Here is a 72,089-nt window from a genome sequence, read left to right on the forward strand (position 1 = left end):
CCCAGCCTTCCAGGTGCTGGGATTACAAGTACGAGCCACCACACTCAGCTGTCAAAACATTTGACATAACATGGGAGTTGTGTCTTCCATGCCTGAAGTTAGAGACTTGCCTATGTGAGGACTTCTTTTGTGGTTTATAGTATATTTCCAAGTTAAGGTGCGGTCAGACTTACTCTGAAGGAAGAATCAGGTAAAGCAGGATTGTACTGAGCCTTAGTCAAATTCCTTTTCCCCTCCTGGAGATCCAGTTGCACATGCACCATACTCCCTTAATCATGCCTCAGAGTCTTAGTGTCTCACTACTTTTCCCAACTCTGTCTCCAGTAGTAGATGTATCCTACCTCCAGTTTGCTAAACACTGTCACATTTTCCAAGAGATTTTCTAATTATATATCAAATTCCATGTATAAAAAATGTCTGTCTTTCCTGAGGAGTGAATTTCCTAGCTGTGAACTCTGCAAGACAGTACTACTGCTTATAAGAAGTTCCTGGGATGAGCATATCGTTCAGTGTATTGAGCTTACATAGATGGCTTGAGGCTCTAGGTTCAATTCCTGGGACTCTCAAAACAAAAACAAACAAATCAAATATCCTGCTTTGGTTTTTCCCTTTTTAACCTCACTCCTCTCTTTTTATCACCTCACACAACTTCATGTAGCAAGATCATTTACTTCCTTTGTTTGTTTTTGTTTTTGTTTGGGGGAGTTGGGTTTTTCGTTGTTTGAGACATGGTTTCTGTGTGTAGCCTTGGCTTTCCTAGACTCACTCTGTACACCAGGTTGGCCTTGAACTCACAGAGCTCCTCCTGCCTTTGCCTCCCTGAGTGTTGGAATTACAGATGTACACCAATGCCCCCGACTTTACTGCCAAATTTTTATTCCTTACCCCTATACTGGGAACTGAACCCAAGGACTTGTGCTTTTCTGTGCTTGGTAGGTTATATCAGAAGTGTCTGTCTGTCTGTCTGTCTCTTTATTATACTTTTTGTTTTGAGTAAAAATACCAATGATGTCAAAAGCTTTGACTTGGTGAAATGGTAAGTGCCTGGTTCAGTGAGAGGCCTCGTTTCAAAAAGTAAGGCGGAGGACAGTAGAGGAAGATCTCCAACAATGACACACAGAGTGAAGAACACAGAGAGAGATGTTATTTTTCCTTAGGCTTCTTTGTTGTGCTCAGGACTGGAGAATTTTATTTAATATTAATGTGCAATTAGAGATAAATTCCATAGCTCCAGGTTTTATTGTATAAAGTAACATTTGTACAGAAAACTGAGTTAATAATAATTTATCTGGTAGACATTAAAGATACAAAGCTCATCATTTAAGCTAGTTTGTCTGTCTGGCTAGCAAGTCCCTGGGCTCTACCTGTCTATGGACCCCAAGTGCTAACATTGCAAATCCTCACTGCCATGATTGGCTTTTATTGCAGCCTCTGGGGTTCTGGAATCAGATCTTCATACTTGTGTATCAATCAGTTTACCCACTGAACTATCTTTTCAGTCCCTACAGCAAAATTAATACCAGTCTGGTGGTGGTTTGAAAGAGAATCTCACCATGGACTCACATGTTTGAACACTTGGTACCCAGTTGGTGGAACTGTTTGGGGAGGATTAGGAGGTGCAGTTTTGCTGGGAGGTGGTGGCACACACCTGTAAGCCCAGCACTCAGGGTGGCACAGATAGGTGGATCTCTGTGAGCTCAAGGCAGGTGTGGTCTACAAAGTGAATCCAGAACAGCCAGGGCTATACATCGAAACCCTGTCTTTAAAACAAAACAAAACAAAACAAACAACCAAACAAAAAAAAGAGGTGCAGCTTTGTTGAAGGCAGTGTGTTACTAGAGAACAGTTTTGAGGTTTCAAGACTGAAGCCACCTCCAGTATGTCTCTTTCATTCTGCTTTGTGGTTGTTTCTCAAGATGTGAGCTCTCAGCTCTGATCCAGTGCCACGCTTGCCTGCCTGCTGCCATGCCCTGACAGGATGCTCATGGACTCTAACCCTCTGAAACCACCAGCCCCAAATTAAAAGTTTCTTTTTGAAGTTGCTGTGGTCATGGTGCTTTATCACAACAAAAAGAAATAACTAAGACAACTACCTATGCACCACTTCACTGATCATATACCATATGGCTACCTGTACTTTGCACAACAAACGAGTAAAATATAGTTCTGAACCAATTATTTCTTCTTTTTGTGGCTGGGGGATATTACCCACTGAGAGTGCATAATTCAAGAGATCGACTTTCTGTACTACCTAAGTTTTGTGTTGTTTTTTTTTTTTTTTTTTTTTTTTTTTTCAGAAAAAAACTAGGTATTTTTAAAAAGTCCGCTTTTATTTGCTTGACAACCATTTCCATCTTCAGTGTGCAGGAGGTGAAGGTCAAGCAAAGGTGACAAAGTCAGCTGAGAAAATGAAAAGGCAATAGTCATAACAAATCTGGAGGCCTGGGTGGAGGGATGCTCAGCTTCTTCAATGGAGTGGCTAAGAGATAAGGTGAAATGTCATGTTCCACACCAATTGGTGGCTATAGTGGGGTCCATGAAGATCCCTCAGAGGAGAATGTTCAGATACGTGTTAACCTGAGGGTGGGGTGAATGCAGTCCTTCAGTTCGGCCCATGCACTCCCTCTCCTCTACTAGGCTGAGGTGGGATCTTTAGAAAACAGGGATATGGAATACGCTCATAAGACTTTGATATATAAAAGCAAGGAGATTCTATCAGATGTCATTTTGTCCAACACCCCCTCCCTTTGCCCTCAGGTACATCCACCCTGCTCACCCAAATCCATTGATCAAAGGGTTGTTGATGGGTCTTCTGAAGAGGCTGGGTTCTACAGCAGTGGAAGCTGGTGATGGTCCTAAATTCTCTGCTTCCATTTTCTCCTTTGTCACATCAGTGTTGAGGACAAACCCGCTGCTTAGTTGAAAACTTTGAAAGGTGTCCGGCTCTTCTTCATTTATAGACATGTTGTCTTGGTGGGGAGACGCTGTAAGGAGAAATGCAAATGGGGGAGGGGTAGATAAGCATGGCAGAGCCCTCAGATGAGTAAGGGCACTCACCTTTGCAGCTGTAGTGTCCCTAATACTTGTGGACATAAGCCTGGGCAGAACTAGCTTAAAATCTCTTAGTTCTCACCTGGATCCCTGATTGCTGTAAAGATCTAAGTCACTAATACAAATGACTAAGTGAATTCTTTTCCCTTTTCTAATCCTTGGCAACATGTAACTGTCAAAAACAAAAGGAAACAAAACCCTACAGATTAACTCTCCTAAGGGAACAAGGGCAGTTAAGCCTCCCACAGCATCTCTTGTCCATTCGGACTACTCAAGCAATTAGCATCCTTTATGACTCCAGACAGACTTTGGGGCAGCAGAGTCTAGGAACAGCCTCTCCATGGCCCCTTTCCCCTGTGTTCTTCATGCTGCTGTGCTAAAGGTCATTTATCTGCCCCCATGCTGACTATGGCATTCAAGAAAGAGTCTAGAGGAGTCAGTTATATAAGAATACTTTACTTTCTGCCCTATGTTTCCGTTTTCCCAGGCCTGGTCTGTCATCCTTCATGCTTGAAATCAGCAAGCGTGCTTAATGGTATGTATGTTTCTTATAACAGCAGACAAACTACAGCTCTGTAATTAAAAAACACAACTAAAGTCCAAAAATAAAAAAAAGAGCAAAATGCTAAGTGTTTATGGCTTTGATAAATCGCTTTCCTGACTGAACCAAATGTGCACATAAATCATTGTTTTTAACTATTTTTATGATAACCTGATATGAATATGTACAGTGTATTAAATTTGGCTGTTAGCCCAAGTCCTCAGCTGATTTACAGATGTAACATACAGAAGCTTATTTTCTTAAAACAAATATCTCAGAATACATCCAAATCAGTGTTTTCATTTTAGATAGTATTGATGCTATACTCATTTCAACAGTTTTAAGTGTACAGATTTAAGTGTACTGCTTCTGCAGCTCGCAACACTTACTTTCTCATTTAGAATTTTTAGCACCACTTAATGAGTCCTACTCAGTGCTAAAATCTTTTTATTTTTATTTTTATTTTTTATATCTATTACAGTTTAATAACTTTGTATCCCAGCTGTAGCCCGCTCCCTCATTCCCTCCCAACCCCACCCTCTCTCCCTCATCCCCTTTCATGCCCCTCTCCAAGTCCACTGATAGGGGAGGTCCTCCTTCCCCTTCCATTTGACCCTAGTCTATCAGGTCACATCTGGACTTGCTGCACTGTCTTCTTCTGTGACCTGGTAAGGCTGCTCACCCATCAGGGGGAGGTGATCAAAGAGTCAGCCACTGAGTTCGTGTCAGAGAAAAAAAAGATCATCCTGCGTGAGGTCATCCAGAAGCAGAAAGACACACATGGATATACTCACTTATAAGTGGATATTAGACATATAGGATAAACATACTAAAATCTGTACACTTAAAGAAGCTAAGCAAGGAGGACCACCCAGGATAAGACAATTAATCCTCATGCACAAAGGAAAATGGGATGGACATCAGAAGATGGAGAAAACGGGACAGGATAGGAGCCTACCACAGAGGGCCTCTGAAAGGCTCTACCCAGCAGGGTATCAAAGCAGATGCTGAGACTCATAGCCAAACTTTGGGCAGAGTGCAGGGGATCTTATGAAAGAAGGGGGAGACAGAAAGACCTGGAGGGGACAGGAGCTTGGTGCTAAAATCTTAACTTCATGCTAATAATATTGGGATGTTTGGTTTGGTTTATCAGTATTGGCTTTTTGAGACAAGCTCTCACACTGTAGCCTAAGTTTGACTGGAGCACAGGCTGGCCATGAACTTGTAGCAGTCCTCCTACCTTAGACTTTTGAGTGTTTAGCAGCATGAACAGCCATGACCAGATTCGATTTTCTGTTTAAGTGTGTGGATAGGGAGGGAGCGCTAGGGATTGAACCTACAGCAGGATGGTAGGGAAATGCTGCTCTGCTGAGCTATAACTATAGCATGTCAATAATATTGTAAAGCCACACATTTTAGAAAACAAAGACACAACTGGCAGAAAAAAAGTAAATGAACCTAGTGAAATAGGATTTTAAAAAAATTAAAATGGTCATAATATTCGAATACTACTTTAGAGTTTACAAAATGTTTTCACTTGTATCAATTGGTTCAGTCTTCATCCTTGTTCAGCTAATCAGTGGTGAGCTTAAACTAATGGAATGGTCTTGAGATAGTTTGTGAAAAGTTATGACATGTAAGATCTTAATCACTTATTTTTCATTCATTCTGGGAATAGAAGAAGAAAAACTTGATTATGTTACGCAGAATTAAATTATCTGAAAACCAGACATGAGGATGATTTGGAGTCTCCATTCCTGATGCAAGACAGGTTAATAATAGCTACCATTTATTGGGCACTTAGGTGCCTGGTACTATCCTAATCACTTTAAATATGTGATCACATTTAAAGCTTACAATAATTCTGTGAGGTGGGCACCATCCCAATGCCCATATTTCAAAGGAGGAAGCCAAAGCCCAGAGAGGTTATTCAAATTCCAACAACTTCTGAAATACCTCGCTCAGGATGACCTTTTCTAGTTCCCACCATTTGCCTGAATATTTCATGATTTCCTTGTTTTTTTATTGCTGAGTAGTATTCCGTTGTGAAAATGTACCACAATTTCTGTACCCATTCCTCAGTTGAGGGGCATCTGGGCTGTTTCCAGCTCCTGGCTATTACAAGTAAAGCTGCTACAAACATGGTTGAGCAACAACTAAGTGGCAAGGACAAGATTCTTCTGCCTTTCTGGTAAGGTAAAAACATAGATGAAGCACCTCTGAGTTTTTGTTTGAGCACTATTTCTATTAATATATAGATTTTATCTATTCTATAAAAATATATTCTATTTCTATAACACAATACATATTTATTAAATTGGTATATGAATACATGCAAACTTAAATAATTCGTACTTCATGATTGTCTCATAAAATATATACATTGCATACCATTTTAAGTTCATATAGATTCCAAAAGATTATATATAAGTTTTATATAATTTAGTAACAGTAAAAATCCAGTTTACCACCCATAATCTAAAAGGCATTGCTAAAATTCCCTGGGTATTTGGAAAGTTTGTAAAAAAAAAAAATTGTTCTTAAAGCTGAGTAATGAGAGAGTGCATGAAAGGACCAGTGCTTAAAGGCAGAAGAGAGGGTCAAGATAAAACCGCCTAACAAAAAACTATGGCATACATGCATGAATAAAAGCTCTGACCTCCATTTTAATTTTCTTGTAGTGTATTAATACTCTTGGAGGTAATATGTTTTAATGACTGCATTTTGAACAAATAGACGAAGTTTCATATACCCAAGCATTTCAGATAGTTTTTAAAAATCTAAATGCAATAACAATAAGAAATAAGCATAATGTAATGCCAAGGAAGCAGAATCAGGGACCATGTTTTTTATAAAAAGGGTGGCACACATTGCTTCTGGTGTCCTACCAGAATTGATGTTAAGACCCTACTGATGAAAACAGCACACCCCTTGCTCACAGTACATGGACAAATCAAGCTGGTCCTGACTGGAAACTTCCTTCCTGCTAGGTAGGTTTCACAGTACTGGAAAGTGCTCTATAGCCTGCTATGGAGAAAATGTCTTGAGCACTGTTAAATAGCTGTTGAGATATGACCATGGGTCTAATAGTAGCATGAATGTTGTGGGCATAACCAACTACTTCCTAGTTGGATTTAAGGCCCATTCCACAAGAGGAAATGTACACCTATTGGTTACAATTCTGACCAAAACCTATGGCTGTGGAGCTCATAGACTGTAGGGTAAACTTACTATATTTTATGAAATGAGTACAGTATCAAACTAACCTCTAAATACATATCTTAGTACGTGATTACTGCAGCTCTCCTTTCTCCTTAGAGAATCTTCCTTGTACAGTGAACAGTGATTAAAGAAGAGACTTGCCACTGGTCAAAATGCTGAGATTTAAGTCATAAATGGGACATCTATATCCCACCCTTCAACCCAAGTCTCAGAGACCATTGTGAAAGAGGTGTGGGGAAGGTTGTGAGAGCCAGAGACTAGGCAGGGCTTGAGTGAAAGTTTTTCTGGGACATGTCAGGATTGATGCACTTATGAACTCACAGTAGCTGTGGTTGCCTACGTAAGATCCAGCCAGACAACATTCCAGCATGGAGGAGGGAGGGGCTCACAACCCTCTATCCTTAACTGAAAAGCTAGTGACAGTTGATGGCTAGCAACTGAGGGAGAGTCCATTTTCTTTTCTTTTTTTTTTCCGAAATTGTATTTTTTTATTATTAATTACTTAAATACAAAGTTAATCAATTAATTTAATTAATTAAATACAAAGTTTATTCACTTTGTATCCCCCCATAAGTTCCTCCCTCCTCCCCTCCCAGTCCCGCCCTCCCTCCCCCTTCTTAGCGCATTCCCCTCCCAAGTCCACTGATAGGGGAGGTCCCCCTCTCCTTCCTTCTGATCTTAGTCTATCAGATCTCATCAGGAGTGGCTGCATTGTCATCTTCTGTGGCCTAGTAAGGTTGCTCTCCCCTCAGGCTAGGCTCACAACCATAAATATAAGAGTCCATTTTCTTTAGCAGTGTGATCCCTGGTAGATTGACCATACTTCAGTGATTGGCCCCACACCCATATGAATAGAGGCAGTACAAACTGGACTCGATGAGTTATAAAGAATAAGAAGCTGTAAAGTTGGAAGGGGTTGAAGGGATGTGGCAGACCTGGGAAGAGTTAGGGGGAGGACTAGGGTATGAGTATAATCAAAATACATTGTATGTATGTATGAAATTCTCAAACAATTAAAAATCATACTTAAAAATAGAAAAATAAAAGGGGCGGCACAGAAATATGAAATGACTAACCGTATGATTAGTAATTCTATTACTCAGAGGGAGGAATTCTCTTTCACAAGAGAAGATTTACATGTCAGAAACTGAAACCTTGTAAAGGCATACACAGGTCTCAGTACACCCACAGGGGCAAATATCCAAAGTACCAAGTACTATAAAGCCAGAGGAACTCTGTGCTTTACCAATGGCAAATATCACATTTAAAGAGAGTGTTCTTACTTCTTTTACCTCTACCTACTATTAGTATACTTACCGTCATTGTTTTCTCTTCCAAAACAAGCCATCATTCCTAGATCAATGGTATGCTTGGACCGTAAGCTTAAAACTTATCCTACCTTTTGCTTTGTCTGTCCCAGTCTGCTACTCATGTGCCAGTGGCCACTTCTGATAAAGGTGTCCTACAGGCGTGTCACAATCATCTCTTTATTTGGCGGGTAGTCACAACAACCTTAAAGTTACATTTCACCCTTTAGCTCCCAGAGCAAGTCAAAGAAAGGTTAAATCCCTATTCATAAACCACAAATAATACAGACCTCTTAAAAGATTCACGTGCAAGGCAACAAAAACTACCTGGACAACAATGATATGGCTAAAATTGGATGTCGTGCTTAAAAAAGTGTTAAAAAGTGTGTACTGCTCCAAGTTAGGTTCCCGACACTCACATTAGGCAGGTCACAACTATGTGTAACTCCAGACCCGAGGAAACCAATACCTCTAGCCTGCTCAAGCACATGAAAACACACACACGCACACAAATAGAATAAATCTCAAACATTATAAGCTATTGCCATTGCTCCTGGTACTGTCCAAAACTTGATGGTAAGATCCTATTGCTGAAAACACCACCTACTGGAATCACAGGACACGGGGAAATCAAGCTGGTACTGACGTCACCTTTAGTGGCTAGCTTTCATAGCCCTGGAAGGAACTATGCATATTGCAAGGGAGGAATGTAGTCATCATTCCTACCCAGACGGGAACCCTGTGAAATACAGTAATGATGGACCTATGCCCACTGATACAACAGAAACAAAAATGTTACAGGAGTAACTGTGGTGGTTTGAATGAGAATGGCCTCCACAGGTGCATATGTTGAATACTTGGTCTTCAGTTGGTGGAAGTGTTTGGGAAAGATTGCAAGCCATGGCCTTGCTGAAAGAGGTGTGTCACTGTAGGAAGGCTTTGAGGTTTCAAAAGAGTTGGATTGTCTTAGTTACTTCGCTACTGTTGGGACAAAACTCCATGATCAAGGCAACTATAATAACAGAAAGCATATAATTGGACTTACAGTTTCAGACAGTTAAGAGTCCATGACAGTTGAACAAAAACATGGGAACAGGAACAGCTGAGAGCTCATATGCTGATCTGCAAGGAGGAGACAAAGAGAACACTGGAAATGACTACAGTAGCTTGAAAACACAAAGTCATTCTCATCCAAATTACTGCGTTCCACTCATTCCTTCATAGGCTTACGGCCATAACTTTTCTTTCTCAAGGTTTCTCTGTGTAACATCCCTGGCTGTCTTGGACTCACTTGTAGACCAGGCTGGCCTTGAACTCACAGAGATGCACCTGCCTCTGCCTCTCCAAGTGCTTCACAAGGGTGCACCACCATATCTGGCTTACCTGGCTATAACTTAATGAAAAATGAATTTAGTCTAACTTCAAAAGTCCCAAGAGTCTTTCTGTCTCAGTACTGTTTAATAGTAGAAAGTTCAAGGTCTCTCTGACACTCAAGGCAATCTCTTAATTGTAACCCCTGTACAATAAAAAAAAAAAAAGCCAATTACATACTTTCAACATACAGTGGCACAGAATGTACATTACCATTCCCAAAACAAGGAATTGGGGGCATAGTGAGGAAATACTGAACCAAAGCAAGATTGAAGTCAGTAGTGCAAATTCTAAATCTTTAGAGGGCTCCACCCTTCTGGCTTTGCTAGTCAACAGGCTTTTCTTTCTTGGGCTGGTTCAGCTCCTTGTGTGGAGCTCTCCTTGACAGACATCCTATGGCTCTGGCATCTACAACATTTTGGGGTCTGCAACATAATTCCACGCTTCACTTTCAGAGCCTCATGCCTCCTTGCAAAGACTTACCTGTCCCATGCCTGGCCTCAAAAGTTCTCCTTAACCATGGAGGATCATTCCACAATCCCTTTATTCGTTCATCCTTCAGGACAATAACTCAGAACCACGTAACAACACTGCCAAGGTGAACCCTAAATCCTTGGAGCCATATTTGCAATAGCTTTGATTTGTTGTTGCTTTTTAGAAACCAAGTTTCTTAGGACTTTTCTTTTCATAAATTGCAGGATCGTCTGGGTGGGATCTTGCCCTGAGGTCACTTCTTAATTCATTCTAATACAGACTATGTGACAAGAGTCAGTATTGGGCTATCTATGAGTTTGTTCCACCATCATGGACTTTAACTCTTTGGAACTGTAATCACAATTAAACACATCTTTTTTTTTTTTATAAGTTGTCTAGGTCACAGTGTTTTTTCACAGCCATAGAAAACTAAGACAGAACTAACAACTTTCTGATTCTATTTAATGTCTGCTCCAAAAGACAAAATTCATGCCTGGCACCATTAACAGAATAACGTAGAGGCTATCTAGGTCATAGTAGGCCCTAGTGGAGAATCTACTGCTATTATTCTGCCAAGTGGGCATAGTATTAAACCAACATCTTAAAACTTTATACCCATAGAGATAAGTGCATCTCTGAACCCTCATCAGAGAAGATTTTCTGGCAGTAAATTATGGTGTCCAGAGACCCACAAGTGGACAATGTACTGGAAATTAGAAATTGCAGAATATTCAGCCCTAAATGAGACAGTTATATCACACTTCTGTCACTCAAAGCTCCAGGATCATTTCAGAAGAGGAAGAAAAAAATATTATGAGACAAAGCTGTGGATGACTATAGCAAAAATGTTTTCTGGATACAACATGGTAATTGCCCATGTAAACTGACATTGACAGTGACTTCATGAACAAGACTTCATGAACAAGATTAAGGCAGACAAAATCCTAGGGGGAAGAGGTCAGGAAGGTCCTCTCTTAACTGAGGCAATTGATGACTGTTGGCAGAATGAGAATCAGTTTTCTTCAGGGGTGTGGCTCCTGACAGATTAAGCGTGCATGTACAAAATCCTTAATTATTAATAAATAAAACCTAGAAATGGGTGGCTCAGTGGGTAAAGTCACTGCCTGATTTGACAACCTGAGTTCAATCCCTGGAACACACATGGTGAAAAGAGAGTGCCAAACCACACAAGTTGTTCTTTGACCTCCACATGTGCTCCGCATCATGTATATGAAAGACAACAACAACAACAAATAAAACTAAATAATTGTAAATCAAACAAACAAAACCCAAAAAATAGTAAACCTGGAAATGATGTCCAACATAGTACTCTTTTCCTCACACATACTTAAACTTTTCCAAAACTGTCAAGCTCTTAAAAGTTAGAGACTCAACTAAATTAAAACTATCCTTTGGATGCCATTTTAACAGTTGAAGAGTTAACTAAATTGTTTAACTTGTCACAGCTAGAGATAGTAAATGTGCACAGGAAAAGATGTCTTGGTAGGTACAGGGGAAAAACTATTTATATATTTAGCAAGAAGAATGGACATTGTTGAAATGTTGAGATAACAACAGAATAAATAGATACAGAATTTGTTTCATGTTCCATGATTGTAGTACCTGGCATCTTCTGCAATAGAATCTTATCATCAAGGTTCAGAGAGTAAAAAGGAGCATTGACAATACCATGTAATATTAGAGATTTTATTTATCTTTGTTTGTTTTATTTAAGAGAGTTTCAGATTTTTTTTTCTATATAACTCAATCAGACCTGAATTCACAATCTTCCTGCCTTGGCTTACACTGCAGAGGTCATGTTTTTAATGTAGCTGACAGATTAAAGGAAATGTTTAGGCGGGGGGGGGGAGGCTTTCTAAACTTTCACCAGTTCAGGGTTTTGAACAACCAATGAGTCATTTCTTTGGTTAAATAAACTCCACTAAATTTAATTTGCCTAATGTCTTTAAATTTTCAACAAGCTTGACTAAAGAATAAATGGTATTAAATAATTTTTAACAACAAAACAATAAAGAAACTATCCAAAAGTTCTTTGCAATTCTTCATCATAGGACCAACAAGATGGATCATGAGGGTAAGGGAGCTTGCTGTGAAGCCTGACAACTTGAGTTTAACCATGGGACCCACATAGTGAAAAGACTAGACTGACTTCCTCCAGTTGCTCCTTAGCTTCAAATGTGGGCCATAGCACCCATACACACAAAACAAACGAATACACACATAAAGTCTCATTTTATAATCAGAAAGCCTAAATGCTGAGGTGTAAAATGACAGTTGTGTGTAATAACTTTAATTTGGAACAACTGAATTGTGGACACAAGCAAATGATCTTTGCTAAATAGAAAAAAAAATTATTTTATTTGTGTGTGTGTGCCAAAATAGAACGTTGGACCCATTGGAGCTGAAGTTACTGGTGGTTGTGAGCCACCAGATGTGTGTAGTGGAAAATGAACCCTTGTTCTTTGCAAGAGCAGCAAATGTTCTTAACCACTGAGCAATTTCTTTAACCTCTATTTTTCTTAAAATAAAACTGTTATATACATTATATATGTATATGTATGTGCTCTATATATGTGCATATTATGTATATAGTAAAAGTATAGTATATATAATATCCTAATACTTAGTATATATTAGTAAATATAATACTGTTCTATATATGTATGTATGTATGGTATATGTGTTTGTGTGTGTGAGACTATGCCTCATGCCTGTGGATGTCCAGTGAGACCAAAGGAAGGTGTGGAGTGCTCTGGCGCTGGAGCTCCAGGAGGTTGTAAAGCTGCTTGATGTGGGTGCTGAGAACTCAACTCAGGAATTCTGAATGCTCCAAACCGTTCAGCCGTCTCTCTAGCCCCATTTTGCTATATTTTCAAACCAATTTCATAACTCGCATATTTCCCATACTTTGTAGAGTTGGATGATTGAAAGGATGTAATAGTATCTTGGAAGGGATATTCAGGAGGTAAAGATCAGATGATTGTTATTTTTGCAGTTGTTATAATGCTGCCCTACATGTAGCAAGTGCCATGTATAAGGTTATTTAAAACAATTTCAGCTCTCATATGCATCATACTATGGTTGTTAGAATCTCCATAAGCCTTGAGAAGAAACGGAATCTTTTATTTTTGTCTAGTGCAGCTAAAACAGATAATCTGTAAAGAAATCAGGCCTTGGGAGACAGAAAACCAACACAACTGAGGAATTTAATAAATGAGTAAGGGAGGCTGAAAAGATGGCTCAGAGTTTAAGGGTACTTGCTGCTTTTGCCGGGGACCCGATTTCCAATCCCAGCACCCACGCTGGACAGCTTAAAACCGGCTTCAACTGCAGCTCCAGGAGATCCAGCGACCTCTTTGACCTCCACACAGGTGAATGCACACATGCACATACCTACCCCATACACAAACGCACATAAAATTTTTTGTAAAGAAATACCTCAGGATCACAGAGGTAAGAAAAAAATTGGACTGATTCAATATGAAAATCCTTTTCACTTGAATAATAGCCCAAACTACTAAAAAGTGATGCTTCAGTCTCCAAACTATTGGCTCTTTTCGAAATAAAGCGCCAGGGTTCCTGGACCAATGCCACGCAGGAAGATTTTGGGCCCCCCTGGAAACGCCCCGCCCCTTTGAAGGCTGGTTTATGAGCGAAGCTCTTACGCATGTGCCGTGCCAGCAGGACCATTGGAGCAGCTGCCAGGCGCATGCGCAGCTCCCAATGGGCTACAAGATGCGGAAGAGCCGGACCCGTGGAGGCTCCCATTTATGAAGCGTGGGAGGCAAAAGAAGCAGCAGGTTATAGAATTCAGTTTGAGCTCCGTCGGGTTCCGCAGGTCATTAGAGCCAATAAGAGAAAGAAACAGCGCCGCAGTGGCGTAGAGGGCCAATCCCTTTTCCGAGTTCTGAAGGAGGGCGGGGACCAGGGAGCGAAAACCGCCATCCCTCCGCTGAGGGGCCCCAGGGGGTGGGGGGGTCCTGGAGCATGGCGGACCGGACCGAGACTCTGAGTATGTGGAGGTGGAACTGCCGAGGCCTCCTGGCCAGCTGTCAAGCCCTCATTGCCAGCGCTGCAAAGGCAGCCACAATAACTGTAGCTGAGCCGCGCTTGAGGTCCTAGGCGGGAAACAAATGACAGCATGAGTTCTGCGGCCGCCTAGTTTACTCCCTTTTCTACTGTGTCTTCCTCTTCCACATACTCCATTCTCCTCTTTTCCCGTCCCTGTGCTCCTCTTTCCGCTAACCTTGGTCTTCCTTTCCCACTTCGGTCCTCTTCCATTTATCCAATGCCCTGCATTTCCATCTATCCTTTATTAACCCCGGTGCCTCATTTTCCTTCTCCCGCCTTTGTCTTTCCTCCATCATCTTTTTCATCCTGTCACCCTCCCAACACTAACTCTGCATCCTCCTCCGTCCCCGACTCCCCCTCCCAACACACACACACACACACACACACACACACACACACACACACATCCTTCCTCTTCTGCATCCTCCTCTCCTACTTTTCTCCGCCCTCGCGCCCAAGCCTCCGCCCATTAGCCCCCGCCCCCAGCTGCCAGTCCTCAGCAGCTCAGTCCTGCAGTGAGTCCATAGCAAAGCACTCAGAGCTGAACACTGCTAACTGTGCGGTCTAGCAAGTCTCCGAATGGCTCAGGAGAAAATGGAGCTGGATTTTGAGGCTGACACATCTGATGGGGGCACCATGAGACGGTCCAACAGTGCTCCCCTGATCCATGTGCTCAGGTGAGCTTGATTGGGGAGGACGGAGTGTGGGGTTCAGGGGTTTGTCCCTGGGCAAGAAGTCTTCCTTCCCGAAAGTGCCAGTTCGAGTTCATCTGGACTCCAAACTGAGGGGTTGGGGTCTTATTTTCTTCACAGTGACTTGGTTCCCTAGATGGAGGGAAAGTTTGACCTCACATCATGTTGGGAAAGGGGCTCTTCCTCTACCTGGGGGCTGTGTTGTCCGGTTCTAAAAGAGAATATAGAAACCTTCTGGCTCTGCTGACAGGTTGCCTGCCCTGGCTAATTTCCATCAGGGCAAGTTAAGCTGAACCCCCTGATTTAGACTTGTAACTTGACACCTGTCTCTAAGAGCTGCTGTTTTTAAGCTGAGTTTAGGAACCCTGGCATTAACAGAGGTTTGCTTTAAGAAATCACAGTTTATCTAATAACTTGGGATTACATGGTGTGGTCATATCCTATTAAGTGATTTGGATTTGTTCAGTGTTTTCAGTTTTTAAAGCTGCAGTGAATAAAAAGAAAAAAAGGTGGTGTGTGGCTAGATCAGTAAAACACAGGTTTGAGAAAATAATGGGGAAAAATCACTCCTTTAAATTTTAGTGACAGGATGTTGTCTTTTTATGTGAACAAGACACCAAGGAGTTTAAAGTAAAAGCTTGTGATAGTGAAGGCTGATTGCACTCCTAATGAAACTATTGCATTTCACTTTTCTAAGTAGACAATTCATTTGAGGTAGATTTTGAGACTCCAGAGAAAGCATTAGTACAAAACAGAGGATGGGAGTAATATTAGCACCAAACATTTTTTCGAGCACAGTTGAAGGCTTGATAATGCTTTGCCACCGATTGAACTGATTATAAAATCTGTTTGTTTTTACAGAGGGGGCAAGTACTTTTTTTCTAGATTTAAATATAATTTTGAAAGTGAGGCAATGATGAAGTGACAGTCGTATTTCTGATGTGGCCCTTGGCATCACCAAGTAATATTTGGATATTTAAGAGGAAACTGTCTCTTTTTTTCTCATTGACACCCCACCTTCTCTCTTCTTGTCTTGTGAAAGTCTGGTAAGCAAGCAATTGTAAGGCCTTGGGCTGTCCCACTGACCTGTATTTAGACAATTAAAGGAAAAAAAACCCAACATGTTTGTGAACCACAATATAAGTAATTACTTGAAAGACAGCATGATTTGACAGAAAAGGAGAGAAGAGACCAAACCTGGTCTCAGTTGTCACCACCTAGCTGTGCTCACCAGTGAGTTATTTAACCTTTTCGTGTCTGTTTTCTCTTTTCAAAATGAGGATAGCTGCAATAGGTATTGTCACTGGTCTCTTAGAGTCCAGTTTTGAAAATCCTTGAATTCTTTCTTTTTCTTGGTTTTTCAGAGAGAGAGTTTTTTGTATAGCCTTGGCTATCTTGGACTGGAATTGTAGACCTGGCTGGCCTCAAACATACAGAAATCTGCCTACCTCTGCCTCCTGAGTGGGATTAAAGGAGTGTGCCACCAAGTCCAGCTTCCTTAAATTCTTATCATGGTCAGAACAGGCTGCTTGTCATTTTAAGGATAAGATGAATAAAGCACCTCTCTCTGGAGATTTAATATGCATTACTCTTTTCTATTTCCTTCTTTCTACTTTTGTTGTGATGCTGGGAAGCCTTTTTTTTTTTTTATAGAAGATGAGCTCAGCTGTTTGGTAGTGGTTGTCTGCATAGCATGTGGAAGGCCATGGCTTCATCAGCTGGAACATACAAACATATGTACCATATCGGTATGGTGGTGTAGCTCAGGGTACAGCTTTTGATGGGGATATACAAGGTTCTTGATTCTATCTCTAATCCTACAAACTATAATAAAAAAATATTGACTCAACTGTGGTAGTGTATGCTTGAGCCCAGGAGTTCAAAACCAGCCTGAACAACATAGCAAAATCATGTCTTTAAAAAGCAAGGAGCTGTCTCAAGAAGCGTGCCATCTTCCAGTTTCTTTGAGTTCAAAGTGGGAAATTATTGCATTACATTTGCAGAATGAGGAGAGGTTTGTGCTATGCCTTAATGGAGGCAAGGCTTTGGGGTAGGTATGGAAGGAAATGTATGCAATGTGGGGTCAAAGGGGAAACATGAAAAGAAAGAAAAAAAATGCAAACCTCTTCAGATATATCTATTCACTTGGACATGAAGAGACAGGAGAGTATTTCCCGTGTTGGTGAGACTTCAGTCTTAAGAACAGGCCTCCCCAATTCTTCTTGGGTGGTAGCACAGGCAGAGCAGTAACTGTCATGTTTCTCTGGGGTAAAGAGATGAGCTGCTTACATCTAATAGGAACTGGTTTAGGGTGCACTTCTGACCTGAAGCAGCTGGAATGAACCAGTCAGGAGCTCTGCCCAATACCTCTCAGAGCTGTCCCCCAACCACTGAGGAGATAAGTATCTAACAAAAGCAGAATCTGCTGAACACCAGCCTGGCCCTGCCAAGAGGACAGTAAGGACTTCCTTGTCAGTAGGAAATGAGGAGCCATTGAAGATTCCATTGTTAGCTACAAATTGGAGGGTGTTGAGTTCAGTTGAAAGATAGCTTCTTTTAGAAGATGCTAATCCTTTCTATTTTATTTAATTTTTTTTTTTTTTTTTTTTTTTTTTTTTTTTTTTTTTTTTTTTTTACTTTTCAGTGACCTTTCACAGGTTTTTGAGCCATATCCACTTAGAACTCGGAGGAACAGTACAACAATTATGAGCCATCATAGCTTGGTAAGTATCAAAGTAAGTGTTTGGAGTGATTTAGATTGGAGAAAATCCTTTCAAAGTTAGCTCTTTCTGGGAAATTATGTGCTGTGTACAATTGTTTTTTGAAATAGATTTTGTTTACCCATCTTGCTTACTAGTTTTGCCAGTGCCATTCAGCATTTAGGAGAGATGGGGGGTGGAGGGGCTTAAAATTGCTTTCATTGCTGTAGGACTGTATTTGTTTAAAAAAATTCATTGTTATTTATTTCTACTTGCGTCACAGTTGTGAGGTAAATCAGAAATAACCTCCAAATATAGCCGAGAACAGTGGTCTTTATTTCCCCTAGGATGTAAAAAAAAAATCAAATCGTAGCAGAGTGTTTACAACACTCATCTGTCAGATAATACTGGCTGTCTGAAATAAAGACCCCTGTAAAATATGTGTTTATATTCCCAGAAGAGTGGATGAGTGTGTATTTTTCTCTGTAGCCAGAGCTGTTGGGAATCACCAGATTAGATAGCTGCACTGGGGAAAATTATGAAGAGGTTTTTATATAGTAGCACTTCACATGCAGAGCTCACTCACCCGGCAGCTTTAGACATCTGAGATGTAAGCACACAGACCTCTAAATGGCTGAACTAGATTTCCATAGTCTGTGTGCAAAGGTTCATCCATTTATTTATAGGACAGCCTCTCTGACCTCTGAATCATCTAAATTTTATACACAATTATAATAAGCTTCCAACTCAGTGGGTGTGTTAGAGGCAGCAAATCAGAAGGGGTACGTTTGGGTTAAAGGTCTGCTAATACTTGCTAGCAAGAGAGGAGAGGGAGAGGCAGAAAAGTAGACAGGTTTTTTTTTTTTTTTTCCCTTCCCAATAAGTTTGTGGTTTGGCACAAAGGCTAAGAGCCTGTTGCTAGTCCTGAGAGTGTCACTAGTATAGAAGCATACGGTAATGTTCTTAAGGAACCCTGGTCATTAACCTTTTCTTAATTTCCACTAACATCCACACTTCGATGGTATTTTACATGTTACAAAGTACTTTCACTCATTTAGTTCATGTTGCAGTCTCCATGAAGCAGAAAAGAGACAAGGCAAAGGGTATTTTTTTTCCCCAATTAGAAGCAGCGGCAAGCGACTCAGATGACATAAGTGACTTGCTTAGGATCACAGAGTAGTAAGTGGCAGAGCTGGCACTAGAATAGAGATCTTTCAGTGCCATTCTTTTTGGTATTACCTGTCTGAGAAAGGGGATACTAGAGCACATTTTAGAAAGATTTCCATTGAACTGGCTAAAAATACTCAAAGAGGGATGTTAGCTATCTAGAGGTTTGATTCGCTTCACCTACTTCCCTGACGATACTTGAAAATACAACTACTTATTTTTGTTGGGTATATGAAAAATGTTCTTACGTGTTTTACAGCTGTGCTCCTGATAAGAGCAGCATAGCAAAGACAGGAAAAGCGAATTTGCCTCTCTACACTTCACTTAGCTCTTTTATAAGAGGTGAAGATTCTTATCCGCTCTGGTCTAGGCTCATCTGTCATTCCTTGCCATCCTTTGCTCTGGCTGCCTCATTTTCTAAAGGGCCATGGAAATTCCCTGATCCTTATGCTACCCATCAACCCCATCCTCCTCCTTTCTAGCTTTTTTCGCTTCATCGAAACCTACTTTAATCCTAATATCTCCTTTGTACACGTTCCCACACTGTCATGATATTAATGACACTCTCTACTAACATTACAGCATCCTGTGGAAATCTTAATGTGATCATCTGTGTCCCATAGTAACAAGCAAAGAGTAAAATATTGGCAGATGAAATGGAAAGGATGAGATGGTAAAAAGACAAGCAAAGTTAGGATGTCCGTAATTTGCCAACTGATTAGATATATGTGAATCATCTAAAATTTATACACAGTTATATTAAGCTTGCAACTCAGTGTTGTATTAGAGGCAGCAAATCAGGAGGGGTAGTTTTGGGTTAAAGGTCTGCTAATACTTGCTAGCAGTTGATTTGGAGGCCAATTTACATTCCTTCAAAATAATCATAGTCCTGTCACAAAGTGTAAGATATGATTCAAAACAATGGATTTTACAGGATTGTAACAGTCGTAATGTAAATAATTACTGTTTTCTCTAAGAAATACAAATGAATGTGTAATGATATAAAACCAAACAAAACAATTATTCTGCTTAAGCAGCCTTACACTATTCCAACTTTTTAAAATAACAATTCTGGAAGAAGGAGGACTCCAACTGACTGAAATTGAGTTTCATTATGACCAGGAGAGTGGTGTTCCCTTGAGTACATGGAGAGAAGTTAAAAAGATAGGTAGTTTGAAAGGGAAGATTAATTCTTTCCAGGGGCTAAGGCACCACTGATTCCATGTTGTTCTCAAAAGATACAGTCTAAATCTTTTGTTGTTGTTGTTTAGTCTCTGCCAGCTTCCTGTTTTACCACTGTTCACTTGCAGCCAAAGATACTTCTCTTTTCACTGGTAAAGAAGATACCTATTTATTAATTTTTAAAATTATTATTATTTATTTTTTGAGACAAGGTTTCTCTGAGTAGTCTTGGCTTTCCTGGACTCACTTTGTTTACCAGGCTGGCCTCAAAATCACAGTGATCCATCCACCTACCTCTGTCTCTCTGAATGCTGGAATTACAGGCATATACCACCTTGCCTAGTTAAATATTTTTAATGTGTGTTTGAGTATGCATGAATATATTTGCACCATGTGCATTCAGGAGCTCATGGGGCCCAGAAGACAATGTCAGATCCCCTGGAATTGGAGTTACAGGCAGTTGTGAGCTGCCATGTGGATTCTGGAAATTGAACCCAGGCTCTCTATAAGAGCAGTAGCTCTTCACTGCTGAGCCAGCTCTCCAGGCTTGACACCTGTCTTTTATGATACCACTTTTATTTTTCTCCTTAAAACGCCTTTGTCTTCTTCACATATGGCACTTCTCCCTGGTGATTAATCCATTTTTCTGATGCCCCTGTCACTTTGTGTAGCTATTGTCTCCTATCTTAAACTAGGAGTCTCAGTCAGTCTCTTCAACGTCTTCCTCTCTAAGTCTTTGGCTCCCACTTTCTTTTTACACACATTGTAAGGGACAATGACCCTTTTTCATGTAGGTCTGTTCTTCCTTTCCCTTCCCTGATCTTTTTCAAAGAATAATCTAGCCTCTAGCTCCTTTTCTCCTAATTTCTAGCTAGCTGGCAATCTTGCTGCTTCTACCACAACTCCATTAAAGGCTGTCCTTGAAAATGTCACTAATGCCCACTTAATTGTCAGTGTCAGGGGCCTCGTTTCTTATCCCACTTGAGCTCTTTGCTTTCCTTAACACTATTCGCCATCATCTCCGTAAAGCTCTGGGAAAATTCTTTTTTCAGCTGATAAATTATTCTTGTTTCTGGTTCTAGACATAGTTCTGTTCCTATCTCTTACTGTTTCTGAGCTACTTTGTAGCCTTGTCTAAGACTGAGAAATTGTATATTTTATCAATATTGCATTTAAATTTCTGACTGCCTCCTCACTTTGGCTTTGATAATTTCACTACCTTTTGGCATTCTTTAGTTTTTTAACTGACACACATATGTGTGCTTTCACACCTAGCCTGTCATCAGCCTGTTAGAGCAACCCTGACTTATTTCCTTACCTGGTAGTTTATAATTTTTCAATGAACTCATTAAAAATTCGGTAGTAAGCATGTATTGTTTCCAAAATGCAAAGAAAAGGACTTTGTAAAAGATTTTACTGAAAGGTGGTTAATGGGAGCATGTCTTTTAAGGTACAATCATGTCTTAGTGGATAATTTTACTTGAATTAGCTTTCGCCTAAAAAGCCCATTGTTATACAGCTCACTACATTATAATTGTTTTTTTCTAAGTGGTAATAGCATACGGCGTCTTAAGCAGAATAATTGTCCTGTTTGATTTTATACTCTAACAAGTTCATTTGTATTTCTTAGGAGAAAATAGTAATTATTTACATTACAACTGTAACAATCTTGTAAGATCCAGTGGTTTGAAATTATATCTTACATTCTGTGACAGGGTTGTGATTATTTTGAAGGAACATAATTTAGCCTCCAAATCATTTCAGTTTTGTGATGTTAAAAAAATGAGGACTTGAGACCATTGATAGAGTCCTTGCCAGGCATGTATGAAGCCTTAGGTTCATCCCCAGTACTCCATACATCAGATATTCGAAAGGTGGAGACCGGAGGATCAGAAATGCAAGGTCATCCTCAGCTAAACAACGTGCTCAAAGCCAGCCTGGGCTACATGAAATCATGTCTGAAAGAGAAGAAGAAAAATGAAGTAAGGGAAAGCAGCAATTCTCTTGAAGTTTAACCTTGTCTTTTTTCATTGATCCTAGGGCACTGTGTATGTGAGGCAAACACTCTCCCCCTAATGCTGATCTTCCTTTAACTATTATGGTTTGTGGTGATGGTATTAGAAATCAAACCTTAGAGATGATTAGAAATCAAACCTTAGAGATGGAAGCAAAATATCCTTGTTGCCATTTTAAAGTACTTCCGAGAACATTAATCATATACAAAATGTGGTGTTGGGTTTGTGGACCTATCTTTACTCATTAGTGCATCGGTAATAAAAATTGATCGCACTGGTGTCTTTCTTTCCCATTTCACATAGCTCCTTATTTCAGATTAGTGGGATAATGAATACTTCTAAGGCCCAGTCCTTTTCCCCTTAAGTTTGCACAGCTTTCCATTCATTTGGGAAAAGTGCTAAAGTCAGTGCTGGTCTAGCAGCAGATGGTGCCTCGAGGTTGGACACCTGGTGTGCTTTCTAAAGAAAATGCATGCATTGCCTCTAGTGTATTAATGTTTAGGGGGTTGCAGAGCTAAGTTTCTAAGAATATGAAGAATTCTGTAGGAAGAGGTTATACACTAACACTGACAGTGACTGATGCTTTGTGATGCATGAAATAGTAAATGTTTTCTTCCTAGTTGCTGCCACCTTCACCTAATCCTATTCCTAGTAGCAGAGCATGCCAAATGTAAAGGGTCATTTTGTCTTACTAGCCCAGGTCAGAAAGTTAAGACTAAAATCTTATATATTTATATAACTGGAGGGTGCATCTCCAGTTAGCTGGAAACATTGTACTTCTGAGTGTACTTTAAAATACTGGCATGGATGACAATCTGAGGATGAGAGTTCTGATCACCTGGGATTATTCCAGTTGGATTTGAAATAGATACATGGAGGAAAATTATGATTTAGCACCTATGCTTATCCTTATAGGAAGAAGGCCTGGATATGATGAACAGAGAAACTTCAAATGAAAGGTTAGTGGTTAGCAAGGGTGGGGCCTAGCCCCTCTTGTGCCTCGTTTGTAAGCCCTGGTGATTCTTTCTCTTTTCTTTAGGGAAGCACAAGCAGGGATGCAGATAAGCCAGTCATGGGATGAAAGCTTGAGCCTGGTAAAGTATTCCGATGTGGGCTTGTTCCGTAACTTTCCAGACATCTTTGTTTGGTTCAACTGACTTGGTTGATTCTTTCATAGACCAATATCCTTCTTGCTTCTAGACTGATTCTTAGATCTCTGCTCTATCAGCAAAACGTTTGAATGTATCCATATGTACTCTTCAGAGTGTGGGGATGTTATTGTAGTAGTGAATAAGAGCTGTGATATGCTGAGTGAGGGTAACATTTTATTTACAGAGTGACAGTGATTTTGACAAGCCAGAGAAATTGTATTCTCCAAAGAGAATTGACTTCACTCCAGTTTCTCCAGCGCCTTCCCCAACCAGAGGATTTGGAAAGGTAGGATGTCGACAAGATATTAACTGTCCTTTTTCTCAGCAAGCTGTTTATATAAACACAATCCAATTCACTTTCCAAGTCTCCAAAGACTTGAAGAAGCAATGAAAACCTATGATAGTAAATTGGGAAAATGTCATATGTATGAAGCACTTGCATAGCTATACTGTTGCTGTCATATTTCAAAAGAACCTTTTGAAAAACAATAGAACGAAAGAAAATCTTTGAAAAACTGGACTGCTGTAACTGTTTTAATAGTACATGTGCTTTCTCTAGCCATGCTTTTCGCCCTCCTTGCAAATGTTTGTGGGTAGCAGTGGTACACCATCAAGTCCTGTTTCGGATCCAAGACAATTTTCAAGGTAAGTGAATTTGAATGTTAAATGGGGAGACTGCAAAGATGATTCAGTGAGTAATACTACTTGCTCTGTAAGCATGAGGATCTGAAATTAGATCCCAGAGCCCACATGAAAAGCTCACTGTGGCTACTCGCCTCTATAGCCCCAGCACTTGGGGAGGTGGGTCTAGGAGGATAGCTCAGGCATACTAACTGCTTAGCCTAGCTGCAGATTTAATGAAAGACCTTATCTCACAAGAATAAGCTGGAGAGGGACAGACCATCCTTCTCCGGCCTGCAAGAGCTTTCCCATACAAGCACATGAACTTGCACATGCATTCATAACACACGCATGCACACCACACACACACACACACACACACAGAGCTAAATGTGGCTAGAGTATCACTCATTACTTTTTTCCTCAAATTAATTTTATTATGGAATTTTTCAGGCATACATCAAACTTGCTAGGACTTCATAATGAACAACCATATGCTTACCACTTATGTTGAGGCATTAACATTTTACAGAATTCTGTGTTTGAGACTTAATGCTGATTGATGGATTGATTGTGAAACTGAGGCTTGAACCAAGAGCCTTGTGAATCCTAGGCAAACACTCCACCACTAAGCTACATCCCCAGCACTTAAACACTTGCACACACTAACACTATGTTAAAGATAAAAGATTATAGATCAAAATGCAAATAACTTTAAAATAAGACTGTTTTCTTTGAGTAATTGTAGGTATTCTGTCTTATAGAATATTGTTAAATGGCTGGAAATGCTATGTTTTGTTTATATCACCATATGCTGATTCAAATCACCCTACAATACAAGTACTTTGTGTTTCTGTCTATATAACTATCCATGTTACTTACTTGGTGGGATGTAATGCTGTTTGTTAGTGTTTTTCATCTTGGAAGCACTTCATATCATCGTGTTTGTTTATTTGTCAAAGCAGGAGGAGTCAGAGTCCAGTCAAGTGCATTAGGCCCAGTGTTCTTGCTCCTCTTAAGAGAAAAGGTATGTAGCAACTCTGATTGACAGCATTGTGTTACCTACTCTAAACCAGCCACAACTATAGATTTTAGATGTTCTTATCACACACCATGAAAAAGGTTAAGTGGATGTAGTAATAGATGTGTTTGTATATATGCGAGATTATGACATTGTACACCTTACTAAGTATGTATACATTCATTTTACGTAATACTGGGGGAAAGGACTCATCACACTTCTGGTATTGAATTTAGCTCAGCTTGAATTAGAAGCTAGCGTTCTTGTCTAACGTAAATTCACAGAATCCTTTTTTTTTTTTCTAAAGAAATGTTTGATATTTTCAGCATGTTCTAATGGATTCTAAGTTACATACATTAACTATTTTATTTGTGTATATTTTTATAATTCATATATGAACCATATTGTACTCATATTATCAATATATTAAAATTAATTTCCATATTAGACATATAATATAGGATAATCATACTAAAATTTGTACACCTAAAGAAGCTAATCAAGAAGGAGAACCCTGGGTAAGATGTTCAATCCTCACTCAGAAAGGCAAATGGGATAGACATTGGAAGAGGGACAAAACAGGGAACAAGACAGGAGCCTACCCACAGAGGGCCTCTGAAAGACTGTACCCAGCAGATGCTGAGATTCATAGCCCAACTTTGGACAGAATGCAGGGAATCTTATGAAATTATGGGGAAATAGAAAGACCTGGACGGGACAGGAGCTCCACAAGGAGAGCAACAGAACCAAAAAAATCTGGGCACAGGGGTCTTTTCTGAGACTGATACTCCAACCAAGGACCATGCATTGTGATAACCTAGAACCACTGATGTAGCCCATGGCAGCTCAGTTTTCAAGTGGGTTCCTTAATAATGGGAACAGGGACAGTCTCTGACATAAACTCAGTGGCTGACTCTTTGATCACCTCCCCCTGAGGGAGAAGCGGCCTTAACAGGCCACAGAGGAAGACAATGCATCCAGTCCTGTTGAGACCTGATAGACTAGGATCAGAAGGGAGGGAGGAGGGAAGGGAGGGACATAGGAGGAGAAGAGGGAGGGAGGGCAGTATTGGGAGGGAACGAGGGATGGGCCTATAGCTGGGATGCAAAGTGAACAAATTGTAATAAATTAAAAAAAATTTAAAAACTAATTCCCCTCTTACAAAAAAGAGATGCACAACTTGACTTGTGTGCAGAAATCTATGCTGGTATAGAATACAGATCTGTAAAATGGAGTTTGCTCAGATGGCATTCACTTTCCCATCAGCAAATTATGCCTCAGCAAAGTAAAGTTGTCAAATGGTCAAGTCTGTAATGTTTTTGATGTGTGTTGGTGCTCTCTCAGTAGCTTATTTTGAAGCACAATGCACTAAGTTTTTTTTTTTTTTTCAGTCAGCAACAGTTTTAGATGTTTATGTAAGGCCCTTGATAGCATGTGTTTCTTTAAATATGGCCAAGATATTTGATACTGGGTTTAGTCATTATTACTGGCAATTTGACTGTATGATTAGAAGTGGCAGGTGCCATTTTATTTTGCTTTTTATTATTAGTGTTTTGTTTTGTTTTTGATACAGAGTCTTATGTCACACAGGCTGGCAAAAAACTCACTACCTAGTGAAGACTAGCCTTGAACTCTTGGTCATTTTGCTTCTACCACCCAAGTGTTGTGATTATAAGTATGTGCTATCACCTGCCTATAGTTTTTTTTTTTTCCTTTTTTTTTGATCAGCATCGAAAGTAATGTGTTTATGGCATTTTTACATGCTTAGTTTATGTTGATCCTCCTCTACTATCCTACCTCATCCCGTTCTTCTCCTTTTGCCCTCTCTCAATGCTTTTGTTATTTGTATTTTTTAACCTCCTTTTTCTCTCTACTTAAGACCTCTTTTTCCCTTCTTATACCTTTTCTAGTTTTATGTTCTATACTCACAACCATACTCACATCCACATAAATGCACATATATAAAAATTTAACCTGGGATCTATACACTTTATAGACCTACATAGTTACTTATACATATTTTTTAAAGATTTATTTTTATTTTGTGTGTATGAGTGTTTTGCCTGTATATAGGTGCCTCACATGCATACAGTGCCTGTGGAGAGCAGAAGAAATTGTGGGATCCCCTGGGACTGGGGTTTGAGTGGATGCCTGTGAGTCACATGGGGTGCTGAGAAACTGAACTGGGTCCTTTGCTAGTGCTGCAAATGCTCTTAACCACAGAGCATCTCTCCAGCACCCACCTACCTAATGTTGTAAAGGTGTCAAAAAATAACAGCCTCTTTAGCAAGTGGTACTGGGAAAACTGGATGGCCACATGCAGAAGAATGAAACTAGGTCCGTATCTTTCATCCTGCACTTGCACATACGCCACACACACACACACACACACACACACACACACACACACACACTTCAAAATTGGTCAAAGACCTTAATATAAAACCTGAAATACTAGAATTACTAAACAAAAATGCTTTAAGCTACAGGCATGAGCAGATGCCATTTTAAAGAAGAGTTTTAATAATTGCCTTTAAAAATACCATTCAGGGTCTGGACATATGGTTCAGTGGTTATGGGAGCATACTGTTCTTATAAAGGACCCGAGCTTTGTTCCCAGAACCTCCATTAGGTGGCTAATAGATACCTGTAACTCCAGGGGGAATCTGATACCTCCATCCTCCAAAGGATCCTCATGCACATGTCAATGTGAATACAGACATACACACATTATTAAAAATAATAAAAATAAATCTCTAAACATTAAAAAAAGTAGTTTAGCTTGGTATGGTGGTTCATGCCTATAATCCTAGTACTTGGAAGGCTAAGACAATAGAATCACCAGGGCTTGGGGCTATCCTGGCCATAGCCAGTTCTAGCCATCTTGGGATATAGAGTAAAACTGCCTCCAGAAACCAAAAAGTAGGGTGGGGCAGGCTAAAGAGATGGCTCAATGGTTGGGACCACATACTGTTCCTGTAAGACCTGGATTCGGTTCCAAGCACCATTCTAGTTCCACAAGATCTGATCCCTTCTCTCCTCTAGCTTCTGCAGGCACCAGACACACATGGTACACATGCATATATGGAGGTAAAACACTCGTACACCTAAAAATAAACACATCTGGTTTTTTTTTAAACCCTCAAAAATAAGCAATCCAGATCACCTTTAGGACAAATAAATTAATACTAGGAAAATGGCTTTGGTGAAATCTTTCTAGTCCTAGACTCACACACAAACTCAGAAGTATTATCTTTGAGGCAACTTAAAATTAAGGATAGTTAGGTATGGTGGCACGCCACTGTATAATCACAGCACATGAGTAGTAGAGACAGGATGCCTAAGAGTTCAAGATCTGTAAACCCAGCACTAGAGGATGCAGAGGCAGGTGGATTGCTGTGAGTTTGAGGCCAGCCTGGTCTACAAAGTGAGTCCAGGACAGCCAAGGCTACACAGAGAAACCCTGCCTCAGAAAAAAAAAATCAAAACAAAACAAAAAGAATTCAAGCTCATTCCTCCTCTACATAGTGACATTCAAGGTTAACTCAGCTTCATGAGGCTCAGTCTCAAAAAAATCAAAGAGGGCTGGGTCAGAAGGTCAAGGAAGGTCATTCTTTGCTACCTGGGAAGTTTAAAACCCGCCTAGGACGAATCCATTAAACCTTGTTTACGAAAGAAAGAACATAGAAGAGACACAGACACAGAGATGTTGGGCAAAGGGGAATATACGTAGCATTTTGTCCCATGTAGTTGGAAATCAGAGGAAGAAGGATCACTGTTAAGTTTGAAACCAGGCTGGGTTACCTAGTGAGGTCTAGACTAACCAGGACTACACAGAGTTGTAGCCACTGGTATGTTGAGCCACAAACATGCACATATAAACAACACCAATTGGACTTAGTAGGTTATTAAAAAAATGTAGGAGGGTATGAAATTGGAATGGGGACATGAAGAGAGGACCCATGGAGAGTAAGAGAGGGAAATTGGGGTGAATATTGTCATATTTAAGTTTATATATATATACATATATATATATGAAATTCTCAAAACAATATTAAAGATGATGTGCTTTGGAGAGTAGACCCTAATAGTGACAATATTTGTATTTAGTGAGCCAAACCCCTTTCTTTAATCTTGCAAGATATTATTTATAGCCTTCAGAATGTTCTCAGGAGTATCAGGTGAAAATACACTTTAAACTAAAGCTATTGTTGTTATTATTATTAAAGTAAAATCCACCCAGAAAGTTTTTGGAATTAGTTTGTTTAGTAGCTGTTCCAATATCTACCAGTAGGTGGAGGGATTCTTTGCTAGAATTAAGAATGATGTTGTTTCAAAGTTGTATATTAAAGCACTAAACAAAGCAAAAAGAAACACAGCTTTTACAACTTTCAGTAATTTTCAGTAAACTTTCAGTAAAAATCGCTCCAGGAGAACATTGACATGATGTAATTCATAACAGGGGAACTGAAGGTTACGTGTGCTCTTTTTTTGGTCTTTTTCCATCAGAAGTAGTTCAGACAGGTTTAAGTTCAGTTCCATGTTCCTGCTGAGGTATAGACAGGCTCCTGAATCCAATAGGTTTAGTTTTTGCTTACTTCCTTGATTGTGATGAGACAAAGTTTTCCTCTGTAGTACAGGCTGTTGTGACGCTCTGGCTAGCCCAGTTGCTCTCAGACTTGGTGGTTTTATTCCTGCCTCTACCTCAGAAATGCTGGGATTACAGACATATTCCCCATATTTATCTGAAATTGGCTCTTGTGTTGTATTTTTAAGCTCAGGTAAAGGTCTTCAAATCCAAAGACTATATACATTTGAAATGAAAACAGAGCTTGGGACACGGAGAAGAGGCGAACACCCTTAATAGTTAGCAGCAAAATGTTAAGCACTATTCCCACTGACACCATGTTTTATGATGATAAGTTCTATGAAAATCTACAAGGTTGAGTAGACCAGTTTAGTTCCAAATCTGAGTTGGATTACTGTTACTGCTTTCACACAGGTGTGCTTTCAACCACATATTTATTTTTAGTACATCATCTAACTTAACCTCCTAATTCCACATCATCAGAAAATGTGGTTTGTTGCTGTCTCAAGAAATGTTAAGCTATCAAAAGATATAAAATAAGTACTCTTTGCTAGCCATAAAATATTCTCTGTGAACTTTAACTGTTTGGGAATACTTGCTTTATTTCTACCATTGGTTAGCTTTGATTCAAGTTAAAGAGTGAGTAAGTGAGTGAGTGAGAGAGAGAGAGAGAGAGAGAGAGATGCTATTGTATAATGCATGAAACAAAACTATTCCCTTTTGTTAAGGTATATAGAAACATATTTCTTTTATGTTAAAACACATGGGAAAGTCACTGTTTTGAGGGGAGGATGTTTGAGAAAAGATCTTATATAGTGCAGGCTGACCGGGAAGTAGCAATGTAGCCCAGGCTTGAACTGTTGATCATCTTGCCTTAGGCTCTGGAACTCTGGAGTCCTGGCACATGCAAGAGCTTTTACATAATAGTTTTGAGCCATTCTGAGCTTTGGTTAAACAAATATCACCCTCATTTTAGCACCAGTTCTAGGTTTTAAATTGTTTTATGGTAGCTACATTTCTTTTGTTATAGGGGAAATGGAGACAGAAAGCCAGCCTAAGAGACTCTTTCAAGGCTCTACCAACATGCTGTCTACAGATGCTGCCCGACTGTCTGCTCTCAGTTCATGGTAAAAAAACAAAACAAAACAAAACAAAACAAAACAAAACAAAACCAAACCCTATTAGGGTATAACTCACATTAAAAAGAACCACATTGAAAGAATATTGAGATAATGTAAAATATAGTCCATGCTCACAGAGGAGGAGTCTCCATAGAGGTGTAAGTGATTTTGAATGACCTGGACTTCTGAAAGTCACTTATACTACTTTGGAAGTATATGTATCCTTTTTGTACCTTTGCTTTTGTTCCTAGCATCTGGTAGGTCAGCCTGTCTCAGTGGATAGGATAGTGTGGTGTAGTGTCATCTATCACCTGACTGGTGTGAGAAAGAGCCCCTAGGTTGCTATGGAGAAAATGGATATTGATTATCACTGCTGGCATTTTATGTTTCAAGCTTTTGACTTTAAGAGATGTCTGTATTCTCTTAACTGTGTGTACCAGTTGAGCTTTTGAACACTGTGACAAACTCCTTGGTATGAAAAAGAGAAGAATGTTTATTTCAGCTCAAGGTTTCAGAGGTTTCAGTCTAGTTCTCAGGCTCTCTTGATTCTGGGTCTTTGGTGATGCGGGTCATTGTGGCAGAGGGAACACCTGCCAGGGGTTGCTGCCTTCATGGAAGCCAGGAAGCAGAAAGAAAAGAAGGGAGTAAGGACAAGCTATGACTTTCATGTTCATGCCCCCATAGCTTCCTTGCTACATATAGGTTGTTCCTCCTAAATTTTCTGCCAACCAAAATAGTGCCACCACCCAAGTAACCAAGCATTCAGTACATGAGCTGGTGGGGGATATTTCATATTCAAAACATTATGCCAATGGTATTTGCTAAATAATGTGATCTATTGTGATAAAAATCTTTTTAGAGAATTTATAGTAGTCAGTCACAATGCTAATTAAGATTGCAGTTTCTCTTTGCATTTTGAAACACAATCTTACTTTATAGTCCAGGCTCACCTCAAGTTTACTATGCAATCAAGGCTGGCTCAGAACTCACACCCTTCCTGCTTTAGTCTCCTAGTACTGGGACCATGGCCATGTACCATCAACCTCAGCTTAAATGTAAAGTTTCATAGGAACAATTACTAAATTATAGTCCAGGTCGTAAGTCTCTCTTACTCTAGGTTAGGTCTGTAATGTAAGGGTTTTCAGAGTTTTATGAGAGAATGGACTTCTTTTCCTATTCTTGAAGTTGAGCAATTAGATGCCTACAGACACCTGAGAGGAAAGCCTAGCAACAATTCCTAGGTAATATTTTGAAATCTTTCAGGATATTCCAGTCAACTTGCTGAGTACCCATGTTCTATACACAATTGTGTAACGCCTTTTAGAACTTTTTGTCCCCTGGGTTTTATAGCTGAGAATCCTTTCTAAAACTCACAGAGGCACTCACTTTTAAAATAGAATGCTATCCTCTAAATGGAAGAAGTATAAAAGCTACTCACTGGTTTAAGGGTTGACAATTCCTCTTCCCAAATTGCATGTGTATCATTTTATTTAAGATAACTTGCACTTCCAGGTAAGCAAGTCCTAGCTTATTGTCATTCATGAGGCTTGCTGACTGATACTGTCTTTCTGTGTCCTTGGTAGTTCAGTGTGCTAATTTTGGTACAGCATGTCTTCCCAGGTATGTAGAGATTGCTAAGAGCAATTCCTGAAGCTTGTCAAGAGGGTGAGTGGATGAAACTATATACCTGTGCAAAGTGCATGTGGCTTTTATGGTAAAGTATGAGTCTAGGCACATGACTATAAATAGATTTGCTTATCCAGTTATTTATTAAGTGATCCAATGAGAAAAAAAGTTTATAACATTTTGCCAAGCAGAAGACAAGGCTAGCACGGAGCTGAGTGTTTAACTCAGTGGTACAGTACATGTTTAGTTTGTACAAGGCTCTATGTTCTATCTCCAGTATGGCAAAAAAAAAAAAAATGCACGGTGAGATTTTTATATATTTATATCTTATGTCTTTTTTTCTATATTGCCAGGAAACAGCAAAAGAAGTTCATGCAAATTAGAAAGCAAGGAGAGGGAACTGGTTTTGGTAGCACATGCCTATAATCCAAGAACAATGCAGGCTGAGGCAGATTGCCATAGGTCAGCCTAGGATACATAGTGAAACAAGATAGCCTGAACTATATAGTAAATTGTGTTAAACAAAAGGAAATCAGAAAGGAAGGCAGAGAAAGCATATCCCATTGATGGAGCACTTCTCTAGCATGCTTGCAGCCCTGGGTTTGATCCACAGAATACCAAAATTCAAACCAAAATGAAACAAGATAGAAAGGGAAAAGCCAGAGTATTTATTTGTGGCCCTCATTCCTTCTGTGGGCATTCATGGCTATGGCAGTGCTGTTGTGGAATTTCAGTTGCTGATGCAAACCATGAGTAAACCTGTAGCACAGACCTTTATGCTAAGTGAAACTTAAACTGAATGAGTGACTTCAGCTACATGGTGAGTTAGAGACTAGCCACGGTTATATGAGACCTTAAAGGAACTTATTCCTCAGAATTCACAAAAAAAGAAGTTGTCAAGACTTATAAGTGCTAGCCATGTCTAGTGACACATGTCTGTAGCCCTGGGTTCTCAGTTGAAAGGATCACAAAACCTAGGAGTTTGGGATAAGGCCGGATTACATAGTGAGACTCCCCCACCCCCCCCGCCACACACACACAAACTAATGACTAGAAAGAAGGCTCAGTGGGTCAGAACACTTGCTTAAAACTGTTAAGAGCGTTAGGGCACCTTATATACTAAGGATGCTGACATTTATTTCTATAGTGGGGAAATTTTGTTGGAGTTATTCTTCATATTGAATCTAGATTCGCTTTTACAGAAACTTCTGTCTCCTAATGCAGTTCCATTGGTCAAAATCAGATATCCATATTCTTAGAAATGGGGCCCGAGATAGGAACCATCTGTGGGCTTATTTCTGTTGCTAAAGATGGCAGTCTACTTGATAAGGAAAGTAAGGACTCTTTCTTTTGCTGTCTGTTAAGAGAGTAGGTCAAAGACCTGATAAATAGCAGATATGATCTCATCTTTTTAAACTTTTCTTTATTCCCTGTCCCATACCACAAAGAGAAGAAAAAAAAATACATTTTATAGTTTTTAAAGTTTATGTGCTATTTAATAATCTTTAATATGTGACATCTTTGAAGTATAAATTAAATTAAAACGTTGAATGTGAACCCATTTAGGCTTTGTGTCCATTTGGGCATACTTTTTATTTCCCATTTTTTTTCCCTAAAAAAAATCCTGAAGTCACTCACTGTCAACAGAATGTGGGGAACACTGCCAACTACAAAGCTGGAAGTATGTCATTTTGCATTTAGTATTTGTGAACATCAAGAGTTTGAACATAATTCAGAAGTATGCCTTGTATGGTACTTTGATTGCTTTTTTTTTTCATATTAAGAATTTCTCTTCTGTTCCTCATTGAGCTGGGAATAAGACAGTATGTGTCTCCAGTATTTTCATGGTCTCTAGCCCTGTGGTAAACATTAAGTGGTACCGTGTTTTGCCTGTAAGAAAGAAATTTCTCGCGTTTTCTTGCCCAGTGCATCAGTGGTTAATGTGATGGTTAATTTTAACACTTTGGGTTAGACTTATAGTTTGAGTCTTCTCATTATATAGTCCATATATAGTCTAGTCTTGAACTTCAGATCCCCCTGCCTCAGTCTCAAGTGTTCTGGGTCTACAGGCATGTGCTATCACACTCTAGCTATCATTAATATTTTTAATGTTTTTTGAGATAGAATTTCATTCTTTATCCAAAGCTAGCCTTAAACTTATGATGTAGCCAAGGATAATGACCTTGAAATCCTGATGGTCCTACTTCTGCCTCTGAAACTCTAGAGCGACAGGCATGTGTCACCATGCCTAGATGATTTTTCTACAATTGTTTATTTATTTGTGTAGGGGCATGCATATGTGGAGATCAGAAGAAAACATTCAGGAGTTGGTTCTGTCCTTTGAATTCAGGTCATCAGGCTTGGCAGCAAGTACCCTTACTTACTGAGCCATATATATCTCCACACCTGTCCTGGCCAGAATGAATTAGTTCACTTTCAATTCAGATAGTCCCATGTCGGTCTAGTCTGAATTATCTTTGCTCTCTCATGATTGTCTGGCTTTTGGAAGTAAGGCTCATTATCATTAGCACTCTGCTCAGACATTATGTGAAAAAATAAGAAACTCAAATTGGACCAGACTCTTGCTTTTAGAGGCTCCGGTATGAGATGTAATGGTGATCAATAAAAGTTACATGCACACAGTGATTCCTGTGGAGTTACATGGTTACACAAGTCCTGCTCTACATGGATCTAATTAATGATGGGGTAACATGGCCTGTGACCTCTGCTTCCATGTCCTGTCACGCTAACTAGAACAGAATCTGGATCTTAGTTCAGTGGCAATATCTACTTTTTAAGCACTACAAAGTTTCGAAGCTAAATTGCAGCAGAAACAAAATGTAGCTTTGCCATTTTCCAACAGTGAGAAAAATTAGAGACTTTTATGTGTAATGGTGGAGAAGACATTTTGAAATGTTCAGTTTTTTTTTTCTAATTGGTAAAGTCTCTGTCAGCACTTTTCTAGTAAGTAATCAACAATGTTAAGAAAAACGTTTCACTGCACAGTCTTATTTTGTGCTTTGGAATGAATACAGGAGTCACCTAAGTGAGCAGGTCTTGTTACAAATGAAATCTTCTAATCCTGGGCTTGCTGTCATTCTACTGTTTGCAATAAGGAATTCTTTTTTTTATCATCAGATTATCTGCTTGGTGGCCAAATTTTAATCTAAGTCTTTTTCTTCCTGCCAAATGGAATAGAGCATGCCCTTGTGCTGCTCAGCCAGTATGTGCCTTAGGAAAGTCAATTCATTTTAATATTAGTCTAGGCAAAAAGCTCCAGGGGAAAATTCACATATGTTCCAAAGACAAATAGAAATGTCATTTTGATTTTCCAGTGTCTTGAATTATCTGTGCAACTTTTTTTTTTCAGTTTTTGAGTAGTTCATATTTTTGGACCATTTTGCTATGTGGTTGAACAAATATCAGAGCCAGCTCTCTTCCTTAAAAGTGGTATTATTAATGATGCATTTGACAGCAATGTGCATAGTGTAGGAGTGATGTGGAGTATACTGTTTCCATTTTTTATTTTTACTCTTCTAAAACCTATTTGTAATCTGTTTCCACCTAAAAACAACCCACAGGCAATAGAAAGAGATGGCAGAAGGGGCTGCGGTGTAGCTCCAGTGGTAATGTGCTTGCTCAGCATGTATGAGGGCCTGGGTCCTACCCTTAGCACTGCAGGTAAAATCTTGAAAGAAAGAACTGACATTTCAAAAACAATGAGTGGAAAGGTGGGAAAGGAAAAGATGCCTTTAAGGAGGATGGCATAGGCCCGAGACTTACAAATGTACTCTGAGCTTCTTTACAACGGAAATATATCAGCTTGGAAATGTACAAAAATAATATTAAAGGTATAATATTTTGATTCCAAGTATTAGAACAAAATGGGGTTTTGCCAAGGAGCTAGTGACATACTAGAACCCATATTTCCTTGAGTCATAATTCCTTCTCTAATTCTATATTTTTCTTCCATTTCAAAATATAAAAAGAGTGTCTGTATGAACTTAAACTGCTGGATGACTCCTCCAGTTTGGCTCTCACTGTGTTCTCTTGACTCTGTACTGCCTCTGTACTTGCCTGCTTTTAATTCCCAGAACTGTCTTTGCTTCTTCCTACACCTTCCCGAGGTAATACCTACTCGTCTTTTCCACCAGAATGCAAACCTTCCCTCTAAGAATCCTTTCACAGTTCCTCCAGGTTAGATCAGGTTCCCCATAGGTCAAACTCTCATAGCCCCCTGGCCCTTCTGCCCTTTATTACTCCCATCACAAAGTGTAATTATTTTTTTTTCATGAGCCTGATTATTTAAGTCTCTGTCTCCTCCACTCTCCTGTAGATTCAGTGAGCCCGGGACCTTGTCTGTCCTTCACACCATTGTCCTTTAAGTGTCTACATACCTTCTACACTTGGCAGGCACTTAGTAAATATTAGAATAAGTGAATGAGTAAAGTCAAGGTAAATACATGGCACAGATCTATGATCCCTGGGAATTGAAGCAAGAAAGGTAGCTTGATGTCAAGCGGAAGTTCTAGGTTCCATGTAAAGTATGAAGAAGCCATGTTTTCAAGGCAGGCCAAGGTTGATTTCTGGGAACACTGAGCATCTGGGCTGGATGGGAAGCATATTCCTGGGATGGCTTATGGAGGCACTTGCTGTCCAAATTAATTTTGGAGGGAAGATGAGAACAGAGGCCAGGTGTTTGGATTAAAGAGACATGATGAAGACCATGAGGAGTGCATTTTAGAAGCTTAAATGTAGAGTAACTGAGCGGGGTAAGAAAAGGAGGCTCTTCTAGATAGCAAGATCTTTGGGTCTGAAAGGAAACAGTATAACAAATTCGTAAGATGAGAAGAATGGGAAAGATTAAAGGAGGAAATCATTAAAAATATTTGCATTGAAACCTCTTGGAATAGGCAAACAAAATGGTCAGTTTTAGGGCAGTGGAAAAAGTAGAAGTAACGTGTGAAGGCACACTTCAGCTAGCTTGAGAATAGGTACCTTAGTAAACATCAGTTATTCTTGCTTTAAGGCTCTGCACAGGTAAGAAGATAAATACGAAGATGGAAGGTCAGGACCCCCCCCCCACATACACATACAATAAATATGGCATTTAAAGAGGAGCACATATATGTTAGATAGTCAGGCACCTCCAGGGGAATAATCAAATTATACAGGACGTTACAAGTCTTACTTTGGGGTTTCTGTGGTTTTGTGAATTTCACAGGCTTCTCAGCACAGTACATTACGCATTTCATTGCTGTGGCCTTTATGCTTCTTAGTATTTACCAATGCCGTATTGATGTGTGCGTCCTTGAAATCACGTCATTGCATGCTCTGTGGACCCTAATACATGCATTCGCTTATAATTGTTTTTGCTTTGTCCTCAGTTCTGATATTTTGGATGGCAGTAGTGTCAGCAGTCGCTTGTCCTCAGACTCACTGGCCACAGGCAGCGTTCCCGCAGAGTCTCCAGTAGCATGCTCCACTTCATGCTCTTCGTTCATCTTGATGGATGATCTCTCACCCAAGTGACTTATCCATTTCTGATTCAGTGTTCTAACTATTTCCCACATAAACCATTCAGTGAGGAATGTGGAGAACTTTGATCCACAATGGGGATTAAAGTTTGGCAGATTGAAACCATTCTGATGCTCATTTCTGGGCATTTCTCCTCTAAAGTTCAATTTTGCAAGCATAGTCACCTTACTAACATTCGTTTGGGCTGACCTCATTTTATGTTTGATGACTAAATCTCAAATACACATTTTTGATTGCTTGGAGGATTTTTTTCCCTAGTGCTTCAAAGAGCACCTACCTTCATGCACTTAAGGGAAACACCAAAGCATATTTTCTATGATTTTTCTTTTCCCTAGCAGTAACATAACAGAGTTGATCAGAAATTCTCTTGCTTGAGAGATTTATAAAAATTCTCTGTTGACTACATACTTTCCCATCTCTTTATTTCACAGTAATCTTCAAATTGCTTTTGATTACATCAAATTTTCATTTTTTTTTTTTCTGCATCAGCTTTAAAGTACATTGTTTTGTTTCCCTTGCCTGTTTGAGCTGCTTCCTTGCCATTTCTCACAGAGGGGAAGAAACCCATAGTCGCTTCCATCACCACCCTTATTGCTTCTTTGCTGTTGGGATGTATGCAGTGAAGACTGCTTTTAGAGTGGAGAATGTCAATGGACTTAGAGGATGCCTACATTAATCACCTCAGGTTCTTAGGACTTAGCTACCACAGTTGCTGTCTCCCTCCCCAAACTTGGTACCCTAAGGAATATATAAAATATTGTTGATATTTCTAGGTGGTGTTATCAAGGAGAAGAAATTCCTGCCTTGACCAGATGTGTGGAGCATCTCCAAATGAACGAATAGTTATTTACACAAACCACTGTACAAAAGCAAGTGTTCATGAAGCTGTCAATGTCTCGGGTAGTATTATGAGGCCTTGGGTGCCTTGGGGTACATTGCTGTCCTGTAGGGGACGTGTATCATAGGGTGTTGTGGAAGTGGAAGCTTTATGTGAGTGCTGTCTTGTTTGATTTTTTTTTTTTTTCTGATTCCTTTTTTTGTCATTGAGTTTGTTTTGTCATGTAGTGACCTGGTGTTTTTGGTTATTGTGTTGTGCTAGAGTCAGAACCGAGTTCTTGTTCTTGTTGCCTTATAGAGGGCAGTTTAATATCTGTAAGGAAGCTTTGAGGAGCTGAAAAAGTCAATGCTACTGTGCCCTCTGCTTCCAGAAGTCTTTTGAGCTGTAAGCAGTGTATGTGCAGTGTAACGTAAAAATATGCTGTCATTTTTACCAGTGGAAACTCCTGACTAAGATATTTAAGAAATCCAAGTGTGATGTATTGTGACATTATTTATTATTTATTACACTATGTAGAATGTCTGTGTTGTTATCTTCCTTTTAATGTTCAACATGGTAGATGGACTATTTGTGTTTATATTCACATTTACGTGCTAGAATCGTGATATTAAGTGACTGTAAGAAAAAAAACAGAAAGTGATTAAACTTAAGTCTTTTGAAATCTAAAATCCTTGGAGGTGGTTTGAAGGCATCTTCAGGCTAGAAGTTGGTGAGCTTACAGCAAAACCTCTCTTTTAATCATTAGAGACCATCACTTAACTTGCAGCAGTTGCATTATAGAATCAGACTTGTTCTTAAGTTTACATTGTAATCACTGTCATAACAGCTATTACTGGCTTTAGTTCCCATGTTGCTTTAGCCTGTGAAAAGCTCATAATCCTTCAAACCTAGCGTAAATGTGCTGTTATAAGAACCGCCCACTTGTGTGCTATTTTAAAGAAACATTTCTTTGATGGCACTTGGTATATACACTCTGTTAATGAACCGTGTTCCAACAGCTTTAGCTTTCATAATAATGAGAGATGAGTTTGTCTTTTAGGAAATGGTCTGCCTTCATTCTTGTGTCTTATTTGCCTCAAAGGGACACTTTTCAGTTCAAATTTAACATCCAAATTTAGTACTGTTAAGAAGTAACCTTTGAAACGTGATGATATTTAAAGTTATGTTAAAAATTCAGTGGCAAAGTAAAACCAGAGCAGCAAATTGAAATGGTGTGATGAGATCAAAGGGTCAGGAAGATTCACTTTACAGTTTTAAGCCAACTTTTATCAATGAATTTAATTTAATGTTCTAAACTTGTTCTTTTGCAGATTTTATACATATATACAATTCATTCTGATTTTTCTCACTCCCCACCTTCTCACATATCTCTCCTACCTCTGTCAATTCCCACTTTCTCCTATGATTTTTTTTTGCCACATTATTGTCTTTTCTTTTGTAAACTAACCTTTTGTTATGGTTGCCCCGTATATTGTTTAAATGGACTAGAAAACTAAGTTTGAGCAGGGATTGTTTTGAAATAAACAAAAGATAGGTAATATGCTAATCCACAGAGCAGCTTTGTTGACAGTACCCCTTTATTTTTATATAAAGTCTAATATTTGAAATGTAGTTGTTGTTATAAACTAAAATTCTTTCTTCCTATTCTCATATTATATCATATATTTTAAGCTTCTATTTGAAAACTACTACAAGAAATGAAACCATAATAAAATCCTATAGATCCTGGTTTTGCTTGACCGACTTATAAATCACTGTTTTATGATAACTGCTTTTGGAATAATAGAAAGTTTTGTGAAATGTTGACCTAGTGTCTATCTTAAGAATGTGAATTTAATAAAGTATATATACATGTATAAAAAGACAAAGTTTTAAAGGTCTGCCTCTCTTATTGCTGTTTATAATTATTTTCTGTCACCATATTCCAGGAGTTTATTCTCTGTTTCTAGGAGTAGGTCAAGTTTTGAGTAAAAGTTTATCCTTCACACAAGAGAACTAATAGGTAGCTAAATTCAAGTCCAAGCTCTCTATCCCAGTAGAGAAGGAGCTTCTCCACATGATCTGTCATTTTTTTCAGGAGTATTTTATCACATTTAACAGTTTAGATAGCTTTTGCTTGCTTTTGGTTTATTTTATCTTAAAAGAAAACCCTTTACAAGCCTCTATAAACAGCCAAAAATAAAGACTTTAATGCATGGTTCACATTATAAACATTTGATTTTATTTTCAGTATTTTTTAAAGAAATAGAGAACTTTTGTTTGTTTATTTTATTTCCTTTTGGGGGACAGAATTTACAAGGGTAGAGAGCAGACATGGAAGGACTGGAAAATAAACGGGATTGGGTTACATGACATAAAATCCCCAAAGAATCAATTAAAAAATAAAATGGGATATAACACATTTCAGAAGTTGGAATAGATGGTGCAATAGAGTAATGCCTGAGGAAAGGCAATCAGATAACATGTATGGTCGTGGTCACCCTGGACAGTTCATGGAGACACTTTATGACAACTTACTTTTAAAAGGCTTTGCAGTTTGAAATCATTTCATAAATTCAGAAAAACTGCAAGTACACTCAAAGACTTTCCATATACTATTCACCTTAGTTGCCAGTTTTTAATATTAAACCACATTTATTTTATCACTTTCAAAATAGATGGTCCCCTGCGCTCTCTCTCTCTCTCTCTCTCTCTGTGTGTGTGTGTATAACTTCTGAAGCTCACTCAGAAGGGGAAATACAATACACATCTGCAGCAGATGGAGAAAGGGGCGGGGATCAGGTGTGGGAAAGCAGGGAGGCCTGGGAGAGGGAACAGAAGTTGGTGGGGGCTCAGCTCTGGGATAGGGGAAACTCCCTAGAGTCTATGGGCAGCAGCAGGTGAGGAGATATGTGTCCACCTCTTGTAGCCAGGTGAGACTACCAGTGGACCTGAGGTGGACACTAACCCACACATAAAACCTTTGACCTCAAATATATCTCACCTACAAGAAGTGCAGGGATCAAGTTGGAGCAGAGACTGAGGGAACGGCCAACCAATGACTGGCCCAACTTGAGACCCACCCAGTGGGAGAGAGCCAACCCCTGACACTACTAATGATACCCTGATATGCTTGCAGACAGGAGCCTAACACACCGTCTTCTGAGAGGCTTCATCCAGCAGCCTATGGGAATAGATGCAGAGACCCACAGCCAAACAATAGGTCAAGCTGGGGGAGTTTTGTGGAAGAGTGGGAGGAAGGAATGAGGGAGCTGGAACAAGACCTACAGAGTAAAGTAACCTGGATCCATGGGAACTCACAGAGAATGAAGCACCAACCAAAAAGCATGCATGGGGTGGTCATAGACCTCTACTCATATGTAGCAGATGTGCAGTGTGGTCATCATGTGGGTCCCCTAATAACATGAGTAGGGGCTGCCTCTGACGCTGTTGCCTGACTTTGGATCCCTTCTCCTATCTGGGCTGCCTTGTCTGGTCTCCGTGGAAGAGGAAGCACTTAGTCCTGCTGTGATTTGATGTACCAGGGTGGATTGGTACCCACAGCGGGGGGGCTGCTCTTCTGTGAAAAGAAGGGGAGAGGAGTGGAGTTTTGCCATTAGAGTAGGGAATAGAGTAGGGAGGGGGCTGCAATCAGGCTGTAAAGTGATTAAATAAATTAATGAAAAATGTATTTATAGGTCTGTGTGTGTGTATTGTGTACAATAAGTGTGTGGGGGTGCCTTTAGAGGTCAAAGAGAAACAGTGGAACATTGGATCCCCTTGAGCTAGAGTAACAGGTAGTTATGACGTAGGTGCTGACGACACAACTAGGGTCCTTTGGGAGCACAGCAAGTACTGTTAAGCAGCCACCTGTTCACCCCCTCCTATGTCCTTTTGACATACACTGGTTTTCAGCAGCAGTTACATAATATCCCAGATTCATACTTTCCATGCCCTAGCACCTGGGATGAACCATTTCTCCAAAGAGCTCTGATTCCTTTGAATAGAGAGCTGTGTTAAAAAGTAGGCAAGGGTACTTAGTTATGATCATTGTTGCCCCCAAGCTATAATTGTTCAAAGGCTTCAGAACCCAGAAGAATACATGTATTCTTACATGTATGTGATATATATATATATCACATAAATGTGCATGTACACACTGTATGTCTGTCTGTTGAAAATAGTGAGTTTGCTTGTTGAGACACACACTTGGAATCCCAGCATTCAGGAAAGTAGGGCAAGAGGATTTTGAGTTCCAGTCAGCCTAGGCTATTTAGACCATGTCTCAATAAATGAAAAAAAAAAAAAAGTCACGAGTTCATATTCGTACCTCTGATTCCAATTCACCATCACAAGAGTCACTTCAGGGTCTTCACTAAACATACTTGTAACTATTTTCTGACAGAAACCTGACGCTTTTATTATTTATTTATTTATTTATTTATTGAGACAGGGTTCCTCTTTGTAACCTTGACTGTCCTGAAACTTCCTGTATAGACCAGGCTGGCCTTGAGCTCACAGAGATTCATCTGCCTCTGCCTCCCAAGTGCTGGTATTACAAGCATGTGTCACCACCACGTGGCAGAAACCTGATTATTTTATCCACAAATTAATTTATTCCTTTTAACGATATGTAACTAGTTTCCTGCATTTGGGCTTCCTGCATTTGGCAAAAGCTCTCTTCAAGGACTGACCCTTTTGGCTCCATGCATTGGAATCCCTAGAAAAGGTGGGGAGGAGGGAGAAGAACTCATTTTACATACCTGTGGCTATCGCATCTCCAAGTTCCATTTAAATTAAGTGGATATTAGACCTATAATATAGGATAAACACAGTAAAATCTGTACACCTAAGGAAGCTAAGCAAGAAGGAGGACCCTGGGTAAGATAATCAATCCTCACTCAGAAAGGCAAACAGGACAGTCTTCACAAGAGGGAGAAAGGAAATATGACAGGAGCCTACCACAGAGGGCCTCTGAAAGACTCTACCTAGCAGGGTATCAAAGCAGATGCTGAGGCTCAGAGCCAAACTTTGGGCAGAGTACAGGCAATCTTATGAAAAAAGGGGGAGATAGAAAGACTTGGAGGAGACAGGAACTCCACAAGGAGAGCAACAGAACCAAAACATCTGGGCCCAGGGGGTCGTTTCTGAGACTAATACTCCAACCAAGGACCATGCATGGAGATAACCTAGAAGCTCTGCTCAGATGGAGCCCATGGCAACTCACTATGCAAGTGGGTTCCCTAGGAAGGGAAACAGGAACTGTCTCTGACATAAACTCAGTGGCTGGCTCTTTGATCACATTCCCCTGAGGGGGGAGCAGCCTTGCCAGGCCACAATGCAGTCAGTCCTGATGAGACCTGATAGGTTAGGGTCAGATGAAAGAGGAGGAGGACCTCCCCTATCAGTGGACTTGGAGAGGGGCATGGGAGGAGATGAGGGAGGGAAGGTGGGGTTGGGAGGGAATGTAGGAGGGGGAGCAAAGTGAATAAATTGTAATTAAAATAAAAAATTAAAAATTAAATTAAAAAATTATGTTTGACTGCAGCTCAAATTTTCTTTCTGTTGTTTGTTTCTTTTGAGACAGAATTTTTTTTTCTAGCCATGGAGCTCAAGTGCTTGAATTAGAGGCTTGTGCTAACAGGCCCAAACGTAGACCTTATCAGATTAATAATAATAACAATTACAATAATAATATTAAAAGGGGATGGAGTAGAGTTGTTTGGGGCATTAAAAGCAAGGGCTGAGGTTCCGCAAGGCTTCTCAGCAGGTGGTCTGAAGGCTGGAGCCTAATATTCAGTCTAATGATCCCCTAAATGATGTATCTCGATGGCTTGAGACTGAATCTTGAACAAACTTGGGGATAGAAACAGGCATCAGGACACAGGCTGAACAAAGCTCCACTACAGAAATATAATAATGGTATAAAAGCTGAAGATGAGACTGGAGAGGGAAACAGGCTTTGTGCGTTCTCTTACGATCTGGGAGTCTAGATTACTGTGTAGGTGGAAGCTACGTGATCAGACTTCCACTGGGAGGTCGTGAGGAGAAGGCAAAGGGAAAGATCCCAGGAAGCCCCAGCGTTTAGGTGTATGGTTAAAGAAGAGAGAGGGGGCAGGGAGATAGGAGGAAACCCTGCAGCCAACTGCTTCAGTAAAGCAAGGAAGGAGTGATTAACAAAGTCGATTAACATTTGGGCTGATAATTTCCCATTGTATCTGATAATTTGGAAGCTCCAGAGACATTTCTGCCAGTGCGCTTTTAGTCCCAGTTTAAAGAGATGGGCTCGTAAAATGGAGACTGTTGGTGTGTTTAGTCTGTGTCAGATGTCTTCTAATCACACAGTCTCTGCTTTCTCCATCTGTGCTCAATTACCATTTATCTCCCCTTTTCTCCTGTATCTCAAGCAGTTAGCACTGTATCTGAAAAAGAATAGTCACTCAATAAAATTGTTCTGGCTAATAATCCCACCCTCTAACCTATAGGGGGAGCTGAGAGAATGTCACTCTCACTTAGAGGTGGAGCTAAAAGAAAATCACAGGGGAATGTTAACCTATAGGAGAAGCTGAAACAAAATCTCCTGGAAAGTATTTCCCAGACATTATAACATTGGGGGCCGCCTTTCAGACATCTCTGAGAAGAACTTGCAGGAGGATTCTTTGTCAAGGACTTCCATCTTAGGTAATATTTATTAATATTCTCTCTCTCTCTCTCTCTCTCTCTCTCTCTCTCTGTATTTTGATACTTATTTTCCATTTATGCAAATGGTGTGAAGTTTTCTATTGAAATAAATGTAGAAAATAAGATTTCTAAAGACCTGTGTTTTAAAAATTAGTAGCAAAGAAAAAAAATGTTGATCTAAAGAAACGTGGAAGGGTAACAATGGTTCTAAGTAAGACTTAGATATGACCAAAATCTTAGGGATAAATATTCATAAGGACTTTGATGCAGAAACACAGTGGGTCATGTTAATGTATAGAAACGAGAAGCTGTTTAATCTGCATGGAATGCTCTTTTGGGGGGTATTTCTTTGGGTTTTCCTTTGGGGATTCTACTTCTTCTTCCGTAAAGTATGGTAAGAAAGGTCTGCTTGCCTCACCCTCACCTTTCACTTCTTTAAAAACCACTCCACCTGGTCTTCAAGGACAAGAGGGAACTTGCATGAGGCTTAGGGGGATAGGGGCCTAAAGGGCCCTTCAGGGCTTTACGTACTTATCTCTCTACTTAAAGGAGAGCTAAGGTCAGAATGGATTCCTCAGAGAAGTAAGATTCTGGTCAAGTTCCTGAGGCCTGATGCTGTGGGCCCCAAGAATTTTCAGCCTTACTCTTCTGATGACTAGGGTGACTAAACTGTAATCTAAGTGGGGTGAATCTTGTCTCCCCTTGGGACCTGTGGAGTTCTGGAAAGAGAGGGGACTGTGTTTGTTGGTGAAGGATCAAGAATTCTAGGATTTCTGCCATGTGCTATGGCTTGTACTTGTAATCTGAGCACGTGAAAAGCTGAAGCAGGAAGATTGAGAGTTTGAGGGCAGCCTGGCCTATATAACAAGACTCTGTCTCAAAACATCCTTTTAGTCTATATTCATTTTAATTCATTTTTAAGTTAAGGGTGATAAAACTCAAGAGAAAAACTTCAATTCATAAAAAATATTGAAGTTAAGCTTTCCTCCCCTCACATTCTTTTTACAAACAGTATGATAGTTTTATTTCTTCACATAATTATCTTGTTTAATACATATATGAACACATTTGAGATGGCTCCTCACACACGTTTTAGAACATTTTTCAAAGTTTTAAAGACAGAGTCTTGGTACATAGTCTAGGCTGGCTTTACACTCAAGATCCTCCTGCTTCATCTTCCTGTGTGCTGAGATTATAGGGGTGAGCCATCATACCTAACTTAATTTTTTTAAATGTGACATACATATAAAAAGTATATCTTCAGACATTATAAATTTATTGTTATACTAATTATAACAACATATATAGTTGTTATATATAATATAGAAGTTTATATACATTTAACATAAATTAACACACACACACACACAGCAGTAGTTTTATTTGGTTCTTGAGGCTTGATGCTTTGGACACAAAGAATTTTCAGCCTAACTTCCCTGATGACTAGGGTGACTACAGTGTAATCTAAGTGGGGTGAATCTTGTCTCCCCTTGGGACCTGTGGAGTTCTGACAAGAGAGGGGACTGTGTTTATTGGTGAAGGGTCAAGAATTCTAGGATTTCTGCCATGTGCTCGTGGCTTGTACTTGTAATTCCAGTATGTGGAAAGCTGAAGCGGGGGGGGGGGGGTGTATTCAGTTTGTGCTCATTTCTAGAGAATAAATGACTAGAAGGGGTGTTCACTGAGAGTTCAAGAGTATTCTGTATTAGCCACGTGTGATGGCACACACCTTTAGCATGCTGGAGGAAGAAGTCTTTGTGAGGCCCAGGCCTGCCTGGTTATACATATTGAGTTACACAACAACCAGGGCTACGCAGTGAGACCCTTGTCTCAAAACAAAAGTACATTCCATGTTGAGCAAGGTGATGAATTATGGGTTTATTTTCCACATCTATATAGTATTCTTTTTTTGTGAACATTCTACAGCTTTAATTAATTCTCAGTTGGTAGTCATTTGGATTCTTTAATTCTTTTTACATATATTAATTTCTTATTTGCTCATGTGCACGGTAAAGAACGCCACAGTATGTCTGTAGGGGTCAGAGGAAAGCCCGAGGGAGTCGGCTCTCTCCTTTACACCACGTGGTCTTCCGGAGGGGTGGATTGTACTCAGGTTATCAGACTTGGAGGAAATTCCTTACCCACTGAGCCATCTCCCTTGCCACCATTAAATGTTTTTATTTTTTATAATGCATTAGTGTATATAAATAAAGGACCTTGTATCTTTATCTTTGTTTCTTTCTGTATTTCTGTCAGAAGCATTTGGGGGAGGCATGGACTCTGATTCTCTTGCCTCAGCCCGCCAAGAAGCTGAGCTTACAGTTATATACTAACATGTCTAGGAGAGATTCTTAGAAGTACTAAATTGCTAAGTCAAAAGGCAATTTCACTCATTTTTCTTTTGGAAAGGTAACACAGGTTCAGTGTGTATTTTTAAATTCCTGTGCTTCATTGCACAAAACTTTTGTAAAAACCAGTGAATTTCCAGCATAGAAGGGGCAGCTCACAAGCCCCCACCCCTAACCAAGGCACTATAGACAATTGATGGCTTCTGGGAAAGGCAGACAGTTTTCTTTTAAGGGTGTGGCCCCTAATAGGTCAACTGCCCTTCAGTGGACAGCCCACTCTCAGATATATATGGGCAGCACAAATTAGACCTTAGATACATTAAAAAAAAAATAGAAAGAGAGGGCACAAAGTTGGATGCAGGTAGTGTGGAAAAGTAGATTTGAAAGGAGTTTAAGGGGCTGAGTGGAGGCGAATATGATCAAAAAACATTGTTTGCATGCATGAAATTATCAAATAATTAATAAAACATATTACATTTCAATTTTTAAAATTAAAATCAAACTGTGCAAAGAATATATAGGGAAAAGAGTCTAATATGTCTTTCCTCAGATGCTAACAGCTTCTGGCAGATTCTCCCAGGAATAGTCTGTGAATTGCAAATGTATTTACATATTTTTATAGGCACTGCTTAAGCCATGCCTCTAACCTACAAAGATTATACCAGTTTATGAGTTCCTAGTTTCCCCTAGAAATTATTCAAGGGTTCTAGAAAGATCTCAGTAGAAACATCCATTCACTGGAAATATATTCAGATGCTTCAAAATTCTACATAAATTACCTGCCAGTTCCCCCATCTACCATAGCTCCCTTTCCCCCAGAGGTAACTGCTTTCCATTTCTTGTGCCTACTTATAGGGAAAGTTTGCCTGTAATATATATATATATATATATATATATATATATATTCATATATTCTTTTTCTCCCCCACCCAAATTTTACACAGGAAGAAGCATGTTTATTTAGGCACGGAGGGGGCATTGTTTTTGATAAAGAATCTCACTTGGTAGCCCCATATGGGCTGCATTGTAGCTCAGGCTGGCTTCTAAAATATCTTGTTTTCTCCCTTCCAAGTACTAACCCTGCTGAACCTGTTTACCTTCCCAGATCAGAAGAGATCATTGCATTCAGGATGGTATGGCTGTGTAGCTTTTCACAGTTGATCGCTTCTGGCAGGGTGGGGGTGGGGAGGAACTCAGTTCTTTTTAAGGGTTGGCTACTAGGAGTTTGACCATGCTCCGGTGAGTATCCAGGAGACATAAATTGGACTTAGTATTTTTTTTTCTTCTTTTTTGGTGGGAGGGAGGTCACGGGGTGGGGGACTGGGAAGAGAGTGTGATGAGGTGCATCATTTGAAATTCCCAAATAAGTGATAAAAATATTATGTTTGGGGGAAAAAAGAAGTAAAAAAAAAAAAATCTCTCAAGTGGTCAGAGTGTAAGAATAGATTTTTTTAAATGATACACGATAAAATATTATTCATTAAAAAAAATCCCAAGACTGGAGAAATGGCTCAGTGGTTAAGGACACTGGCTGCTCTTACAGAGGACCTGGGTTCACTTCCCAGCACCCACATGGCAGCTCACAAGTGTAACTGTAACTGTAACTCCAGTTCTAGGGGATTCTTGGCACCAGGCATGAATGTGGTGCACATATGTGTGCATGCAGGCAAAATATTCACACACATAAAATAAAATATATAAGTCTGGGCTGGAGAGATGGCTCAGCAATTAAGAATACTGGCTGCTCTTCCACAGCTTCCAAGTTTAATTCCTACCAACCACGTGGTGGCTCATAATTATTTATAAAGGCATCGATGTCCTTTTCTGGAATGTAGGTGTATATGCAAAAAGAGCACATTTACATTAACAAAATACATAAATATTTGTAAAGAACGTCTCTTTGTCTCAGCCTCCCAAACACAGATTACAAGTCTAATCTATCATGAACACCTTATATAAGCTATTATATATAACATAGCCTACATCCTCCGCCCTCAAAAATGTGAGAGACTTAACTTTAACAATTGTTTGTTTTCTTCTTTACTCTGTGTGTAAGCTGGATGGTTCTTTTGTTCAGGGCCCGGCACAAGTGATCTTATCAGTTAAGTCAGTTAAGTCAGTTAGAGAACTGTTGGTCTGTCCTGGCTTCAGCTGTTATTATCAGGCTCTACCTCCACTGTTAGCCTTCAGTTGTCTAGTCAAAACTATTTATTGTGATGCCATGAGGCAATCCAAGATCTCTTGGCTTCCCCTTTTATGATACTTACCTTGCTGGCTCTTTTTTTTTCCGTGTGTGTGTGCGTGTGTGTGTGCGTGTGTGTGTGTGTGTGTGTGTGTGTGTGTGTGTGTGTTTTAGACTAGAGTCTTATGTAGGCCAAATTGTGGTCAAACTATGTAGTTGAGGCTGGCCCTGAATTGATCCATTTGCCTCTACTTCCCATGAGCTGGGATTACATTACAGGCTTGTGCTATCATGCCTGGCTCCTCCCACCTACATTTATTTTTCTTTATTTATTTTGAAGATATGGTTTTGCTTTGTATCTTAGAATGGTGCTCAACTCAGAAAGTAAAGAAAGAAAGAGAGAGAGAAAGAGAGAGAGAAAGAGAGAGAGAAAGAGAGAAAGAAAGAAAGAAAGAAAGAAAGAAAGAAAGAAAGAAAGAAAGAAAGAAAGAAAGAAAGAAAAAGAAAAAGAGCCGGGTAGAGGCAGGCGGATCTCTCTGAGTTTGAGGCTAGCCTGGTCTACAAAGCAAGTCCGGGACAGCCAAGGCTACCTGTCCTGAAAACCCCAAACCACAGCAGATTCTTACTGTGTAGCACTAGGTGGTTTAGACCTCACTATAGAGACCATGCTAGCCTTGAGCCTGTTTTGTGGTGATCCTTCTGTGTCAACCTTCCAAGCACCTGGGATTACAGGTATCATTTTTCGTTTATTTGCTTATCTTTTCCTTGTTGCTGTTTTGAGGCTAGCAACTCCATATAGCCAGGGATAGACTTGGAACTCTTGGAATGATATTATTTGTTCCATGGCGGTAAGGATAGTGACCAAGACTATCTTGTTCAGGCTGGCATCCCTTCCTCTATGCATAATGTTAATACTCAAGTAACCTTTGTTGAATGAATCGATGATGGAAATACTTGCTTCCTATACTTGCCAATACAGCTTAACATCTACTAGTTGGAAAAAAAAAGAATGAGCAACATGGAGACAAGGAATCAAATCTAAATATATATATTTGCTAGCTCTCTCCTCTTTTTCAGTTCTTGCTCACTTTCTATGTCAGTATCTCCTTTCTCTGTTTTCCTCCAAATGTATGTTTCCATTTATTAAATAAAGCTTTCAGCATTGCCTGTGTGCATAAACTATGTGCCTTCATCAAAAAAGTAAGAAAAGTTGGAATTTCCCAAGAGAAATCAGACACTAGCATATAAAGTGCCTTGAAACGTCCTGCTTTCTTATCTTTCTGTAATGATGTCCTCATGGAGCAAAACTAGAACATTGAGAAATAACCAATGCTAAAATCATTCCAACATGTGTTTCATCTTACTGCTATAACTGTTTCCCACAATCTCATTGCAAACATACAGTATCTTAACTTTTGCTAATTAACTTGCAACTCTAGACACTATAACTTCATTTTTTTTAAAGAAAATGCATCCCGAGCACCAGAAATAAATATATCAATAAATGTTTGAAATGGAACACATTGCCGAATTGGGCAAGTGCATGTTTATGAGGGCCTGTTGATGGAATATATTAATGAGCCCTTAAGCTAGTAATTACGCTTGCTGTTTTTTTTTTTTTTTCATTTCCCTTTTTCCTTTTTTTCATTTCCCTTTTTCCTTTTCCCTCTTTTTTTTTCTTTCTTTTTAAAATAATTCTTTTGAGGCTGCGTCTCACTGTGTCACCGTGGCTGGCCTGGAACTCACTATGCAGATTAGGCTGGCCTCACACTCACAGATAACTGCCTGCCTGTGTCACTTGAGTGCTAGGATTAAAGGCAGACTACCATGCTCACCCTTTATTTGTTGTTGTTTTTTTTGTCTACTTGATCTGTTGTTTTGAGATAAGGACTTTTTATATAGCCCTAGGGTAGCCTTGTACTCACATTCCTCCTGTATCTACCTTCTAACTGCTGGAATTACAGGTGGGCACAACCATACCGAGTCACCCTTGTTTTCTTGTTTTTGTTTTTAACGGCTAGAAATCCTTGATACATTTTTATATTATGTGTTTTCAATGTGTAGAATAAGGGCTTCTTTAAAAGTTGATTTTTTTTTCCTCTGAATTTGAATGAGTCACTTGATTTTACAAGCCTGGAAAACCAGGCTTTCCCTAAGATAGTCATTGTGAAAGGAACCTCTATCTAACAGATCCTATTGTTGCCTACACAGTAATTACAAATTGACCCAGTAAACATTGCTTTGTGATTTTGTCCATTTGAAAGGCATTATAGAAAAATCACAGGCTTAGACAGCATGGAGCAGCTTGATTTTGCCCCAAATCTGTTTTCTTATTCTTATATGTGACTTGGAGTTTTGATAAACTATATCAGTAAGCATGCTGATTAGCAATGTATTGCAGCAAAACGTGTGTGGGTGCACGCGCATGCACATTTAAACTCTTTGATGGATGTGAATTTAAGTTAGGGTGAGTACAGATCTGAGTGTAAATTTTTGGCAGTAATCTTCCCATAAGGTAGTGAGAAAGTGCTATATACCGCTTAGAGAATATGTGAGAAGTAAAGGGTGAAAACTGTCTAAAGCGACAATAAAAGTTGCTGTAATTGCACCAGGAAAGAGCTGTGCCTGTGGGTTTTTCTACGAAATCAAGCATGTTTTCGATGTGCTGCATTAATTTGTTGTATGAAAGCACTTAAACATTGAGCATATTTTTGAAGGGAACTCATTGCCATCCAGGATATTGAAATTGTGTGGGGAAGCACCCTACTGTGAGCTGAAGGGGCTGAGTGAGGATCCAGAGTCTACAGTCCAGTCCTAGCCCTGTTTCAATTACCTGCAGATGTCAGTGTGGGTCTGAGTGTGATTCGAGAGCATGTTCCAGGATGTGGCCAGACAGTCGAAGCCCAGTTGTGAACCAGTTGCTTATTAAACAAACACCAGTTCCTTGTGGATGAGAAATATGAGCTGCAAGGGCCTTTATGCGCCTGAAATCAGTCAACCTCTCTCTCTCTTTCTCTCTCTCGCTCTCTTTCTCTCTCTCTCTCTCGCTCTCTCTCTCTCTCAGAATTTAAACAGGAATGGAAACTCTAGTTACAGAATTTGCAGATTTTGTCCTGTTGTTCCACCCTTGATGGTTTGAGCAGCCTTTCTTTGATTAGTTGGAGTGCTAGACAAGTAGAGTTAATGTCTTTGGGTTTATTAAACTTGACTCCAAACCAGATGGCCAGGCTGAGGTTGCATTACGGGCTGGGTTGGTTTACTTTCTGCTGCTAAAACATGTTTAAGCACAAAGCTGAAAACTCCAATCCCCACTGTGAAAGAATATCAGTGTTGCCAGCACTTGGAGCTCATCTTTTTTCTTGTGAAAGGATCTCCCTTTTATCCATCTTTGATACATGTATGTCCAGAGCATTTATTCAGCTAGGAATCTGTCAGATAGACTTGCATTGGCTCACTGTGTCAAAAAAAATTCATTCATTCCCAGGTAGTGACACAAATCTGCTTCATAAGTGCCCAAGCTTCCTCTGAACTATAAATACATATAAATATATTATATTTGTGTGTGTATATATATGGATTTTTACATATGTACATAAGTTGTTGATAGCTTATGTTTGCTTAGCTACAGAATCTTTTTTGCAAAAGGTTGAGAGAAGGAAGGATTTCTGGAAGAGTAAGTTTCTTTTTCAAAAATGATTTTTTTCCATTTCTGTTTTACTTTTATTTTACTGAGTTTTGATTCATAATTTAGTTAGATTTGAAACAGTTTCTCACTCTGTAGCCCAGGATGGTATCAAATTACCATGTAGTCCAACCTGCCCTTGAACTCGTGCTGATTGCCGTACCTACAGCCAGGGTTACGGGCATGAAGCAGGAAGCCCAACTCTTTTCCTTTTTCCTCTTTTTTTTTTTAATATTTGTAAAAGAAGCTTTTTCATCTACAGATTTTCTTCCAGGACAAGAAAAACTATGTTGCTGGCTCGAACAATCTGCCTTTTATCTAATTTTCATCTAAATTGTCCAGTCAGTGTTCATTTGAGGAGTTATTTTTATTACTTTGATTATTTTGTGCATACATTATTTTGTACTGAACACTCTCTTAAATCTGTTCTTCTTTTATAAGCAAACTGTACAAATCACTGTGAAAAGCTACCTTGACCTTGCAGCTATAAAAGATCACAAAGTATTGGGAGCTCCCACATCTGTCCAATGTAAATTTCTCCTGTCTTTTTTTCCTCAGTGTTCCTAATGTCACTTATGGATTTGAAATACTGCATTTACACTTGGAGACCGTTGGTCAGGGACTGTTGGTCTTTTAGTTACATGTAAGAAAATCAAGGACCTTACTCCGTGTTGTCAGCATTTCTTTCATTTTCACAAAGACGAATAAACTGTATACTTCTAACTACCCATGTTCTTAGCTTTTTAATCAGCACAGTCATATGCATGCTGAAAGTGGTGGGGAGGAAAAGGGTAGGTAAAAGTGCCTGCCTTCCCACTCTGTTATTTCTGGGCCTATTGTGCTGTTGAAGGTTGCCATGTATTTTCTGCATGCATTTTGAAAAGGGAACAAGCGCTGTCCTGTCAGCTTCCTTCACATAACACCCACATCTAATTTGATTCAGGCTTACGATGATATTTTTCCCTGGTGTAAGTGACCGGTATTCCATTATAATCTACAGCAATTTGGGGGGTCTCTAGAAAGAAGCAACACAGAACCTGTTAACCCATTCCCTGTCTCCTCAAAAGGGGAGAAACAATAAAAGGGGAAAAGAATTCCTGTGCCATCCTGAGAGACTAGTCTGAAGAAAGGACTAAGGCAGCATAACATAGCTGTTCCTTGAACCACCTATGTCCTGGGCCTTTTAGTTTCTGAGCTTTCTTTCAGCCACCTCATAGCTTCAACTTTCCACACAGCTTCCAAAGAAAGGACAGGGTACTTCTCAGAGTTAGATGTCCCCCATGTAAAACAACAGAGCTAACTGGGATGGAGAGACAGGCTTCTCTGTACCACTGGCACCATTCATGGATAATTTAAATATTTGCTCTTCGTGCTTTTTCAGTAAAGTCAATTATATAGGTGAGAATTAGTCACTTTAAGATTGAAACACTTTTTTTGTGTGTTTGTTTTGAAAAAAAAATTATTCAATTTTTTTAATTCTTGGATTTTTTTTGTTTGTTTGTTTCTTTGTTTTTATTTTTTATTCACTTTACATCCTGGTTGTAGCCCCATCCCTCCTCTGCTTGGAATTTTTTTTATGTATGTGAGTATTTCCCTGCATGTATGTATGTGTACCATATCATGTGTATGCCTGTTTCCTGCAAGGGTCAGAAGAAGACATCAGATCCCCTGGATTACAGAAAAATCATAATTTTATTTTTCTTTATGGTTTCTTAAATTTTCGTTGCATACATGAGCCACCTTTTCATTAGCCTTTCATCTGATTGTGGCTATCTAGGCTGCTCTCACACCTTGCCACTGCTGAATAGGACAGCAATAACCCATATCCATGGAAGCATAGAGATAAAGTCATATGAAAGAAGGTGAGCTCACAAAAAGGGGGCTGGCTGAAGAGCAGAGGTCTAGCCTATGAAGATGGAGGAAAGGTGGGGGGAAAGAGCCTAGAGGAACAACGAACCTGGGAGGGAAGTTTATTACCTTACTGAACCAGCTCTTCTTTAACATTGGGGATGTGCAAAAGACACCAGGTGGGAGGAACAGAGCAGACATTTTAGGAGAGTGATGCCCAAAAGAAACATGGTGAAGAATGCTGCAGGAGTCTTTCCTGGCTTCATTTGCAAAGACTGTACCTATCCCACAAGACCAAGAGGGAAAGTGGTTCTTAGGAATGCCACTCTGGTGGCATCCTCGACACTGGTTGCGAGGAGGGCAGGACAGTACTGCTGCTGTTGGATAAATAGCGGTCTTCCTGAGATCAAGTAGGCTGTGAACAAGAAAGACACCTGAGGAGCCTGCGAAAGAATGTTATGCAGTAGGAGTTTCTGTGATGGTAATGGTGCGCTACATTTATGACGTCCCATTCAGTCGTGGGAGTTACGGAAAACGGGAAAGGTGGCCAACACAACTTAATTGAATTTATACATTGTAATCTCCTTCCACTTAAATAGCCACATGCAGTTACTGATTACCATATAGGATAATGCAGATCTAGAGAGAAAGGATACACATGGAAGTAAAGTGGGAAGAGAGCAATTCTAGAGAAGATTGGATGATAGTAATATTCAGAAAGAAAAAAAAAACTTCACCTGGGACCAGCAAGATGGCTCAGTGGGTAAAGCATTTGCAGTGTAAGTCTGATGACCCAATTTCAATCCCTGGAACTTACAGAAAGGTAGAAGGACAGAATAAGCCCCATTAAAGTTCCCTCTGACCCTGGCACACATATCATGACACACACATTTTCTCCCACCCATACACATACAAAAAAATTTTTAAAAATCTTTATTGGATGAGATGTGCTCTCAGATTTCTCATAGGTGGCTGGCGGGGTTGGGGAGAGGGGCAGGGGGATCCTGACCACACTTTCAAATTTTCACTAATCTAATTGTCAAGTTGTGAGAAAAAGGATTTGGGGTGGGGGTTGAGGATGAAAATTAGACTATTCACAATATAGTATGTATAAAGAACAACAGGAAGTGACAGAAATAAAAGTGAAGTTGGCAGCGTGAACTGGTGGGGTCAATGACCCAACATGACTCAAATTTATATGAGGCTAATTGGGTGTCATTGCAGAGAACATTTCTGATGAAATTGGAAAGAAAATTAAAGGATATAGAGGAGAGTTTTTATGCAGCTTAACCTTACAAAGTTACACTTAAGTGTATTCCAAGAGCTGTGTTTCATAATTTAAACATTTCCTAGCTAGCTCTATTTTTTTTTTCTTTCTGGTAAATCTAAGCCTTGATAGCACACGCTATTTTTAAAGGAATCTCACCAGACAGGTTAGTCCCCTCCTGCCTTGGTAGTGTTTGGGTATGGCAACCTGACAGAGTCCATTGCATGCTCACTTCCTATTCTCAGAGCTTAAGGGCTGCTCACCCCCCCCCCCATTTCTGGTGATGGGATTAGGGCTGGCAGGGGCTTTCTTATAGACATAAAAAGTATACTATTATAGAATAGTATAGTGTAAGTCCACCTCTATTTCACAAATGCCCTTTATAGATGTTCTTGGGGCAGGAGATAGGGTCAAGAGAAGCTTATTACAATATGGGTACTTTCTGTAGAGAAGAAGAAAAATAATTAAACACTTGAGCAGATACAAACCAATCAGGTAGATTTTCTTCTGTGTGTTTCAAAGAATTATGAAGAAAAGGAGATGATTTTGAAGCCTAGGTATTATACAGCAGTTTAAAACTGGATTTAAAAAAATAGAAATGTCTCATCAGTCTTTCTCTTGTTTTCTTACTGTCATCCACATGCTAGGCAAGTGTATTGTATGTCACTGGCTACATCCCCAGTCCTCTTCTGGTCTTGAGACAGGGTCTCACTAAATTGGCCAAGCTGTTCTTGAATTCATTCTGTGTTGTTCATATGCTCCTTGATTTTCCATCCTCCTCCTTTATGCTTCTGTGTATCTGGGATTATGTGTCTATGCCACTAAACCTAGCTCAGTTTCATATTTCGAAATACAAAAAAAAAAAATGTTCTTTAGTTAGGCTTTCCTGTTAGGCTTTGTGTCTCATTTTCTTTGCATCCCCATACTCTTGGAAGTGGCTAATTTGTGTCAAAAGCCCATTAGGAATAATCCTTATTAGAACACTTCCTCCAATATAAGATTGAAACTGAGCACACGTCCCATTTATTATAGCCTGGTGGTCAGAAAAGAGCATCATAGCGTCTACATCCTTTATCATTCCAGCCAAGGCTTTAAGGGAAATAAAACAGATGTTGTCTCCTGAACTTGCCAATATCAGACCTAAGTCATTTCCTTTCTTGCCAGTCATTTTATCCATAAAGAAAAGCAGTCCAGGACAGCAGGATGGCTCCATGGGTAAAAGTGTTTGCCTGACAACTGGACTTGCTTTCAAATGCTAGATCCCACGGCGGAAGGAACAAACTCTTTCCAAAATCTAATCTTTGCATGTGCTGTGCGCACACGCATGCACGCTATGGTGGTTTGAATGAAATTGGTCCTCATAGACTCATATATGTGAATTCTTGGTCCCCAGTTGGTGAACTGTTTAGGAAGGATTAGAGGCTGTTGTCTTATTGAAGGAGGTATGTCAGTAGGGGATGAGCTTTAAGGTTTCAAAATCCCAGGTCATTCCCAGTTAGTGCTCTCTCTGCCTCATACTTATGAATCAGGATGTAGCACTCAGCTAGTACTCAGCACTCCAGCTCCATGTCTGCGTGCTTTCTGCCATTCTTATCACTATGATGGTCATGGATTAACACTCTGAAACTGTAAGCACAATAAAATCTTCCTTCTATAAGTTGTATTGGTCATGGTGTCTCTTCACAACAACAGAAAAGTAACTCACACACATAATCATGTGTTCACATGTACACACAAAAAAAAGTTTTCAAGGAGAAGAAATGCTACCTGCTATAAAATATCAAGGTTCCTCAATTTAAGCCTTTATAATAAAACAAGTCAATCTGTCTTAGTAACTCCAGGAACCACAAGCAAATGAAGTTTTCAAAGATGAAGATAAAATTGCTAAAAGTAGAACCCAGCATGTTTCTAATGTAGAAGAAAAACCCTTTCATCTAAAAGGCAAAACTGTTTGTTCAGAGGCCACTCCTCATCTTTTGATAGCTGTTTAGAGTCTTCTTCCTACAAAATTTAGACAAGGATGATGCAATATCGAAAAAGAAAAAAGGACTTTTAATATATCCTATCGTATTCTTTTTATGAGGAAAAATGTTGTTTGTTTGTTACTATTTACTGAGTCTTAAATCAGCTTTATATTTAGAAGTTTAGTTTTTAAGATATTAACTAGCTTGAAATGGTCAGAAATGATCAGATTATATCATACTGCAGTGATAAAGGGACGAGAGAAACAAATTGACACATTTAGTGATAATACCTGCCATTGTTAATAATATCCTTTGAGTAGTTGATATGTTTTCTCTGAAATCAATGTACTGTTGTGGGAATAGATTTAAAGAACATGAAGTTCTGTATTATATTTGAACAACTTTGTGTGTGTGTGTGTGTGTGTTTTAACATATCGTGGACTTTTAATATTGTCATTTAATTTGAGCCTCAGTGTGTACAAGAGTTCATTCTAAAGGGTGGTTTTGGGAATCACTGTGGCTTGACGTATGTTTTGTTTGATTTATTTTTTTCCATCAGCAAAAAAAAAAAAAGCCTTAAATATAAATTCCTATTTCAATTAAGCAATTTGTAAAGAAAGTGCAGGTCCTTTTAGTTTTATTAGATACATGCAATGTTTGTCTTTATGTACAATAAAGTCTCAGCAGGTTTTCCATGTTTGCTATCTGTAAGGATAGGTGCAGCAGAGCCCACCTAGAATCCTAGTGCTTGAGAGACAGAAGCAAGTAGACCATGAGTTCAATGCTAGCCCGGATGACAAGTAAGTTCAATGACATCTTGGACTACAGAGTGAGACTCCTCATCTTAAACACAACAACAAACAGTAACAATCTATAGCATGCATTTTGTTAATTGTTGAATAAGAAGTAATGTCCATCTCAAAAATTATAAATAAAATACAAGTCTTGAAAACAAATAAAAAACCAGAACAAAAGAAACAAAAGAAAAACAACAACAAAACAAAATCCTTAAGCCAAACAGGGTAGCATACAACTGTAATCCCAAAAGCCAGCTCAGCGAGCTCATAACTAACTTCCTATAACTTCAGCTCTAAAGGATCTGATGCCCTCTTTTGGTCTCCACAGGCACTACACTCATGTACACATTGCACACAGAGACACACATACAGACAAATAAAAATAAAATAAAATCTTTAAACAGAGAAAGGGGCTGGAGAGATGGCTCACTGACTAGGAACACTGGCTGCTCTTTCAGAGGATCCAGGTTCAATTCCCAGCACTAACACAATAGCTCAAACCATCTGCATTGTCAGTTCCAGAGATCCAGTGCCTACTTTCTGCCTCAGCAGGCACTGTGGTATGCAGACACAAATGAAGACAAAACACCCATACACAGAATATAAATAAATAAATCTTTTTTTATCCTTATGTTTTTAGTTTATTTCTCCCATCCTTTTCTGCCTCCAAACCCTCCAGTATATGCTTACTTGCTCTCTTTCAAATTCCTAGCCTATTTTTCATTAGTTGTTGTTATATGCATATATTTATACACATCCCTAAATATATAAATACAATGTTCTCACTCTGTATTTTTAGGATTTATTTATTTTATGTGTCTCAAGTGTCACCTCACCCCTACCCCCTCTGCCACACCACAAGTTGGCCTGTGCACCACATGTATGCAGTGCCAAATGAGGCCAGAAGAGGGCATTGGATCCCCGGAACTGGAATTACAGATAGTGATGAGATGCAGATGTGAGCTGCCTGGAAGGTTCTAGAATTGAGCGAGGATCCTCTGAAAGAGCAGTACCGACTGGAGACTACACTGGCTAGTCTCTTCTCTTTCTCTCCTTCCTCTGTCCTTTCTTTTTTCCCTCCATCCCATTCTTCCTTTGTGAGACATTGTCTATCGACACACCACAGGCTGGCCTCTGCTTCCTGAGTGCTAGGACTGATCACAACTCTGTGCTACTACCTGACACGGTAACACATAATTTATACTGTTTCTTCTCGTGCTTAAGATTCTATGATTTTATGGTAGGCAATGTGAAAGTGATTCGAAAAGAGTTAAGTGGCATCACATGAAACATTCATGTCATTATTGTTATGGTAGGTTTCCAGAAGCCAACGTTCTTCCTACATCTGCTTATGGGCCCACCCATAGTGAATTTCCTGACTTTCAGGCCAGGAAAAAAAATTCTTTTGACCCCATAATGTCTCTTGTAAAAATTAATATGCTCAATGACCAGCAAAGACTTTCTTAAGGAGGGCCATACTGTTTCCTCACTCCCACAGACATTTATTTTCCCTTCTTTAGCAGAGTGCAAACTTCACTACAGACCACAAAATATAATAATGTCTTCTTTTAAACTCATTAAGTTCAGTGACCTGGCAACTCGAAATATAGCAGGATGTTTCCCGGGGAGGTCCGATCAACATTCTCCCCACCCCTGTACACATTTATCTTCCCTTCCCAGCAAAAAAGCAATCTGTCATATAAACCACTAGGTCCACACTATTTTGGCCTCTTGAATAGTTCAACTTTAGCCACAGCAAGCCAATAACTGGACTTTTGGGTACAGAGTAGCCATAGGTTAATGAGAGATTCCATTTAACTCTAGATGGCCAGTGGTGTTCCACCCCAACTTTCCCAGAGTATGTCATTGTCCTGAGTGAAAAAGCCCTAGGGCGATGCTTAGAATTAAGCTTAACTGTTATACAGCAACTGAAGATAAAGTCCTCTACTTCTGTGGTATAGTCTACTCTGTACCATTCCTTTTGACTTAGCATACACAGCCTTGGGTTGTTCAACGTTGTTTCAGAGTATCTGGTAATACACCTTACTCCAGCCCTGTAGCTCCCTGAACACTGAGCAAAATGTTCTATACACAATATTTCACATGATTTGAAAAACAAACCCTAAGTCATGTTGAAAATAACATTTTTTAAATCTTTGCAGTCCAAAAGCAATTGTACTGATGTTTATCCAAGAACCCTGGAAGTTTCTTTGCTTCTATTCCTTTGCCTCAAATAATGTAGATTGGTTTAGCAGCCCACCATGTCTCCTTAACTTGAATGTATGGTTACCTCTGGCAGTACTGATGCTGGGGGCCCATGTGTGGAGTTTGGGCATTGGTCAGCATTGCCAATGACTGTGATAAATTATCTGTAATATATGGTAAATGATATGGTCAGTGGAGCCAAACTAGTCACTTGGAGAGTGAATTATTAGCATTCTGGACAGAAAAGGTATTGGGCCAAATCCAAAAACAGCACTGAATTTTCCTCCTTTGTAAGCAGCAAGAAAAATGAGGGCCAAAGTGACCACAATCCTATCTAACTTCTATATCTCCATTTATCAAAATGTTTTTAAAGTTGTTGATGTGAACTCCAGAAAGGCAGTGAAAATAGACCTAAAGCAGAGAGATGTAAAGTGTGCCTTCCTGTCTCTTGGGATGACTAGGCAGTTAGCCAGACAGGCCAGGGGAGAAACAGTAAGTCAACCTGCCCAGGAAGACAAGGCACAGGTCAGACAAGGAACTGAAACCCTGCTTCAAGAGCTGTGGGAATCTGGAAAATTAAAAACAGGTCAAGGAAAAAGTGGATGGTTAAGAGTTGTACCCTAAGGCCCACAGGCTTTTCCATGGTCGCACATCCTCTAGACCCACGGGTCACACCGAGGTCTGCAGCCTTGCCTGTGACTGACTTTTTCAGCTTTACATTATCCTCAGCCTTGTCTTAGACGAATCTTTCCTTGTCAAGGCTGATTCATTTTCAACTTAACAGAAAGAAAAGAGAATGGAGAAGGGAGCAGATTGTAGTCTCCACCCCCACCCTACCTCCCTCTGAAATTATTGCTTGGTGTTTTTTAGCCCAGCACCTTCAAACAAAGGGAGAGCGGGTTAGTTTCCTTCTGGGAAAGGAAGGAACCCAGCTCCCTATGGCTTCGGTCCTGCTTGCTACCGAGGCAATTATCAGGGTCCTGACATAGCTGGAAAGGGCTGGTTTCCTTTTCATGTATAGAATCATAAAGGGGGCACAACATTCAAACAAAAGGCCAAGGAAACCTCTCCCAAAGATTCTATCAACCGACGTTATGGACCAAGCAGTCTGGCCAGAAGGGAAGGCCCATTTTAGAAAAGGAGCCTGTTTTTCCAGGCAGTGACATTCCTGATACTCCGGATATGACTATAGTTTCAAAGAGGTCACTGGGGTAGACCTTAACTTCAGCTGGCATTCAGGGAGAGGCCAATTGCTTGAAGCAGGGCTATTTTTTCATTATCTCTAGCATTAAGGAACTCAGCTACACGATGCTTAAGATGGTGGCCATTGTGGTCTGATAGCTCACAGTCCATTTTACCTCTTGAACATTGTTTAGCAAAATCATTTTGGCTCTTGTTTCCAGCTCCTGCAGATGGAGTCTAATTGGCCTGAGTCAATCTTGGTAATTTTACGCCTCTAAGATGTTTCAGCTCTACCTAGGTCTGAGGTTCATTTTGGGAATGAGTATATGACCTAGTGCATAGCTATGAAAGCTAAAGGAAAATTTCTTGTGGGCCTCTAAGAAAAGACCTTTCATCACACACACACACACACACACACACACACACACATATATTTCTTTTTTTATACTTTTTTAAGACCAACAAAGGAGAAAAGAGCATAGTGGTATACAGCTGTAATCCCAACTCTAGGGAAACTGAGGCAGAAGGTTCAAGAGATCCAGACTAGCCTGGATTACATACTGAGAGTCTGCCTTCAAGAAAAGAAAAAAGGCCAGGCAGTGTGGCATATACCTTTAATCCCAGCACTCAGGTGGCAGAAGCAGGTGGATCTCTGAGTTCGAGGCCAGCCTGGTCTACAGAGAAAGTTCCTAGACAGCCAGGACTGTTACACAGAGAAACCGTGTCTCAAAAAACTAAAAAAAAAAAAAAAAAAAAAAAAAAAAAATAGAAATTTAAAAAATAAGAGAGAGGAGAGGGGCTGGAGAGATTGATCAGTGGTTAAAAGTACTTGTTGCTCTTGCAGAGGAACCAGGTTCAATTCCCAGCACCCACATGGCTGCTCATAACTATCTATAACTCCAGTTCTAGGGGAATCAACACCTTCTTCTGGTCTCCACATGTACCAGGCATGCAGACACTGCACATAAATGCAGCTCAAGCATTTATATACATAAAAATAAAATACATAAATCTAAAAAGTTATAAAACATTAAGAATAAGCAGCCTTATTCAGCACGCATATCTAATAAAGAATAAAGCACTGGCTGCCTAGTTAAACGTTGAGTCTAAACAGAGAATCATAACGGTGACCTTGTCTGAACTTTGGTAGCATTCAGAATGTTATTATGATTAGAAAAAAAAACCAATAACAACAGCAAGGGGCTGAAGCTATGGCTCAGTGGGTAAAGGTGCTTACTGCTCTTGCAGAAGACTCCTGGTTCAGTAACTAGCACCCACCTGGCTACTCACAATCACCTCTAATTCCAGGTCCTGGAAATCCAGCATCCCCTTCTGGCCTCCAAGGGCTCCTGCATGGACTTGAGGTGGTACACATGTGCACGCACACACACACACACACATTCATATAAAAATAATAAATAAACACACACGATTCTCTTCTACCATGTGGGTTCTACATATCACAGTCAAGTTATTAGGCTTGGCTGCAGGTACCTTTATGTGCTGAGCCATCTTGCCGGCCCTATGTCTTCCTTTTCTTTAAAAAAATTACATGTATTTATTTATTTGTAGGGTGGGGGTTGCACAGGTGTGCACATTTGTTTTCTTGTATCTGTGCACATGTCTCCTCCTACCATGTGGGTCCTGAGACTTGAACTCGGATCATCAGGCTTGACTGCAAGTGCTTTGCCCCATCTTAACCAGCCTTGTGCCTTTCTTTTCTTAGCAAATGGTTCTCATTGTTTTAGGTTGGAACCTGCCCTCCACATGGGAAGATTCGTGCATGTATTGACTGTATCGTTTGCTTCCAACACTTTCTGCACAGAATATTTGAGCACATAGCATGCATTCAGTGAATGTTGATAGAATTGAACGATGAACCATTGTCTCATGTTTCAGCTTTCCTCAAGGTCTTTCAGTTAGAACATTTGGCTGGGATGCCACACAGACAAAACTGAATTAGGGGGAAAATATGCAATACATGTTGGAGTCAAGGTTTCAGGCTGAACATTTCACATTACCTAATGTTCTGACTTCTTGTCAAGTTGATTACTTATTATCTGTTCTCACAAGCATTGCTTTTCTTTCCCTACCTTCTATGGAGGAGTTTTCTTCACTCTGCACTCTCATTTCACCCCTTTTCTCTCTCTAATCCTCTAGCACAGCTTTTCGTCATGCTGAAGAAGTCACCATTGTGGCCATCCAAGAGTGACTTAATTTGGAACATGTGGCATTTCACTTCTGTCTTCACTTGCCTTCATTTTTTTTTCTTGTGTCTTTTTTTTTTTTTAAATATTAACAGCTGCGTGTAGATGACAACAGCTCAAAGGTGACAACAGAAATAGGAGGCCCAGCCCTTGCTGTCTTTGTTACTTGTACTCAAAGAGGGGAAAGACAAGACACTTGTCCAGAACAAAACACACACATCTGGGGAGTCCGGTGTAGGAAGAGACTTGGAGGAGTCATCGATTTGAACCTAATTTAGCCTCTTAAGGAAGTCAGCACCCAAATCATTGCCAAAAGTTGTCTTCCTCCTACTCTGTTTTTTTTTTTTTTTTTTTTTTTTTCTTATTTTTTCAATGTTATTTTAATTTTATTTCATGTTCTTTACTTGTTTGGCTTTCTTAGGCAAGGTTTCACTCTGTAGCCTGGGTTGGCCTCAAACTGGCAGTAATACTCCTGCCTTGACCTCGAGAGTGCTGGGATTACAAACATATATCACCACACTTGGCCTAACCCAACTTTGGGCTTTCAAAGCCATCTCAGAGTTGAAAAATAAAGCCCAAACTGTATTCTATCATTTTTCTTCAATGTCCCAGTCAGTGCGATCACATTCTTGTGCTCTCAGTGGTAGGGCAGGACCAGGGAGAGAGGGCCAACCCTCTCATGAGACAAGAGTAGGTCTGTATGCCCATCTTCAGTGATGAGGACCTCTTGAACTTCCAGATTTGATCATTGTACTCAGGCAGTAATGGCCCCCTTTAAAAAGACATGCTTGAGAGCTGTCTGAGCGAGCAAGGGTGGGAAAACGCCCTTCCCCAAAACCCCTTCTCGATGCTTCCACCCTGGGCCTCTCTGCACCTGTGGCTGTTTGAAATCTGCACCCTGGCAGCTTTGTTCCTCAGTAATCCCTGCTGAGGGAATTTGGGCCTGCTCTGCACAGCCACTTCCATCTGCACTTGGCTTTCGCCTTGAGTCCACAGTTCTGGCAAGTGCTAACTTCTTCAAAGCCAGTGAGAGGAGAGAATCATCTGCCTGGGCTTGGAGGGAGTGGAAAATGGAAAACATGCTCAGTTTGGAGGCATTTCCTACTTTTGGAAAAATATGAAACCTCCACTGGTTTATTGTTTTTAGGCTGCCAAGCGTGTTCTCCCCCCTCCCCTCCCCAAGCCAAGGAAACTGTCTTTGAATCTCATTCTTAACAACACACAAATTATATGGAAGGCTTCTTGCTCGAACACACCGCAAAACTGTCAGAGAAGATGAAGTTAGGTAGGGTTTGGGAAACCTTCTTTATCACAATGGGGTCACAACTGATCTGCTTTGAGCAAAAGTAAAGTGCTCCTCTCCCAGTTAGTCCTCTGTGATCGAACCTGTCTACTCACCACCCCAAATGGTCAGACACTTGTTGTCTCTTCGCTATCCTGTTACTTGCTTCAGCAAAGAGAAAAATCCATTTAAACTGGATGCTTGCACATTGCCTCTGGCATTTTGGTTTCATTGTGCTAAAGTGGGGGCAAAGATTGTTAGAGATATAGTTTTGTGTGGAAGGCCTGGCTTCAGATGGAACATTAGGCCCTCCAACATGCTAAGCAAACACTCTACTGCTAGGCTGTGTTCCTAGTTCAAGTTGTGTTTTGTGTGGAAGGGGTGGGGTTTATGTGTGTGGTGTGTGTGTGTGTGTGTGTGGTGTGTATATGGTATATGTGTGGTGTGTGTGTGTGTGTGTGTGTGGTGTGTGTATATGGTATATGTGTGGTGTGTGTGTGTGTGTGTGTGTGTGGTGTGTATATGGTATATGTGGTGTGTGTGTGTGTGTGTGTGTGTGTGTGTGTGTGGTGTGTCTGCAGTCTGTGGTGTGGTATGTGTATGTTTGCTCTATTTTTTATTCGATGGTAAGGAGTTGCTGAGACTGAGGCCACAGCTCAGTTGGTAGACCTTTTTTTGCCTAGCATGCACAAAGCTGGGTTCAATTATCAGCACCACATAAACTGAGCATGATGCCACATACCTATATGTCCTCACAAACTGGGGGTAGAAGTAGGATCAAAAATCTAAGACTAGACTTGGCTACATACTGAGTTCAAGACCTCTACCCCGACTCCAGCTATGTGAAATCCTGTCTTTAAAAAGAGCGGGAGGTGGGGGTGGGAGAGGGAAGCCTCCTATTGTATAGAAGGCTCAACACAAACAACAGAACCTCATATAATTCAAAGTGGAAAAAAAAAACAACTCATAAAGCCAGCCTCTGTTTATTCAAAGTGGTGAGTACTTGGAAAATAGATTACAGAATCATGGACTTTTAAAATACATTTTCACTGAAGTATAGTATACATGGAGAAAAGAACATGAATATGAACGTGGGCAACTTGAACTTTTCTTTGCTTTAAATGCTTTAAGTGTCCTTATGCTGTGCAGACTTGCTTCTGCCTCCTGCCTCGAGATATCCCCTTTCTCAGCCTCCCCAACAGCAGGAACTGCGGGCTACTGTACTTTACTCTGTAGCTTGTCTTTAAATATGATACTCAGCTTTGGAAGAAATGTTTGTAAATGTAAAGATCATTTTGGGTGTATTCCCTTTAAAATTTATGTACCAAATAATGGGTTTGATTTTGGCATTTACCGTGCATATAATTATGGCAACTTGCTTTTATTCATGCCTCTGCTACCCACGCCCTCCCGCATTAATGGTCCTCTGCTTTCACATCAAGTAAAATCTAGATTCTGCATATGAGAAAAAACATGATGTCTTTCTCCCATTACTTTCCCTGCGATTTCTTTTTTCTCCTCTAGCAGTTTCACCTTTACCTTAATGTCATATTTATAATTAAATCTAGATTCTACGTATTAAAGAAAACATGCAACATTTGTCTATTTTAGTCAGGCTTACTTTGCTTAACATGATTTTACCTACCGTGCTGAATTTTAAAAGTAAGTGTACTCTCATAACCAGAACAAGACAGAGGATTAACTTCCCTGTGGCTTCCACAAAAAAATGATAATCATTTAGTGGCTTGAAATAACAGAAATTAATCTGGGTGTAATGGCTCACAACAGTAACCCCCGACCTTGAGAGGTGAAGGCAGGGAGATCAGAGGAGTTCAAAGCCTGCTGATCTACCTAAAGATTTTGAGTCTAGTCCAAACAATACGTGACCCCTTAAGAAAAAAAAAAAAAAAAGAAGGGGTGGGTAGACGAGTGAGTGGTGAAACGTGCTTGCCTCATAAACCTGAGGAGTTCCAGCCTTGGAATACACAGTACAAAGGGAGATCTGACTCTTGAAAGTTGTTCTCTGACCTCCACATGCATGTGGTTACATTCTCTCTCTCTCTCTCCCCCCCAAAGAAAAAAAAAAGAAAAACATATTTATTTCATAACAGTTCTAGAGGACACACACACACACTAAAAAGTTCTAGAGGCCAGAAATCTGAAATCAACTTTCCAGCAAGACTTAATTTGCTTTTTCCAGGGACTTTAGGGAAAAATCCTTCCGCATTTCCCATGGTTCTCAGTATGCCTTAGCTTGTGACTGCATCGCTCTAAAAATATCTGCCTCTTTCTTTGCCCTGTGTTGTGCCTTCCCTTCTTCTGTCTCCCATAAGACACTGAATGTTTGAGCCAAGGGCCTACTCAGATGATCCGGGATGATCTCATCCTGAGATCCACAATTTAGTTACATCTGCAAGATCCTTTCCTCAGGTGGAATGGAGCATGCCTTTAATTGTGCACTCAGGAGGCAGAGGCAGGTGGATTTCTGTGAGCTCAAGAGCCAGCCTTGTCTACAGAGAGTTCAAGACTAGTGGGAGGAATCTGTCTTTAAAAATACCCCTTATCAAACAAGGCCAACCTCACATCTGTGATGTGAATATAATCTTTCTTGAAGACACCAGTCAATCTACTACAGCCTTCATCTGTCCTTGTAGCCATTCCCTTTTCAGATGTCACCACTGGCCTGCCCCCTAACAGATGGGGTGTTTTTCTAAATTTGAACTTTGTTCTTTTTTATTAAGTAAGGATTTTTTTTAAAGATTCTTTTATTATGTATACAGTGTTGTGTTTTGCATGTACACCTGCTTGCCAGAAGAGTACACCAGATTTCATTACAGATGGTTGTGAGACACTATGTGGTGGCTGGGAATTGAACTCATGACTTCTGGAAGAGCAGCCAGTGCTCTTAACCTCTGAGCCATCTCTCCAGCCTCCTAAATTTGAACTTTGTACAAATGGAATCATGGATATAGAATGAATATGCCCATTTGTTGGATGGTTTTTTTGCTCAACATCATGCTTGTAAACATATTCTATGAGATTATTTGTAACTATTGACCATTCTTCTTGTTGCTGTATAGTATTCTACTAGATGTTTTGTGTTTTGTTTTATCACCACTCCCCTTTCTTTTCTTGATATAACTTTTGGGTTATTTTCAGTCTTGGCTCGTATGATTAATGCTGTTAGGAACTTTTTTTTTTTGTATCTGTTTCTTGGAAACCCAGGCATGCTTTTCCACTGGGTTTACCTAGGATTGAAATTTATGGGTCCTAAATTGTGTATATTCAGCTTAAATAGATAATGTTGAAGAATTACAGATTGTCCTTCTGGCTCATGTATTCTGTCAACAGCTGGGTCAAACTCATGCTGCATTGTCTTTATCAGATCATGCGATCAAAAGAGAGCTCCGTGATATGAAGTGAGGGTCAGGCAAGAAGCACAGTGTGTGAGCAAATGTGCAAGGCAAGCGTAACCACTTCTACCCTAACATTAGGCCTCTTGTTTGCTGGAGTAATCAGCTGGCTCAGTATTAAGTGTCTCACTCTCACTTGTGTGGGCAAAGGAGTTTTAAGCATAAAGCATTTACTTATTTGTTAATTCATTTATGTGGTTCTCAGAATGGTACTCAGGCCCTCACACTCAGTGGACAAGCAGTCTACCACCGAGCTACACCTCCAGCCTCTGAAGGCTTTCACTTAAAGAAATGTCTGTTAAACAAAATGGATTCTCATCTTTAGGACTCTGAGCTACAAAGAGCCAAAAGCAGCTCAAAGCTGGAAAACAACAACAACAAAATAATATAATAAAATAGCTTTCCCACACCCTACTGTGCTACTTCTTAAAAAATGATTTGGTGTAACAAAGTCGTTGCTTCACAGAGTTTTTCAATAGGAACTTTAGTTTCCACAGGAAGAAATTTAAAAACTGAACATTTTGTGTCACTTTTCCCATGAATCTTTTTTTTTAAAGTTTGTCTTTAATAGTACAATATAAAACATGTCTTCTTGATGGAGTTATCTTACTTTAGGATAACAAGGCAATAAATCCATAATGACAATTTTTATGTGGTTAAAACCTGAATTCTTTATATAGATTATCAGGCTTCCTCAACTCCAACCATAATTTCCACATAATTATTGCTTTTAAATTTCCTAATTATTCCATTCTGTTGGATACCATCTGTCTTGCTGAGGGACAATTGTAGCTAAACAAATCAACAGGTTTTGTGCCATTGTCTAAATATGAGGGAGAAACAGCCCTAAACTCTTCTCTGGCACTTGGGTAAAAATGAAGAATTCTAAATCCCACATTGGGAAAGCCTCTCTCAAGCTCCCTTGGAAGCTAACTTTCATAACTTGTGGAGCCCAAAACAAAGCCAAATGGATTTTGGAAAGGTCAGTGGGAACAGGATTGGGGTGGAACTTTCCCAGAGACTGTTTGAGCTGTCTGGTCACTGCACAATTTGTCCTTCCCAGAGTGGGTGGAGAAGGGAGCAGATGCAATTCTTCTCTGTTGGTACCTGGGCCCAGTGGGGCTGGAAACCTAAGATTTTCTCAGTTGACCCTGGGGGGAAGCCATTTCATCCTGGGAAAGAGCTTGTGAGAACCCTGTAAAGAGCACTTCTGTCAGGCACCTTGGGGATGGAGGAGAACATCTGTGGGAAGGAAATCATGAAGAATTGCGTGCCTTGTGTGTTGTTTCCGAGAGGACTGCTGAAGTGTTTCACACAGTCCAGTTCTGTGCCCTGGAGAAGAGCTTCTCCCTGAAGTCAGTGCGAGGAGGCCCCAAGCTCCCACGCTTCTGCTGAGGACTCCCAGGCGTTGCCATTAGGGAACCCATTTACAACAATAATTGATCTTTCTCCTTTATTTTTTTTTCAAATTTTCTTTTTCTCTCACACCCTGTCTTGTTCCCACTCCTTGCTTTCCCCTTCATCTCCACATTCTCTTTATACATTTATTTCTTCCCTCAAAGATGTGGCCTGGCCAAAGAGCTCTGATGGCTCTTGGGGTTACAAAGGAGGTCAGGTCCATTGGTCTGGCAATAACCAGCAGTTGTGAGAAAAACAATAAGTCCCCAAAAACTCCTCATCTGATCATGTCAACTTCACCCTCTTCTACTCCTCTCTGTTGTCACATTCTCTTTTCACCCATGTTCTTTTGTGAGTTAGTCCCTACAATGCCTTTTAAGCACCTGCCTTCAGCTAATTAATTCCCATTTGGTCTGAAGCTCAATCTAAAAGGACCAGAATGAAAAAGTTGTCACTTCTTGTCCCCTCCACCAACTCCCCTTGATTTCCCATACACCTAAGTGGCTTCCTACATACTTTGGTATGTAAGGAGTTTTTGCACCTCTTCCTCCACATCCCCCTTGCAACGTCAAGGGGAAGTATAAAGAAGCATACCATTGTAGTTGGGAATCGGGGGTGGTCCCAATCAGTTTTCAGGCACATTCACGCATTTCCTGACTCCTCTGCTGGCCCCGGTCCAGAATGCCAGCAAATTAAAGACAAGGAAACTGAATGAATGTCATGAGTGAGGCAGCAGGTGACTTGCCTCAGAAATAGCCCACAGTATCCCCCAACCCCCCAAGCAGCCATCCAGTATTGGCCAATGTTTCCACACTAGTTAACACCCCAGATTGGGTTGGAATTATGAATGGAAGGAAGGGAGATCCCCATGCGAAGGAACAGCTGTCCCTTTGGTCAATTATTAGGATCCACAAGCCCATCCCCATTGCCAGGGCTTCAGTGTCGAGATGATGAAATAGGTGATTAAGGGACTTGGAGGCCAGTCCACACTACAGCTTTGTCTGGAGTATTCCAATGACAAGTGCTATTAGTCCACTAATCATAACATTGCCTGCAGTGGAATTTCCTTGAGAAGGATTGGGGCAGCGCCTCTATGCCAGAGGGCTGCACAACATGAAAATACTAACACATCACAATTGGCTGTTCTGTGAGAAGGAGATTCCAGCATCCAAGTCAGAAATAGGTCACCAGGCTGCAAGATGCGCTGCTATTTTAATTTACTTCCTTATATTCCTGTAGTTTTTGTACAAAAAAATAAAAGTAAAAAAAACAAAACTCCTTTGGAGTGCTGTACAGGGGAATATACAAGCAGTCTATGAAGACAGACACATGGGTTT

The 72,089-nt window shown here is 40.0% G+C and overlaps 1 protein-coding gene across 4 annotated transcripts; it reads left to right on the forward strand.

Moving 5' to 3' along the window:
• The first annotated feature begins 13,714 nt into the window (after nt 1–13,714).
• Pabir2 (PABIR family member 2) lies at nt 13,715–40,174 on the forward strand. Of its 4 annotated transcripts, none has more exons than XM_060374319.1 (9): nt 13,715–14,735; nt 17,395–17,473; nt 22,729–22,772; nt 22,853–22,907; nt 23,149–23,250; nt 23,524–23,609; nt 24,548–24,612; nt 30,225–30,321; nt 37,329–40,174. In XM_060374319.1, exons 1-9 carry the CDS (start codon nt 14,638–14,640, stop codon nt 37,471–37,473), a joined length of 771 nt encoding a protein of 256 aa, XP_060230302.1. In that variant the 5' UTR covers nt 13,715–14,637; the 3' UTR covers nt 37,474–40,174. The 4 variants fall into 4 exon arrangements, with proteins under 4 accessions (XP_060230302.1, XP_060230304.1, XP_060230303.1 ...); XM_060374321.1 differs by having other exon boundaries at nt 38,253–40,174; XM_060374320.1 differs by having other exon boundaries at nt 24,551–24,612.
• Nucleotides 40,175–72,089: the final 31,915 nt, after the last annotated feature.

Source organism: Meriones unguiculatus, chromosome X (genome assembly GCF_030254825.1).
Source record: "Meriones unguiculatus strain TT.TT164.6M chromosome X, Bangor_MerUng_6.1, whole genome shotgun sequence".
Lineage (NCBI taxonomy): Eukaryota > Metazoa > Chordata > Mammalia > Rodentia > Muridae > Meriones > Meriones unguiculatus.

Coding starts and splice junctions, on each gene's coding strand:
- Pabir2 (XM_060374319.1), top strand. CDS start 14,638: ATGGCTCAGGAGAAAATGGAGCTGGATTTTGAGGCTGACACATCTGAT. Junction 14,736..17,394: donor CCCCTGATCCATGTGCTCAG/GTGAGCTTGATT, acceptor TTTACTTTTCAG/TGACCTTTCACAGGTTTTTG. Junction 22,773..22,852: donor AGAGAAACTTCAAATGAAAG/GTTAGTGGTTAG, acceptor TCTTTTCTTTAG/GGAAGCACAAGCAGGGATGC.